We start from the raw sequence: 71,311 nt of genomic DNA on the forward strand, positions 1-71,311 counted from the left end.
TATTAGACCTTTTTTGCTAATAACTTTGGGATAGGTGTGCTTGGCAAACCATATGTTAGTGCAAAGACCATAGCAGGGATCTGGGAGTCTGGTTTATTTTCTAAAATAAAACTGATTGGATCACAGCACTGATTGATAAAAAAAGCAGTGTAATATGTTTCTGTAGGCCTTTTCTCTGAGTGAGTCACCAGCTATATTGATACAGTGCTCTTCTGAAAGGCTCAATATATAGTGCAACAGAAAGATAAGGGGGACAATAGTTTTGCCAGAAACACTATAAGACTCTGGACGTGCACACCAAGACATGCAGGAGCAAAACTCTAGAAAAGTTTAGAATCCATAAATTACTTCTCATGGAGCCCAGGAATGAGGGCACCGGCAGGAGCCGTGGTGTGGACAGACTCAGGGCACTATACCGCCACCACATAATGAATCCCCTTCTATGCTGTAGCACCACCATCGTTATCTCCACTCCAGTGGGCTCTTGGCTGGTAGAGACTCACAAGTCACACTTCTGCATGGAGTTCACTTTATCTTCATCTGGACGTTGGAGGGCTGAGTCAGCCCTGCTGGGATTTGCACCAGTGGTTCCAGGAAGTCTGGGTATTTCAAACCTTAGGCTTAGACCTCTAATCATCCCCTTATCTAAACTGCCTAACATCTGAGTCTGCAAAATTGGGTTAGAAATCTCACACAAACACGCTTTCCCCAGCGGCATTTTTGTATTCGTTTGCCAGTGGAGCCCAGGACTAGAGAAGGGCACAGAAGATTCAGCTTTGAAATCAAAGGTTTAACCAAAGTGTTGCATGAAGGCCTGGTCCTTTCTTGATTGATGGCTTGCTTACTGCTTGCTGACAGATGGAGAGGTTTGCCCTTTGGGGCAGAAACCCAGAGGTAATAGAAAGGCAAGTGTTGACCTTCTTGGGCCATAAGTTTAGAGGAAACCAGTTCTTTTAAATTAATTTCTGCATTTGCTGGGGATGGAAGGAAGGGGTTGATTGCTTTCTTGTAACATAAAGAAATACCCTCATCCTAAAACTTACTGCTCAATACATGCAGAAATTGTTTAAATTATCCAAGGTGTATTTTGCAACCCAAGTATTCAAAGACAAATGGTATGAGGTCCTACATCAGGCTAGCATCTCTGAATCCCTCCCATTTTCAACCTCACTTGGCCACAAAGCCTAAAGAGCTGAGATATGAAATTCTTACAGGTTTTGTAAGAGTAGCTGGCTGAATGGGGATGACAGTCTAAATTGGTACCTCTGTCAGGAAAAGGTCACACTGTTAATTCACTCCTTATCATACAACAGAGGATCCTAAGCAGAGGCTGGGTCAAGGGGAGGCAAAAACTCTCACTTTATCAACCATCTCATTGTGCAGTGGCACCTTAAAGAACAAACAAGCTTTATTTGTTCCCCATCTCTCAGAGCTGCTTGCTTATATGGCTTTTTCACTGATAACTTATGTCCATGTGGAAGTTCTTCTTTATCTTCACTTTAGTTCTGTCACTGAAGGAAAGGAGCATCCCATGTCTTGATGCTACATTGAATGTGGTGATAGAACAGAAAGGAAACTTTCCAGTTTTGTCCTCTAGTCAAGAAAGAGGACTGGTAGAAGTAATTCCTCACAAATCAGTGCTTTTCTATCTTTGGCTTCTTTCAGAGTATCTCTGAGCAGATGTATTGTAAATTTCTCATTTTAACCAATGTTAGTGAATCTCTGGAGAAACCGACTGGTGTTTGCTGCCCATCTATAGTAGTTAAGCCAGGTTCCTCTGTTCTGATGTATCAGATAGGGTGACTGATGATGTTTGTAAATGTAAATTTTAAGTTTCCTCAAATTCTAGTGTGTAAAGCTTCAAAATAGTCATTTTCTATAAACATTGTTGCTTGAAAAAGTCTTGCCACTTGAATATCTGGTGAAGATGAATGCAGATTGCATGCAGAGTTGGCAAAGAGGCACCCGTCTATAAACATACAGTTACTATTCATGGAAGATTTCTTTTATCCTCTTTCCAGTTGTACAAACACACCACCACCACCACCCCCGGCAATATTGCATTGTAAATTACCTTCCTTTTAAAAGCCCTCTCCCCTTAGTGCTTTTCATTCAGGAGATGGGAGACAGCCCTGGGCTTGTTGTCTTCAGATCAAATACAAGCTGCAGACTCTGGGTATTCACCTGAATTATATGAACCTCTGTGCCTTAGCTATTTACTTGTTGTGATACATTTCCTTTTCTTGATTAACTAAGCTCTGAAAAGACACATCTGTTTCAGCATTGCCCCCTCAAGGCAGTCCATCAGCCCTCTGTTTTGTAGCATTTTTCTCTCACCTTTTCCTCGCCTTACCCTCTGTGGTCTGCTGTGTTTTTTGTCTCGTGTTCATGATTTGTGTTAGGCTCCTGGGGCATGGACTCTGTTGTGGTGGTTGCCTGTGGAAAGCCATCTACTGTGCAATGGATATAAGAACTATATAGGGACACGCAAGTGCTGCAGTCCATTTTGTTGGCTGAAGCCCCAAAGGTTGAGCTGGTGGCTGTTTCTTATTAGTTACACAGTGCCTATCTATAGACTCCTACAATGCTGCAAGGTCTGGGTATCCTCTGTTTTGTACTAATTTTACTGGTGTTCAGCATCCTCAGCATCAGACAGGTCAGATCCCCAATAATATACTAACGTACCAGCACCCCTTAGCATTTTAAATATATGCACTGAATGCTACTTTTAATACTTTTTAATAGAAACTGAACAGAACCATGATTTGCAGATAAAATAAATACAACATCATTTATTAGGATACACTATTGGACCCTCCACAGGGTATTTCTCTCTGTTATACTATCTAAGTACTGGAGAAGTTTATTGCATATTTTACTGTGTGGCATCCAAAAATCCTCTTTAAACAGCTGTCGATTTGTACCTAGGAATCATTTTAGGGAGAAAGGAGAGCAGGAATGTCCTAGGCTGATCCTTTGATCATGGGGACCCCTTAGGAAAATTGGTGTTTCTCCAGCACCCTGGGCCAGAGCTGGCATCTCTCTGCAGCAGGGCTGCCCCCGGCCCTTGCCACAGCCCATGCCCTGCGGTCCTCTCTGCAGCAAAAGCAGTGAGGAGGTTTGCCCGGCAGTGGTTGTGTCTGCTGCTGTATTCTGCTCTCAGGCCTCTCTTGCCCTTTGAAGATTCCCCATTGTTTGGGCTATTAACATACTTTCGGGGTGGATGTTTATCTTTTTTGAAACTTTTACGGCGGGCGCATTGTTAAAGAAAACCCCGAGAAGCTCTTTGCAAGAAAGCACCACTGGAGCCCTTTGGTGAGCGTAATGCAACTCTGAGCAGCTCTTCCCTGTATTTGATCAGCTTCTAATACCTAACAGTTCTGTGAGTAAACATTTATAGATCAAATCAAAAGCTCGCAAAAGGAAGCATTCTCGATAGATTAGAAGCTAAACTGATCTAAATTAGAACAGATGCAGAGATAACCTTGCCTGGCTAAAAAGCATATACTATCAGTTGCACACAGATAATTAAATGAATGAGCCCTTTTCTATTGAACAACTGATGTGCAATTGATAAACTTAATTAATAATTAACTTTTTAATTAAATATCAATTTAAAACAAGTGTGGTAATATGCTACTCGCATTTAATTTTGCTGCCTTTTCTTCATTAAAGAACCGTCAATAGGGTTACAGGTATCTGTTTAAGATGCCTCTGTGCACTGCACAGGGAATAAATGTGTCCGCTGGGCACTTGCCAGTGAAGAGATGGTGATAAACAGCAGCAACCAGAGACAAAGCCAGCATGCAACTTCAGAGAGTCAGAAGGAACCACAGATAAATGGCAGATCCCTGGCCATGGCTTTCTTAGCAGCAGAAGGCCTGCCTGGGTTTATGCCCTTGTTCACTATTAAAAGAGGTGGCAACGGGTGTAGAAGAGTTGAGCCCTCCTCATAACAACTCTTCAGAAAGAAGTTCCTTCCCAGGTTTATGAATTAAGTGGCTGGATGAAGCCAAGACTGAACAGCTAAACCCTGGCCCATGTTTTGCGGGGAGAGAGATCCATCAGTTATTGCCTTGTTTCTGCAAAACAATCCTGAATAAGTGAGGGGAAGCTGTGATCTTTTTGCATGTGTCTTCTCACATGATGCCTTAGTGCAATTCCTATCAGTGCTAATGGGGTAATTGGCTCCCCTCAATGTGAACTCCCTATAATGCATCCATGTAACTTGATTTGAGAGTGTAAATCCCATTAGCGTGAATGGCGATCTTTTCTGTCTCTAATTTACCCATTTGATCCTGCAAGCACTAAGAGCCGATCTCGTCTCCCTTTGAAAGCAATAAATAGGCATCTGACTTCCGCTAAATGGTGTTTGCAAACGTGCATGACGGTATCACACCTCCGGGTTGGTGCCCCTCTCTGTGCCCCTCCCGTGAGTCTGCAAACAGCTGTGCAAAAGGGATATTGCTGCAGGGCTGCCATCGAATGCCTGCTTTTCGTCTGGCTCCCCAGGGCAGCCCCTGCTCTCAGCCACATGCGGCAGCTGTGTGGCTGCATCCAAGCAGCATGGGATGGCAGTGGGTGCACAGGGCTCCCAAGTGATCTGGATGCTTTCTGTGGGTGCCTGTAATCAGATGCTGGAGTGCTGGAGTCATAGAAGTTACTCGGTCCACTGGCTGCCACTGTAGTTGGATACTGGACATTTGGAGATTATGAATAAACGCACTGCATCGAATGAGAATAATAAGGCAGCCAGTGGCTTCTTTGCTGCAGACTTTCCCATCCACCAAGTCCATGCCTCACCCTAACCGTGCTCCTTTATTTTTCCCCTCTGTTTAAAAAACTATCTAGAGAGCTTAGCTGTGATTTATGTACCTGAATACAACAAAAAAGACTTGAGGCAAACAGCTCCTGTGTAGCCTTGGTGTTTGAGATGGTTCCTTCCACATACCTACTAAGCACTTACAAGGAGCAAAGAAATATGCAGAAGGCAGGAAATAGGGTTTGCAAACTGGGAAAAAAAGATGAAAGGCTGCAAGAAACATTTCCAGCGACCCTGCTCCTGCTAGCAAGAAGGAGAAATATTTGAGCACCTCACTGAGGATGTAAGAAAAACTTTCCACTGTGGCGGAAGATCTGAGTGGAGATTAAGGGTTGCTTTTTTGTTGTTGTTGTTAATGTCTTGATTTGTTTCCAACTGAAATAAGTAGGGTAGAGGATAAGCCAATGGGCTCTTGACTGTTCTGCAATGTGGGGCTTGAAGCCAATTGGAAATGAGACCTCAGAAGGTACCATCATGGACCAGACACCAGACACCTATCCGGTCGGAATACACTGTCGATGAAAAGATGATTTCTTTTCCGGCTCTGCCTCATAAGAGGATATTCTCGCTTCTCCACATGTGAAGGGAAGATGGGTCCCTCCCGTGGGGAATGTTGCTGCTGGCCACCACTTCCTTTCTGAAAGCCCCATTTGAAAAGGAGGAAATAGTTGGTGGAGGAAGTTCCTGAAAAGGAATCTTTCAAATCCTTATTTTTGTCAGGTATTTTTCAGGGGATACCCAATACGATGGAAATAATTGGTGTGGCTGCCTCAAGCGATGGAAAAATTGCAGAAAACTGCAAAGGGTGTGACAGCAAGAAAACCGGCTTATTCTCCATTTATTGTACAATATTTATCATCAACCCGTTTTGTATATTTTGCTTTCTTTTGTGTAATCTTATCATCACTGGGGTTGAAAACGATGTAATTTTTGCTCCTTTGAGTAGTTGCCAAAAAAGCACTTACGTCGGAGTATTAGTGTATCATTTGGCTAGCACATCACATAATGGTTTTTTTACAGCAAGTATTTAACCATGTTTTCATCCTGTGGGAAAGAATGATGGGTCTGTTTTGTAAAAATAAGACCTTGTGGCGATGTGGACATGCAAGAGATAGAAACATAATGCAACAAATTAGTTTCAACACACAGAAATGAAGTAGTCCAGGCTCAATATACATTCAGCAGTGCTGGTTTCTCTCTCTCTCTTTTGTCTCTCCTTTTTTCTCTTATTCTGAAATGTATTGTTGGATTTTATGGGAAAACTTTGCAAGCAGAAACTATTAAAATTCAATGAGCCACCTACTTGGTTTGGGCACGCAAGATGTTATACTTGTATACATACATATGTTTGTGTATGTACACATATGTTTGTGTATATGTGTATGCACACATATAGGTAAAAATAGTATTTATGAGTGCATGTGTGAAAGAGAGTAGTTGTGGGCACCAAGCAGATATGATCAAATTCATCCATTTTGTGTGACTCAATGCAAGTTCATTGCATTATAGAAAGAACCAAATTAGCTTTATTACAGGCTGAAAAGATACTTTGGTTTTTAGGAACAGAAACACTATTGTGAAACAGGAGAAATCTGTTCATTCTAATTTCATCACAGAAAATGAAGACCTGGAGCAAAAAATAATTTTTCTTTAGGTGCTTCAGAATTGATCAAGCAGTTAATCATTACAATTTGAGGTGATCCCATCAAATCCCTCCCAAATAGTGGTTAGGTGAGTCTCTATTATAATCTGAAACCTGCCATTAACTTGAAAACCATTTGTGCTGCGATCCACATCTTTCCAAACTGTGTGTTTTGCAACCTGCCCCCAATAACGGTCAGTCTCACCTCTGCCAGAAAAAAGTTAGAGTTGCTGTTTTAAAGTTCTCCCATTCCTAAACTTTATTCTTTTTATTAAAATATCCCAGTGAGTTCTGACTAAAGTTTCTTTTTCTCTCTATGTAAAAATTCACCAGGATGTCTCTCAGCTTTTGCCAAGTAACCATATCATCTGTTTGATGTCCACCTTCCTTCTTTCCAGCAGCCACTTACCCTTTTGTGCAGTTACATGCACATTTGTATTTTGTCATGTCTGAATTCAGAACCAGAGTCTGGAGATGCCAAGTACGTGCCTAACTTGACTTTTGCGAAAAGGAGTGGAGTTGAGCATATGGCTACATGGTTCCTATGTAAAATAAAAAATGCCATTCAGCAAATTTATTAGGGCTTTATAGTGAATTATCATCAGTAGTTGCACTAAAATACAACTCAGAAAAGAAGACTCCATAGCAGAGACTACCTAATGGAATAGGCTTTTTGCATGTTTTGTCTTTGCTGGCTAATTTACAGCATTCCATAACTTCCAAAAACATCTCTGAATTGTCCTCTGAAAGCCTTTCATCCTGAAAGGTACTAGGAAACCACACTGTTTGCTGGCATTGGCATGAGTCAGGGTGCTCAAAAGCTGCCCTTTGGGTGCCCAGGTCGTTCCTTTGAATCAAGGGGTTTTATCATAACAAAAACACACTTAGGGAGGGTTTCTCCAGACTGCTTTAGTACTTCGGGACTATTCTGCTTTGAAAAACTGGAAAGCCCCTGTTGCACTACCATAAACTAGTCATTAGAAAAATGAGATGGAAGAGGGGGATGGATACTATCTTACGTGTCTCCAGTCCCACTAAGGAGCATGCGTGAACTATGGCTTGCAGAAGGAAGATGTGCCCAGTGTTTTCCTACCCAGTTACCTCTCCTAACCAATCTTGCTTTAGGTGTGAGCAGGGTTTCACCTTTCCTGTGCTGTAAGAAGAGTGATTAAAAGCAAATGAGAGAAGGTGAGTCAACAGTGACTAAAGACCATGCATAAATTCCTAACAAATGGCTGGCATGGGAGATAAATAGAAGAAACATGAACTAGCCTGATTTTACTCTGAGCAACACTTTATCTTCACAGAGACGTCACCACTGTGTTATATCATTTCCTCTCCAGATATGGCCATGGAAGAGCAAGCCCTTCCCATAATGGGACGGCACAACCAATTGGGATATTTTTCATGGCTGCCTTGGGAGTGCTATCAACCATAACAGAGCAAAGACTCAGGGCAAGAGGTGTAAAGCAGGGAGAAGAGCTAATAAATTACCTTTGCAAGAGTGTGATCAAGCTAAGCCCACCAAAAAAAATGATAGGTGAGGTAAGAGTTTGTTCAGGAGCTGTGTCCTGCCTGAAGGGTATAACCAAGCAGTCAGGTAGATAGGAACAAACTTGCAACACTGGATTTTTTTTTTGAGGGCTTGTGTTATCCTTGATAAAAATCTTGTTGGTATTTGGGGCAAAATGGCTCTACTGGACATTTAGACTGGCTCTGCCTATGCTCTTCCATTACTTCTCTGCCAAAATCCTGGCTCTTTTTTATTCTTACTCCATATAAAATGCTCTGGCCTGGATACATCCCTCAAACTTTTAGGCATATTTTTTTGCAACACCTATGCAGAAGTGACTCTGCTCCTAGCGGGATTAAGCTCCTTCAGGGTCCCCCATCCCATGCTCTGCCAGCCCTGCATAAACTGCTGCTAAGCCCTGTTCCCTGCTAAGCCCCTGCTGTGTGGGTGCCCTTCTCTGCTGCTGGATCAGGCCCTGTGCAAAGTCCAAACATGTGCAGCCTGGACACAGCAGTGACGGTCACTGCAGGGCTGCACATATCTCTAGCCTTCCTTGTAAAAGTCTCCAGAATAGATGACTTATGCAGAAAGAGGATCAAATAAAATTTAAACTTCTAGAAGAAGCCCTGTTTATTTGATATTTTTGCTGGAGAAACACCCCCTTTACCCCCAGTTAATTCACACTGATTTTTAGAAAATAAGCTCTTTTGCAGGATCTTGCAAGATGGCAGGAGCCAAAGGACTGTGCAGAGCCTTGTGTTGCAGTTAGAGTTCAAAAAGGTGAGTTCCCCTGAGAGGGAAAGATTGGTTTTCTTGTTTAATGTCATCTGTTGTTTAAACTTAGGGATTTGAAGCGTTCATTTCACTTTTCTTTTTTTCTAAATATGTTTATCTTCATGTCTGAAATATTTTGTGAACTTTGCTTTTTCTGTCCCTGTGAAGGGTATCTTTTAGATAAGTTCTTGTTGCTTGTGTTTCCCATCTATAACTGCAGGGATGTAAGAGAAAGAATGGGCATTTTCATAAAGCAGTCATCTGACATGAAATTATGGTAAATGTATTTGCTCTGCCTGTTCCCTCTTTATATTGACTTTCCATTAATATCCTGGCATAAACATACATATGCATGTATATATTTATGCATTGCCATGACTGGCAACAGATAAAATAGGCTAATGGTACAGAATGTTGAGGGGTGGGGGCCAGTTCCAAACTCTTTAATGTGTTTTTCTAAACTTTTTGACCACCTAAGTGGGTATAAACAAGCACGTGACAACTATGTTCACTCAGAGCCAGATGAAGGATTTAAATTTCAGTTTTCAGATGACAAATGCTGCAATGAGTGATGCAAGTGATGAAAATTAGTTGCAGAAAATTAAAAAAATGTATCCAAAACCATTGCAGACTCTTTACTTGCTGTTTGCAGGGAGAAAGCAAAATTCATTAAATAAACAATTAGATCCAAATTATTTGTCCAGTTGCTGAAGGAGCTAACAGGGTGTCTGGACTTGTGTACTAGTTTGGTTACAGCTTTAATAATGAAGAGAGCAATGCAGAAAAGGTGGGGTTTTTTTTAGAAGGAAGCACAAGCAATTCCTGAGATGTTATATTCTTTTCTTGAAATTTCCAAACTGGCATTGCCAAAAATCAGGGCTGACGCACTCAGCAGAGAGTAAACAAGGCTGGTCAATGCAGCGGGGCAAGGAGTGCTGCAGCACAGCATTGGGTCCTCGCGCCTGCCATGCAAGGGTGTCGGGAGAGCTTCGCATGGTCCTCTCTGCTGCAATACAACCAAACTGCTTTGATCCTTTTCCACCATGAGGGGAAAGGGATGGCACAAAGTGCTTGGAGGGTTGTTGGTGCTGCCCCTTCAGGGATGGCCGTGGGGCTGCTGGTGCTGCTGGTGGTCTGCATGCACCAGCCTCACCACCTGTGTTGGTAAGAAAAGGCTAAAAGGCTTTTCCAGTCTAAAAATAAGCAGCTGGTGTCAGGAGTCTGCTCATGGGAGCATGTGTCTGATATGTAATTTGAACTTGATTGCAAGGGCCTTGTAACCTCTCCTGGAGCCACTGCTGCCATCCTGGAGCCAGCTCCTCTCTCCCCCAGGTGACTAGGCTGTTTGCAAAACTGGGCTCTGCTGTGCCCCGGACTTGGTCCAGGTATGCTCCAGCCTCCCACCCACCACCTGGGGAGTTATTGGGCAGAGATGGCTCATGGTGCATTATCCTGTTTTAACTCCTTTCCCACTGCTTTGCATTGAGCTACTGAAACCCATTTGTTTGGCAACTGCCAAAACTTGACACTAATGAGGATGAGCAAGGGAAGGGAGAGACCTGTTGTTTCCAAGGGTCAATCTTAACTGCAAAAACTTGATGTTTGCTGCAGACCCCTTTGGCAAAGCTGTTGGTGTCTCGGGATGCTGCTGTTATGAATGAGGCCAACTTGGAAATTAGTTTCTGGATCTTATCATCCTTGCTTGGAATAATTTGGATCTGCAGTGCTTGACCTGAAAATGACAAGGAGAAATTTTTCCTTGCATATTGCTTATGTGCACTGGATGGGACCTTTCCTGGTCCAGATTTTTAATCCAGACATATAGTTAGAAGAAAAGTGGTACTAATAGGGAGATGGGCCAATGAATTTTGGTGTTCATCCCATCACCAAAGTGCTGATGCACAAGTCAGACTGTAACCCTGCTCATGGGACTGGCTGAGAACGGTTTCCATGCAGCTCAGAGAAGCTATGTCCATCTTGGTCCCATTTTATAGCATGGAAATCAGAGTGGTTTTGGAATATGTAGTTGGAAAACCAGGTGCAGCATTGATCCAATTTCCATTTTGTCCAAATAACCAGATCTTAGAGAGGGGGACTCTAATGGAAACAGGTTTGGCAGGCAATGAGAAGAGGCCCAGTCAGACTTCTCCAGTACCAACAAACTCTCCTGGCCTTCTGTATAGTTCAGAACCATCTCTCCAACTCAGGGACCCCCTTGGCTATGGGATTTCTGTGTCACAAAGGCTGGCTCTGACAAACATTTTTAGAATCACCATCTGTCAGCTTTTCCTTCAGGGATCCCCATTTACAATAGCTTGTATCCAGGCCATGTGCAAATCCCACTGGGCTGAAACTTGGCCCTGCGCAAGGTTGGCCTGGATGCAATTAACAAACACAAAATTTATTCAATTTAGTTTGGCCAAAAATATAAGATTCTTTTGTTTGCAGATGCTGAAGTTTAGATGCCTTTCCAAACTTATCAAGGACAAGGGAACCACTTCGGAGAAAATAACAGCCGACCCCAAAGTCATCCTAGAATTCAAATTGAACTGGAAACCTATGCACCAAGTAGTTTGTGAAGCTTAGAAATGGAGTCCGTTTTTTCTGATTACTTTTATTTTCGCTGCTGTCTCTGAACTTCATTGTTCTAGCTGGGCTCTAGACAGAAACACTGAAACATCAGAAGAAGAAAATGAGCATTTGCAGCGTCTAGTGGGGCCCAGCAGGAAGTATCAGAAATCTCCTGGGAATTTTTCAGTTCCAGAGATTTGGAGAAATGTCTGACCCAAATCCCAGAGGTTGGAGAGTTAGGAGTGTCATAGGAGCGTGTCTAAATTGCTTTGGTCTGGTGATCTGGCTGGAAATCTTGTAAGAGCAAGATCTGCCTCTCTTGATTGTCCATCCAGGCTCTCCATTTTTTAGGTCTTATCTGCCAGACTCACGCATGATAACCCTTATGGTGCCTGATTTATCTGTCTCAGAAAGATGAAGAGCTGAATCAGTCCTGCATTCACATCTTTGTTTCCCAGTTCCCACAAAAGCACCAGACCACTTAATTTATTCCCACCCTCCATGCAGGTACTCCATGATTATAAAACAGAATTCATATCTAGGATGTGTGCTTTCCTCAAGCACTTTTAACCCCTATCTACTCCACTGACCCCTGGTCCAGGGAGGTTGCAATACTTCTACCTGAGCTGCGGGGTGGGATGAGGAGCTGAAGGAGAGGTCCTTTACACAAACCTAGCAGCAAGCAGGCCTGGGGCAAACAGCTAATACAGTGCAAGAAGGATCAGCATGGTGTTAAATACTTGCATATAAGCATCTCCCAGACTGCATTACTCTGAGAGGTAACACGGGAGCATTTTGCAAAGATTATTTTTATTAGTTAAAGGGAAGATGCCCCAGCCATCTCCAATGAAGCAAACACCCAGATGTGCTTGGGATGTTTGGCCACCCCTTCTCTGTACCTCCCAAACCTCCCTAATGTTAGAAGAGGGCAAGCAGATTGGGTGCGATAAACACGCCCAGAACACTCCACAGCAGCAAGGCCCATTGCTGTCAGAGTAGTTAGTATGCTGGGGCTGTGCGGTTCCTCTGCCATCTTCATTCACCTTAGAAATGTGGAGTTTGAATGGTTTATCTCTATTAATCACCAGCTCAAAAAGCTTTGTGCACCAAGGGCCGCAGATAATTAACTTCACTATACTGCTTGTCTTATCAGTATCAACCTCTTGTCCTCCTGTGAAATAGTTAAAACCATCAGCCCCTTTTTACTTTTCCATTTAACTCTAATGCTTTAACACTGATGTTCTAAATGGCCCTGCGATTCATACTTATTAGACAAACCTTTCTTTCTGCATCTCTTATATTTTTTGATAATTGGCCATGTACGTTTCTAAGGGGCTCAACAGCTTTTCATGCCACTATACTAATAATTAAAGGTTTCTCACAGCCTTTCAGATTTCTCTTTACCTTCTTTTCTTTGATAAGTATAATTTGCTGTTTAACTGGAGAGGGGGGGAGAAAAGTGGTAGTAACAATAGGCTGTCTGCATAGGAAAAGGTTTTGTTTAACAAAATTCTCTAATTTTAAACAAATTTTCATTGTTTCCCTATTTTTGTCCCTTGTCTTGCTGGAACTCCCCCTCCTTTCCACACTAAAACATTCTAACAGTCTAGTGAGAGGAAAGGGGGAGGCAGGATGCGGAAGCAAGACATGGTGGAAGCAGGATGATGATGGGGGCTCCGTTCTTCATGATGCTCCTTGGTTTAGCCCTTTGCTTTGCTAATGTCCCCATCCCTACCACTCATTTTCCCCTGGAGAGCTGACCTAGGACAAGTCCCTGCTCCACTGGGGATGGCAGCCCAATGTTGCACTGTCTGTCTATGCCAAGGTGGGGGTAGTGGATCCAAGGGAGGTTGCTTGTGCATCATTCATTCCTGCCCAGCAGCACTCTCCACTCACCGTGAGGAATGCCTGGGCACTGGGGCTGGGTGCTGCAGACTGGTCAGATGATGTCCCATGAGTGTCAGCCCTTTGTGCATTCTCTTACATTGTACATGCTAGAAACCCCTTTCCAGTGTGGCTCCCCACAGAAACCGTCCCCAATTGCCTCTGACACCAGCAGTCAGTGGTGTTGCCCCAGCTCCCTTTCGGGTCCTCTCGGCTCTCCCAGTGGGTGCTGTGGCTATTGCCTTGTGGCGCTGCCAATGGGGCATCCCTCACATGGTGCTGTTGGAGTTTCAGCCTTTCATGTCCATGCACCAGATTGTTTTTAAGGGCCCTTTCCTCCTAGAGTTTTTCCTAGTCTCATCCCTCTGCCACCTAACCCCATGTCCTATCCTCCGTGCTAGCAGGATGTAAATGTGGGTGCTTGTGCACCTGATGCTTACACTATCCAGAAGCATTTCTCCATTTTGTGCAGCTTTATCTTCTGCCTGTCTCCTCCACAAGCCCTCTCTGCAGCCCCTGTTCCAGAGAGCTTTCCCTCCTTCTCCCACTTGCATTACTTGAGTTTTTCTTTTTTTCTTTTTTCCCTCAGGTTCTCCAGTTCCCACATCAATGTCTTCTCTCTCCCATCCTTAGGTCTGTTCACTCTCAGCTGATCTCTTCCATCCTCCCTGTGCAGGGACCCTGTCAGGGGGGTGACACAGGTTGGGGCTATCCTTGGCCCAAGTGCTAGAGCCATCCCATATGGAGAACAGCCCAAAAGACTCCTCAGGGGCACCACCCTGCATCTGCAGAGGATAAAGAGGCTTTTAGATAACCTCTTAGACCTTCTTTCAGCCCCAGCCATGGGTGAGTTCCACCTTGCCAACAGAGGGAGGATCTTGGGTCTGAAGGAGCCCCATTACTGCCATGGCCATCTCTGCTTCCCTAGATCTTGCCTGGCTCAGGAGACGTGTTTTGGGGGTCTTGGAGGTAGTGGTATGGGGGGAGGATGGGATCTGGAGTACAGAAACTCTGCTGCTCTGACAGCCCATCTGGCTCCATTCATGTAGGTGAGGCCATTTGAGCTCAGAAGACCCAATGTCTTTGGTCTTAGCTAAAGCTACTCTGAAAAGTATTACTCAATAGCTCCCATTCTAATTTTTAAATTAATTAACTCCAACTGCCTATCTCTTCCCATGTACATAGATCCAGCTGACATTAATGGTCTTGTGGGACATACGCTAGCGTACACTCCTAAACCCTAGCTCCTGGAGCTGTGTGATGGGAGGCTCTTTAGCTTTCCTTCAAAAAAAAAGTTTATACAGTTGAGCAGAGAAGGATGGAAGTGTGACCTCAGTGCTCTGAATTTATTATACAGAGAAAAACACCCAACATTGTGTTTTAAGACTTGTGATTTTTACAGCACTTCTTGATGCAGGGAGGAAGTGGGAGCAAAGGGAAAATCTAAGTACTAGGTGCTAGCGGACCCCTTTGCTTAGCTCCCACTAGGACTGGGGAGGAGGGTGGGATGTCTCCCATATCTCCGTCAACTGCTGGGGGTTAATAGGGGCACTCAACACACACAAGCACACTCTAAGCAGGGTCAGGGGGCAGCCAGCACATTGTGACCTAAAATTTCACAGCTTTTAGTCATTTCATGTTAGGTGACCCCATTTCTCTTTGGCCAACTGCCTTGCCCGGTGCCCATGCCTGGGGTGCATGGTTCTGCAGGAGCCTGGTCAGTCCCCTCTGAGCACTGGGGACAGTCATGAACCCCTGCACAGTTGCACTCTTTGCCCTTATATTCCATATCCCAAACTGCTTTCCAGTATCACAAGGGGAAATAAAAAGCAACAGTGGCTGTTGAATTACTGGCCCCTGCCCCTTCTGCCATCTCAAACAGGACAGCTTGAAAATGGTCAGTTCCAGGTAATTTGTATTTTAACCCACCAGGTCCTGGTGCTGTGTTGCAGTATGACAAACCCTTTCAGCTCACCATGGGACCCTGGCAGCATCCAGGCTGCTGGATCACCAGCAACCCGACCCTGGTCATCCCCACATGTCACCGTCTGTCCCTTCCAGGGATTTATTTTCGGTAACTGTGATGTGAATAAAAGTAAGATCTTTTCCTTAGCTTAGACCAACATCCCTGGGAGTTCTCACTGATGCTTCAGTTTTCTCCCCTTCCTTTGAGATGAAGCTTTGAGGGCAATTCTCTTATCTCTGCTTGTTTTGTTTTGGTATCTTATGCAGCAGGGTGTCTCAAGGTCTCTCTCCTCTTTCCTCCTTTCCAGTTGTCTGTCTTCCTCCATCACTTTGTCACCCTCAGCTGCTTGTTAGTCTTTATGATTTCTTCCTCCTTCTCCCTAGTTGGTCAGTTTGTCATTTTTCCTCAGTAGTCTATGCTCCTTTCTCTCCTACTTCTTCTCTGTCTCTCTTTCTCCCTCGTACCTCTCTTTCGTTTTTCCCCCCTAGTGTCGGAACTTCTTTCTTTGATTCCCCCCCCTCCACCTCCCACCCTTTATAGTGCTGTTATCTGTGATTTTGGCAAAGAGCACATTTATTGGGGAGGAATATCCCCATGGCAACGCAGCAGATGGTGACTTTTGATTAGCTTGGCTTTTTTTTTTTTCCCCGACTGCCAAATCACAATCCGTCTTTGAAATTAAATCAGGCTGTGATAGCATCAGTTGTTCTGGAGAGGGGACGAGAGAGAAACAAGACTGAAGTATTACAGCAGGAGCCAGGATGTAATGCAAATTCGTGTTTTTTAACCCCAGCAATAAAAACCCCTGTTCATTCCGGGAGCAGGAGGAACCACGAGAGAGAAAAATAAAATAAAAAAATAAGACTTTTTTTTAAAAATGGTATCACCCCACATGGGCTTCTCATTCTGACCACGCTGGAGTGTATCTCTGTAACACCCATGTCACTTCTTGCCAAGTCACCTGGTGCTGCTGGGCCTCATTTTGCGGCTGTTTAAACACCATTGAGGGTTTTCCTCGTGTCATGGGTGATGGGAAGAGACCAGGTTCTTAGCTGAGCAATTCAAGCAACTATTTATTTAGAGGGGTGCAGTGTCCAAAGTGGGAAGAAAAGCATTAGCAAGCAGCAGAAGGAAGGAAAGAAAGCAGCTCCTGGAAGGCATTGGAAGGAGGTGAGAGGAATTCAGGGTAAAGTGGGGAAACAGAGAAGCTAGAAAGGGTATCAAGGGCATGGGAACGTGAGGAGCTGTCTGTAATGGCACCAGGGAGGTCTGAGTCTGGGGAGGGAAGGGCGCAAAGTTCTGCCAGCCACAAAGAGTGAGTTACAGGGCATAGCCCCATGGAAGATGGGAAAGCAGATACTGAAGTCAAACGGTAAAGAACTTTCTTGAATGGTTCAGAAGTGGGTGGTATTCAAGTCCAATGAGCTCCTTTGCCTGGTGCTTTTTTGGAGGGTGACCAAAGGTGAATGCAATTGAGTGCTAATCATAGCCAAAGATAAAGGAGGACTTGAAAATGAAAGCTGCAGAGAGGAGATGACTAATGACCCAGCAATTTCATGGGAACTGACGCGTTGTCTCAGGCTGCAAGTCTGCCGGACCGCTATCTCCAGTTACTAATGTTCTCCATACAGGAGTTTAGAAAGCGGTTGTCTGGTCTCTGCGCTGGCTCCTTCGGATGCAATGAGTTCAGCAGTTATGGCTAAAGGTAAATAAAAGGTCACATTCAGTCTTGGTGAGGTTCAGCTGAGAGGGTGGAGTCTCATCAGAAACAAAGTGCCTCAAGGATTAATATCCTTTCCTTTCTGGGGTTGTAGCATGCATATTTTCTGGTACTGTGGAGACCAAACACACATGAGCACTTGGTATGCTTCATAAGAGCCTTGAGATACTCGGACTCTGTCACTAGGCTCTCTTTTGCCTTTGCAAAGAGGTTTTAACTTTCAGTAACATAGCCCACAAAAGATGCTTCTCCTGGAGGTGTGATTTTAACATAGGGTTCAAACCTGCACCCTTCTGCAAAAATCTTTAAATATAGAGGGTTGTCCTGACCCTTACATTAAGAGAAATAATACAGAAGTTCCCGCTACACTTTCTGAAAAGCAGTCCATATTCTCTTGCTCTTTAGGAGCTATGGGTCACCACCATGTCTCTCCTACTGCTATTTTAGCCAAACCAGTGCTTTTTCCTGCTCTGCTCCAGGGGACTCTGCAAGGCTTCCTCAAGTTCTTCCAGGACAGATAAAATATTGCTGCAGATTGTTGTTGCTTCTGTTGGAGACCTCAGTCCAGGAGTGTTCTCTGTATGCCATGTGTTAGATCTGATGATCTTTGAAGAGAAGATAAGATTTGGGTGCAGGAGATAAGTCAGGTAGGGACACCACTGGAGCTTAATTGCCAAGAGATATCTCAAGGCCTGATTCTTTCCTGTGAGACATAGGTACAAGGGAGACCTCCAATCTACAGGGTTTCACATATTGGTGGAAAGCATCAGAGAAGTGTTTCATGAGCACAGTGAGATCTAAACCCCTGTTTGAATCTCAGATGGCTAGTTGGGGAGGTCTAACCTATGGTTCATTCTGCTTAGACGGTAATCCTAGTTTAGACAAGAATTTGTATCTGTTGGGTGCTGCTTCTCCCTGTTTTGGTCAGATTGCTGCTTGGATTCTTGCCCCAGGCTAGTTGCCAGTGTTTGTCTGTCCCCAAGTCTCTCTCTCTCCCTTGCTTGCATCTCCCCTTGCCCTGCACAAGTGCCTTGCAACCATGCTCTTCTCATCTCTCAAATGTAGCTCCCGGGGTCTGGTTGGCACCCAACACACCTTTCTGTAGGGACTGCATATCACATGCCTGCACAATTACTCTGCCCTCTGGTATCATTGTGCCCCAGCTGGTAACCTCTAAGAGGGTGTGGGAGCTGCCGATGGATGGAAGCCAGACCTGCCCTGTGTCCTGCCCCTGCAGCTCATCCCACTAGTACAGCATATGTTTCCCAAGCGGTCCCAGGACGGCAAGCATGGCATCCTCAGGGCTGCGATCCAGTCCGTAGAGCTGCACAAAACAAACCGGCTGTGACACCACGGCAGAGCGCTTGAGCCTCTCCGGCTTGACACCACATCGTTATATATTGATGCCATGACACCAACGCTCAAAATAGAATCAGGACAATTTGATTTCCTGCAGATCTCAGGATGGGGTCATAAAAACGGAGACTGTTCTGGAGAAATGGGATAGGGTGGAAATGTTTGTAGTGACATCACAGCCACTTCCATGCCAATGGCCTCCTACCGCTGCAAACATGTGATTGTGATTTTGCTGCACGCTCCATCAGAAAAGAGCCAGGCTGGCCGGGGAGGGAGAGGGAGGGAGGAGAAGGGACGGAAATATTCTGGTTTTGTATCTCAGTTCAAATATCTGACAAAAGCCTCACAGCCCAGGGTGCTGAGTGATCAGGAGTGGGTCCATGGAGTGGAAACTGCTGCCAGATCAGTGGAGCTCAGGGGTTTGAGGCAACCTCACTGCAGGCTCAATAAGGACCTTTGATTTTATGGTGGAGGATCCCGGTCTGCATTGGGTGCTTTATTGAGAGTTGAGTGGTCTCATTGTACTCACTCTTCCTTACTGGTCCTGTTTACTTCTAAAGTCACTTTTCTTTACAAGAAAAACCTACAGCCCTGAAAGATGGTTGCTAAAGCCACTGTGTGGCTGCTGTCTTTTAGAGGTTCCCATTACAGAGAGGAACAGACATCAGTGTTGGAGTTTCACCCACAAAGCTGGGAGCGGGGGGAGGGATTTAAGTTCCTGGAGGTAGAGAAGGAAAGAAGGGAGAAAAGAGAGGAAAGAAACAATTCACCCCAGAAAACAAAACTAGTTTGAGTCTGAGAAGGTTGAAGGAGGAAATCTCATATCGGTTGCCCCACAAAAGGCACTGACGGCTGCAAAGCCCATCTTGGTAGCAAGGTCCTTCCCAAGAAATGGCCTGCAGAAATCAGCCCTGGCTGTGTCCAGCACATGCAACCTTGGGGGCTGCAGAGGGGAGCAGTAGCTGCGAAGGGGGCAGGGGAGCAAAGGGATCCAGCTAATGCACCCATCTATCAGATTAGGCTGTCAAAAAACCAAACCACTTCCATCACTGTCCAAGGAGACACTCTCAATCCCTGCTTAAATGGATGGCAGTCCTGTTGTTGCCACTCCAGGGAGAGGGGCCACTGCCACCACAGTGTGCAGCAGGCTGCTTGTTTAAAATCCTATTAGGCAGAGACTAACAGTTGCAAAGAGAAAGCAGGTATCCCCTAGTGGGGATTTAAAGATGTTTAGACATAATTGGATTTTCCAAGCAGATGTCATTATTGTTAAACAGTTGCCCACTTGATATGTTCAAGTTGTTGGCTGTAATTGCTAAAATTAGCAGGTCTGCATAGAGCAAAGGTCAGTCAGTTAATATTGTGATTTAGTATTTTATGAAGTAATTCCAAATGCTTTTATGTATGTTTTTGTTTTTGCAGCCTAAGCCCACATTAAAGTAGTTGTGGGGCCTGCTAATAAAATAATGACTCAGCCTCTCCATGCAGGCTGCCGGCCGGGCTTGGCGGCAGCGCTCAAGCCGCCTTCACTCCCTGCTCTTCCTGGTGCTGCAGGCCAGCCGGGGCCATGCGCTTGGGTTTGGTGCTGCAGTCAAACCAGGGCTTCGAACTGCCCCCCAATGTGATGGGTTAAAGTAGAGCTGGTGTTCGAAATGAGCCCATCATGTCCGGCAGTGGCTGAAAGGATGAGGGGCTGGGTTTCCATTGGCAGCTGAGCAAAAGGCTCTGCCACTGGTACCTGCGGTGGATTGACTGCACATGTAAGTGCATGCAAGTGCCTTCGGCCATAAGCACACCTGAAAGACACACCACTGACCAGGCAAAGTCCCAAAATACAGCTTTTTAGAGGGAGGATGCATTTCTGGAAGAGGAACAGAGAACTGGAACTGGGCAAGGCAAAGGCTCCAGGCTTGTGCTGTGGCTGCACATCTGGTGCTGCCTCCTCCGGTGCTGAAGCTGCTAAATGGCATGAGAAAAAGCCTTAAAAACTTCCTTGAAGGTGTTAGTGTTTTGCTGGCAGGCTCAGTGTTAGTCTGTTCCCATGTCCTGGGACAGGCAAGGGTTTTCTTCCGAGGCAAGGTTTGCTGGGTTTCATTTATCTTTCTCTGTAACAGAGATGCAACCTGTTTCCATGGGTGGTTTGGGCACACCTGGCAGATTTCTTGCCATTGCAGGCATGCGGGACTTTTCTAATGCAGTCTGACCTGCTCTCTTACCTTTTTTTTTAAACTCAGCTCTTTTGCTCACAGAAAGTGCTGTGAGGTGTTTTGTGGCCTGCAGTGCACAGGGAGGTGTGGAAGAGGATCTGCAGGTCCTCCTGGACTGGACACTTACTGGGTGAGCTGGGTCCCTTCCCAATCCATGTTCCTGGGTTCCTAACAGCAGGTTTTGGTACATGCAGCTGCCAGAGCTGCCCCAGGAGCTCTCTGCTGCTACAAGTGGCAACGGAAACACTCTGACCCAAGGATGGGAAAAGGAAGTGCTTGCTTTTAGATGTTACCTTACATACTGATATAAGGCAGGGAATTGCTGACCCAAGGCAGGACAGGTATAAGATGTGCATAGATCAGCATGTCTTTGTCTCAGATCAAGAAATATTGATGTGCATACATAAAAATATCCTGTTAGAGATGAGATGGAAGCAAATTTTTAGCCCTAGCAAGCTGAAAAGTTTGAGGAGATGGGAATTTAACTCTGGTCCAGACTTCAAAACATGTTATTTTGATTAAAGACCAAAATGTAGAGTTTGGGGTTTTTTTGTTTGTTTGTTTGTTGTTTGGGGTTTTTTGGGTGGTGTGTTTGTTTGTTTGTTCTGTTGGTTTTGGTTTTGGTTTTTTTACACCTTGGACTTCCTCTGAAGTAGCTTAAGATAAATCCAGCAAGACATCTCATATGAACGTGGTATCCGCAAAGAGAATATCGGTAGAAATACTTACTTGTGTTTGTTCTGACCAAAATAGTCTTTCTGTACCAAGCCCCTTAAATCTTTGCAGTCCTTAGACTCCCAATGCCTGCAGGACTGCTGGTGGCTCCCAAACTGTGGAGTATTAGCAGATGCAGTTTGTCTCTGTATCAAGCTTTCTCCTGTTCCCATCACTGCTGGCCTCCCTCTGTGAACCCAGCATGTGTTTAGACTTCTACTTGCCTCCCAGTGCTATGTCTTTTTCTTACTGGGAGAGGGACTCACAGGGACTTAGCAGCCCTTAACATAACAAACACAGTTTTGGTCTGTTTTTCCAAGTTGTGCATGGCGTCAGTTGCTAAGGAAGGTGATTTAAGCTACATTTTCCTTTTCAAAAGTAAAAGGTTTTGATTAAGGGGTGGCAGTATTCTGGCTGATTTAACTTACTGCTTAATGTTTGTAGTCATTTACTAATATCACTACCTCACAGTCTCCTTCAAAGTATGGGAGTCTGTTATTCCCATTTTACAGCAGAGGAAACAGATGCAAAGACCTGCCCAAATGCAGGCAGCAATTGCAATCTGGATTAGAGTGAAAATGTCCTTGAACGCTAGTTCCAGTCTCCAGGGAGACATCAGTGGGTAGGACAAGCTGGGAAACTCAAGGGGATGTAGCGTGGGACCAAAAATAAGAGTCATGTAAGATTTTAAATGCCTAAGGTGATCTGGCCAAGCAAGAAACAAGGCTCAGCCATTCATGTCAGCACAGGGGAGGGTGGAAACGTGGGGAGTGCGTTCTTTAGCTCAGTGGAGGACGAAAGCAGCATGCTGCCGGACTGCACATGAAATGCATTGTGAACTGGCTCTTGCAGCTGTGAGCAAGACAATAAGGATGGTAAAGTACCATCTAAGTCCCCACATCAACTTTGCACAAAGAGGGAGCTAAACTCAGCCCCCTGGAATCTATTTGCTCATGGTTTGAATTTAGCTCTTTTTCTTTGAACGACTCCAGGCAGAAAGGGACTATAGGTTGTCCCAGTCCAAGAGCCAAATTCACCTTCTCCCTGCCCACTTTCAGCCCCTGAGATACACAGTGCTTCCATCAAGGTCTCTGGTCATAATTTGCGGGGCATTCTCAAGAAAGACCCCATTTTCTTCTACAGTTTGAGGAATGACTTTTTCTTCCTTCCTTTGGTTTTTCCTATGCCAGTCCCTCTCCTCTAGGCTCTGCAGGCCCCACTGAACTTCCCCCACCTTCTTACCTGTGTACAAAAATTTTTTTCAATTAATATGTGTCTACTCATAGACCAAAGGTAGAATGTTCTTCACTCAGCGTCAGGGCTGTGTATGAGGGTCACAAAAGTCTTTATTCTTCCAGCTAGTAGACTTCAAGATTGGCATTTCAAGGAGTGGGAAGATGACCTACAGCTTGTCATAGAGCTCTTTTACCTGTCCATCAACCAACCAGCCTGTCTCCTCTTGCTGTATTAATCAACTTGGTCTCTTTGGCAAACTGGCATGGTTGCTTTCACATATATCTACTATACCAATTTACTGAATGAGCACCATCTATCACCTTACACAGAGCTAGTAGAGTCCCACTCCGTAGTTCAGCATCACTCCACATCTTTACCTGTGAAGTATTTGTCCCCAGCCATTGAGAAGTCTGCATCGGTTGTGTCATGAACTCAGCGTTTATTAATACTGCTTGTAGTAGATCCCATCCATTGAGCAATGAGAGCACATCCCACAGCTTGCACTTAATGCTTGTGCTGGGGGGCATTATAATTTCCGGTGGTCTCTCCTGTTTATTTTCACAGACCTCAGCTGGCCATCTTCTTCCACTTCTGTTATCTCCTGCCCGTTCTCGATGATTTTCCGGGTGGTGATCCTCTTGCCATTGATCACTTCAGTAGTGGTTAACACTGATCTGACACTGTGTGGCCCAGCTGTGTCCCCACCAAAAGAGGATGTGGACTGCTCACTGGGGCTGAATGAATTCCATGGCATAAATGACTCCATAAAATCAGAAAACAGGCTGGAGCTTCTTCCTCTTCCACTTGTCCTGTGCCAGTTTTCACCATTGTTTCTGATGTTGTCAAAGGTGTCCCAAAAAACATGTTCAAAGGGATCCATCCCTCCAAAGACTCCCCTAAAGACCTCAAGGTCATGGAATAAGTAAGGACAATCAAAGGAGCTGTTATGACCCCCTGTGGCACTTCTTCCTCTGTGGGATCTGCTCTCCTTAACAGACCTGTCATAGAGTGATCGTTTCTGAGGGTCGGACAAAACCGCATATGCTGCAGTGACTGCTTTGAATTTCTTTTCAGCTTCCTCCTTGTTGTTGGGATTCTTATCAGGATGCCATCTGAGTGCCAGTTTGTGGTAGGATTTCTTAACATCATCCTGTGAGGCACTTTTTTGCAGTCCAAGGACTTTGTAATAATCCGCCATCTCAAAGGAAAGGTGGGGCTGTTTGGAAGTTGCCTGGTACCTCTCTCTCACCAAGAATGTGAAGCCCAGGGATGACCAGCATGCAGAGACTCCTGGACACCTAATGCTGCTGCAGTTCTCAGGGGTGGGTAGATGCTCAGTTCATCCCTCGATCTGCTTTGTCCTTTTGCATCAAGAGTCCACACAGTGCTGCTTGACGGTATCCTTTCTTTTTAAGCCTGTTCTTCAAAAATTGTGAGATTGTGATCTCAGAGGGCGGTCAGCCAATCATTGCTCTGTTGACCTGACTTCATTCTAGGATGGAACTGGTTGTCACCGGCCTTATATTTTTAAACATAGACCATACATGTGCCATTGTAGTTGCCTGATGTATCTGTGATGTCACAGCTGTGACGTATGACTTTGTCAGATGTTATTTTTTTTGCCTGTACCTGCCCAAAGGTGGAATTCTCAGATACTCAGTGTGGTTTTGTGTGCAGTCCAGGGAAGTGTGGTGTAATGAGTCCATATTACCCCTATGGGGCACGTTATCCTATAGCAGCAGCTATAGGAAAGCTGTTTGCAGTTTGGCAAGAGTGTTGATAAATTGGAGAAGGCTCAGGGAAGAGCCATAAAATGTGATTAAGGGTTTGGAAAATATGCTCTGGAGTGAGATACTCAGGGAAAGCATCTTGGTATTAAAAGAAAGTTCAATGCCAGCTTCATCATAGTCTGTAAGAACCTGCATGGAAACAGAAATTCAATGGTATGGGGATCTTCAGGCTCGTGGACAAAGCAGTTGGAAGGTGTCATTAGCCAAATTTAAACTCAAAATACATTGCACATCTTTCATTATGAAGGTGATTAATCATTGGAACCTCCTCATGTGGCTGTTTTTAAACCCAGTGTGGGCCCTTTTCCTAAAATCATGATTAGATGACCGTCATGATCTCTTCTGAATTTATAGCCAACTCTAACACTTCCAGAAGAGCTTAGCTCTCATGTTGGTACCAAAATGAGTGAAGTCATTAACAACCTTAGCCTCTTTTCTACATGCTTTTTTGGACATCCGTCCCAAGGTGTATGCATGTGTTAACAGGGATGTCCCATGAACTCAACATAGGCAAGTTCAGCCTGAGGAGCTGAACTTTGATGATCCAGTCTGGGATTAGGTTATCCTGCATGTTTATGTTCCCTGGATTTGCCATTCCTGTGGGAAATGCAATATCCTCTCAGGGAACTGCATGAAGGAGATCTCCAAGGAAGTGCCAGTAATGAGAACTCATCTGTCTGTAACACAGTGTCGTAAACACCTACTAATGGCAGCATGTGTTGCAGATCACTGCCCTCGTTTCCATTATCCCACACTTTGGGAAGGAGTCAAGAGCCGGCCAGACGAAAGACCATATGTGCAGCGTATGAGCTGGCTGCTGTCCTAACATACATTGTACGTGTGGGGCCATGAAGCCAAGGGACAGCCATGTCAGCCTGTAGAAAGCAATGTGACAGAGGAAGGAAGAGAGGCGATTGAGCTGATGTGTGTTGGGGAAGGGCTTTGTTTTGCTGGTTTTCTCACTGGTCAGTAATGGGACAGTAGTACGGAGATACTTGTCATATTCTGGTGGCAAAAGTTGCTGTAACGCAGCTCAGTGCTGGTCTGGAGGCTGGAGCTGAAGGAATTGTAAGGCAATGAAGGAGCTCATGGTCCCATGGGCTCACCTCAGGGAGATTTTGGCTTTTGCCTCCTTTCGCACAGAGGAGGTCTTTACTTACAGGGTGGTTGTGCCACATGAATGTTTTTTCAAGCTGCTGCTTCCCATTTGAACTCAGAGGGCTCTTTGCATTCCCAAAGTATTCTTCCACACTGAGGGTAGAGCCAAGGCTTCATGGCTTGCACACACTGTGGTGCTTTGCTTGAAATCTTCACCAAGGGGACTCATTTATCTGAGTAGTGGTTTGGTTTTTTTTTTATGGTTGTCCATTGGACTTGAGGGTGACCCAAGCTTATCACCCACAAGCCACTGAAAGGTGCCAACAGCTCCTAGCCACTGCCAGTGTGGTTCATTTACAGATGCTTGGCAGAAATTTCAAGAGCAATTGCTGTTCCTACTCTCTGTTATCTAGAAGGGAAAATGGGACATCAGAGAAGCTGTAGGAGGGTCCCAGACCAGTTATCTTCTGTAGGGAGCAGGGCTGTGCATGGAAGGAAGGAGGTGACTGTACCTTGGGCTGTGTCTTTGCAAAGTGTCTCCTCCTGTACTTGCTTTTGATGAGAGCCCATCTCAGACTGGCTGGCGCACTGGATTATCTGCCTTGGATTTAGTGCATCCTACCCATCTGAAAAGTAGGGAGTGGTTTTCTCCTGTCATCCCCAAATGGGCGACGCTCACTGCCTGTCTGTCTGCTGCCTGCAGCAGGCGTCAGAGATTAGCAGCCATTCAAGAGAGACCACTGCTGTGAGCCAAAAGGGTTTGCAAGGAAAAAAGAAAGGGTTGAGGAGAGGCAGGGAGAATGGGAAATGAGAGACATGCACACATGAAGTAACTAGACCCAAACTAGCCTGGCAGCCCCATCCCTGGAAACCAAGGCTTTGAAATGAGAAATGTTTTTCGTATCTTAAATCTCAAGTACAAACAATAAAAACCAGCCCAGACTGTGTTCTTTGAAGAGAAAGTACGAGTGACCTGAACAGTGGTTATCAGCAGCGTCATTAAGATAAACCCTTAACATGATTTAAAGCATCCGAAACTGAAGGCAGCACTTTCAGATACTAACAAAATGGTCTGACATTGGGGATGAAAATCAATAGTAATCTGATATCACTAAAAATACTCAAAAGTGTCCCATGGCTGATGGAGGTGAGATTAGTGTAAATATTTGTATTCTAATCAGTGGCACGCGAGGGCTGGAGGCGGCCTTTCTGTCTATTTAATTAATGGAGTGGCTTTTTAAAAGGATCCTAATCATATGTGATTGTATCTGCTTATCAACATTTTTGCTAATTAGATGATATGGAGGCAGTCACTCTGCTAATTCCCTCATCCAAACAGCATATCCTGCACAGATAAAGTACAGTCTCTTTTTAATAAGAAACAATCATGAGACAGACTAACCTTAATGGTGCTTATTATCCGAGGATCTTTGGGATTTTCTCTTCTACCCACCCCCTTCTTCCTTTTCCTTCATTTGCTGCTTCAGTATGCCAGATGGATGCGGATGCAGTGGTCCCTGTCCCCCCCACTCCCCTGCTCCAGGCACTGCCATGTCCAGCCTGCTCTTCCCTCACAGCCAGGCGTAGGTCTGCAAGGGCAGGGGTTGTCAGCCTGGACAGGATAGGAAGCAAAACACAAGACACCAAGCAGCAAAACGCCCCAAGCTTTTGGTCACCCAGACCACAGGTGACCCCAAACTTGCAGCCCCAATCCCTGACATTGCTTTTGTCACCCCAGTGCACCCTGGTCCAGAAAGGATTGAGTGTCTCTGAGTTGTGAAAACTTTTTTCTGTTATTATTACTGTTATTATTAGATTGGATATTCTGAAAATTTTCTTCACTGAAAGGGTTATCAAGCACTGGAACAGGGTCCCCAGGGAAGTGGTTGGGTTGCCATCCCAGGAGGTATTTAAAAGACATGTAGATGTGGTGCTCAGGGACATGGGTTAGTGCTAGGTTAACGATTGGACTCAGTGATCTTAAAGGTATTTTCCAACCTAAATTATTATTGTTGTTGTTGTCATTGTTATTATTATTATGTTATCTTCTGTTTTCAAAGGGTCTGAGGGCAGAGAGGGTCTACACAAGTGGTTTCTCACCAGCCCCATTGATCCTGTGACAAGGCTGGGGTCCTTTTATCTAAACCAACATGAGTGGGAGACATTTGTTCCAAGTCCTTTGATTATCCAAACAAACATGAGTTGCAGTTCACCCCGCCAGTCAAACTGACATTGGATGCCTCCCCCTGGGGCAGACCCACTGGAGGGGTTGCTGCACTCATTACCGCTCAAGCCATGTTCCCCAGGAGCATAGCTGGGGATGGGTGTGTTAGGTTGACCTCCTATGGGGGGACCAGACAGACCTGGCTGTCTTCAGAAGATGGATAAAAAATAAATAGAAAATTTGCCCCAAAGAATGTCTCCTCACCTCTCGAAATATAAGGGCAATGTCTTGATAAGGAGAACCTGTCCTAAACAGGTGTAGCTACCACCCCAAGAGAGTCTGGGGGGACTAGAGGAGAGAGGGGGTAGGTGCGTTGTGGTTTGGAAGGTCAGGAGTTTGCCTGCTGTTTTTGCAGCTGTGAATGTTGAGCAGAAAAGGCTTAAATGACATGGATTCCCACCTCCATGGGCAGAAGGCAGGGTCGGTGTGTCCTGTGCACTTGTATGTCAGGCTCAGCACGGAGGTCTGCTGAGGGATGGGAAATGGGGAAGATCTGGAGAGTGCTGGCTGGGAGGGACCCCCAAAGGCTGGAGGCAGAGCTGAAGGAGGATCCAGAGAGCTGGGTCTGTAATGGGCTTTTCTGAGCCTCAGGCTGGGGCTTGAGACTGAACCAAGGTTCAGGCAAGAAGACACCCAGCTTCTGGGTGGTAGCAAGAGGCAGGAACCTCACAAAACCACACTTCTTGGAGGTATGAAGCCAAAGAGAAGGCCTGGCCCTGCTTATTGGAGCCAAGGGCGGAGGGGCAACATTTTTTGGTTTTTTTGTTAGATCATGCCCCATGCTCAGGGCAAGGCCTTGCTCTGGTCTTGGAAATCCCAAACAGTGCTGTAACTTGTCTTCATGGACTGTGACCCCAGCAGAATTCAGAGCACTTTGGTTTCATTGCCTGTATGTACCTTGTATCATCTGCACTATCCTCATCCAAGCATGGCTACACCGAGGTTGTACTTAGCAACATGGTTGGCTGGTCCTTCTATTTCTGCTCTTCACCATGGTCCCTGACCCTCCTTCCTCTCCATGCTATGTGCAGGAATAAATTCAATATTGTCCTCTTTGCCAGAGTGTTTTCCCTTTGCCAGTTCCAAGACTGAGGTCTGCAACTTGAAAAGGGGAGGGACTTCTGGGCCAAGGACTGCATTGCAAGCCGTTGAGTCCTGGGGCTTAATGAGGCCCTGCTTATCAGCAGAGCATGCTTATCTGGAGCCCGCTGACAGTGTACCTGCTCCAGCCCCATCGTGAGCGAACATGTTTTACCACCCCATTGCAGGGAGTACACGCGGTTAGGCAGCACGGCTCAGCTGATGTGTGGTAACTCGTGAAGCCGCAGCAACTTTATCACTTCACAACATCCATACATAGCCACAGCCGTGAATCTTCTCAGGGGAAGAAAGGATGATGAGTTACTGTCCTGGGATTTTCTCTCTGTCTCCAGTCAGTGGGAAGTGGTATGCAGAACATTCATTTAATAAACCAGAGGGGAAAAGCTGTAGATCAGCTTCTCATTATTTCAGTGCTGGCTCATGCCATTGCTTGGGTTTGTGCCTGACAGTTCAGTGTGTTATTTGAGGCCACTCAAGCATTCTGCAGAAATGATGCCACCCTCTTCTGAAAGCGTGGGGTTCATCCAAGTGGGGAGGGCCTGCCTCCTTTGCTAGGTTTGTCAGTGCCAATTCCATCTCAATTTTCGGTCTCAGTTTGCAAAGGAGGTGCACACTTTGGAGACCATTTCCTGTTGAGAGCCACCACTCCAGCAGGAAACCTCCTGGAGATGGTTCTTCTGATGTGGACCTCTGAAGTAAAGCAACTCTAGGTGAGTAAAAACACACTAGTGGGGTTGGTTTGCAAGGGGTGGAGAGTCCTAAGTGGTAGAAAACGTAGGTGAGGGTCCTGGCGATGTGCACATAGACCTGAAGACCCCTGACTAAAAGAAGCAGACCCTTTCTCTAGAAGGTAGGATGGATTATAAGGGACCACTGTAAGTGTTTGTCCTCCAGTATTTGTCAGTGTGTTATACCTATGTCCAAGAAGGGGCTCTGGGTAATCAAGGTAGCAGGTGGGGGACTGATTGGTTACTGATGACTTGACTGGGAGCAGGGAACTGGAGAAAAGGCTCCACATTGAAGCCATCAAGAAACATGATCTGGTCCTGCCTATGGGCACCTCGTACATGGGCCTGCCAGGAATAGTGAAACTTCCACACTGCCTCAGCAAAGGTTTAGTCCAAGTTTATTGCTGAGATTAAGACTGGAGAATGTAAATTTTAAATTTGGTGACTTAAGAGCTCATAAATTCAGTACACAGTCTCATTCCAGAGAGCTTGTGAGCAGTGCAGCCACACTGCCTTGGGCTCACATGTTGCCCTTGCTCCCATTGCTCAAACCCACGCTCTCCGAAGAACCCTTCTGCCCTGTGTCCCAAGACGGTCTGTGTGCACACACATGCTTGGAAATGCACGTACATACTGACCAGGGAGGCCATTCATTCTGTGCACACTGGGGTTCTGCTGCTTAGGTACAGGCGTTGACCATCTGCCACTGCTTCAGCCCAGAAACCAGTGGTAGTGCTGAAGCAGCATTTGCCCCTATCTGACTGCAGTGAGGGGACAAACAGAGGTCTTGAAGATGATGTTGCATCCCCTGGGAGATGGGACAGTCCCCCCTAGCTGCAAAGCAATTTGCATTTACCTGAGGTCCAAGTGTCTTTGCTTGGTGCCTGCAAAGGGGCTTTATGGTCTTACTGGTGTTCTTGTGTGTGGACAGCATGAACTGCCTGAGTGAAATGGTCACACACATGGAGTCAGTCAAAGCAGCATTGCCTTTGAGCTGTGGTAGAGACTGCCACAGTGGGAATGATGATGATTTCAACCAGTGCACAGGTCCCTCCCCCAGTTTTCCACTTATCCAACTTGTGTCCCTCACCAGGGAGCTGGGTGACCCCTATGAGCAGAGGGCTGAGGAGTACTTAATGTGCCGGGTTGTTTCTGGGTGAGTTGTGATAAGGTTTCTCAACTGGATCATGGCTGTCACTGGGTTTGATCAGGACAAAGTTCCTTAAATAAATTGCTTAGGTGTAAGCACCTTTGGCATTATGTGGTTTTCCCCCTTTTCCTAGAAAGATGGAGAGCTGGAAACCAGCCTGCTTCAAGGATTGGTCCAGCCCATGTCAAGGATGTAGCATTTGGTATGCAAGCCCTAACTGGAGCCAAGATGGGGATGCAGCAGCCAGTGCCAACCTGCCATCCTGCCAGGAGCAGAGCTTATGACCACTGTCTGAGCAAGGAGAGCTGGGGACAAATCCTGGGCAGGCACCAGAAGATGCCATGGTATGCCTTTGTCCTCAGTCCAGTGGACCAAGCACCCAGTGTGCAGTAAGTGTGGAGGGGGTGGGTTTGGTAGGTGGTTGCTGCAGACCTCCTGGCTCCCTGTCCTTGCACAAGCGCGTAGGGGTCAGTGCTCGGGGCAGGTTGTGCTTTGGCTGGCTCAGGGTAAGCCCCAGCCTGCTTTTCAGAAAGCAGAGCCCTGCGGTCCCCTGTGCACTGGCCCAACTACAATGGCACGTGTGAGACAGCACTGAGCGCTCCTTTGGGTGCTGGCGTTCGCTTTCAGGGTCCGGCATGGGGAGCCAACAGCAGTGCTTGCAAAAATGCATGCTGGCCTCTCAGCAAAGCTGAGTCCTTGAGCTGCTGTCACGTTTTTCTGGAGAAAGTGAGTCAGGCTTCCCAGGTGTCATTGCTCAAGGTTTTCTCTCTCCCAGGATCCAAGCCTGGGGAAGGCAGTTTCATCAGCATTTTGTCTCGGAGGCGGCCACGCGGCACCAGTCCCTTGGGGCAGCGTAGGTGCTCAGGGTTGCATTGGGTACAGCTGGCAGTTGCTCATTTTGCAGACCCTCTTTTTCTGAATGACCAACAGGGAAGGAGGAGGTTATACTTTTTAAAATAATTTTTAATCACTATAAAAACTGCACTTCTGCTGTTTTTCATTTCAGTCAGACTTGTAGTAAATATGGCATTGATGCCATGAAAACGTGTGCGGCTGTAGGGCTGAGTGTGCAGGGTTACAGCAGACTGCCTCTGTGCGTGGCTGGGCAGACAAGGCTCGTGGTGTGTGCCCAGAGGCAGTGGTCCTGCAGAGTCCTAGGCAGAGTGAGGAACACGATGCATGTATTGGCCAAACCATGCTGTGTTTTCCTATCCTGGCTGAAGTCTGTTTGGCAGTGTTTCGGTATGACAGGACCATCTTCCCTTGCTTCCCCCCACCCAGACCCTCAAGAACTTTGCAAATTCACCCAAAATGTTTGCCATTCCTCAGCACCCCGTTTGTGTGACCCACCTTAACTGCCCTTTCCCTGGACTCGGCTCTGAACAAGGAGCAGAGATAACATTTAACAGGCAAGAGTAGATAAAAAGGAGATAAAGGAATGGGGGGGGGGGGGGGGGAAGGGAGGGAAAGGAGGGAGGGGAGGAGGAATGCAGAGGTATGTGGCTGCATGTTGTACTGTGTTTATGCATAAACAGGCATGCTTATCAATATCCAGATGTAAGCATGTGTGCAGGGTAATATCTCCTGAAACAATAGGCACTGCTCGACTCGGGGAGAGCTGCTGGAGCCTCCCTGTCAGATGCTGCTGTGTTATCAGGTTGCAGCAGGCTTTCCCATCTAATCGGGGATCTGAGCCCCGTGAGCTGCACCTGGGGCTTTCAAAGCCTCTCTTCCAGCCTTCAGCCCACTTTGCCTCCCTGAGGAGGCAGGGCAAGAGGGGACAAAAGGGGCCAAGCGTCTCCAGAGGTGATACCTGGTGTGTCTGGCCACCCGGCTTCACACCTTGGTGGGGATGTGGGAGCTGGTGTTGCCACCGTGTTTCAGTGGGGACAGCAGCAGGGTGACCCCGAGGACCCCATCAGCCCTTGCCAGGAGGAGAGAGCCTGGCCAGAGCTGCAGCACAGCACAGTACCCACTCTGTTCAGTGTGGGGCAGATAATGCCAGGTGGGCCAAAATAACCATTTTGCCCCCATCCCCTGTGCTGCAGTGCTGGCAGCTGGGGGACTTTTCTCCTTTATTTTCTTCTGTTGTTTTTAAGGAAGGCTTCAAGAGCAAGAAAAGCTTACAAAATCTTCTTCCCCCCATCATTCCCTAGCACCAAAACGCAATGACCACTAATCTTGCGTGGCTCATAACTGCAAATAGCTCTGGAACTAATTAATTTGACAGTGCGGCGGCTGCCTGCCTTTTTCACCAAAATCAATTAAGGAAATGCATGTTTCCCCTTCTCCTCCCTACCCTCCCCGCACTGCTTTGCAGCAAGGCAGAGGGGAGAAGGGGCAGCAAGGACCAGGCGCTGCTTTCCCAGGGCTCCCGTGGGTTCAGGGTGGTGGGGAGCTGAGCGCGGGAGCAAAGTGAAGGGATTAACAAGGTGGAGGGAGAGACGCTGCTGCTTCTCCACAACAGGAGCGGGGATGCTCCCCGGGGACGGGTGGCGGTGGGAAAGCTTGATTGCCATACGCAGCCACGCCGCGCCGTGCCCCTCCCTCCCTGCATCCCGGCTCCCTGAAGACCCCCGTGAATTGTCATTCCTTGCCGGTGCAGGGAGGGAATCGGCCATCAGGCTCTCAGAGCATTTTTGATTTGCATGGCTAATGAGTCCCTCCAGAAGGGGCTGCAAGGGAGAGGCAGGTGGGAATTTCGGCACTGCTTGGTTGCCAACCCAGGGCAGAGGTGTTTGTTAAAAAGGAGTCAGCGAGGAATTTAGGGAAACAAATTTTGCATTTTGCGGGAGGCTGTGGTAGGAATTGGAGTGGTGTCTCATGCAATTTTTGAGTCTCCTGGCCTTGGAGGTTTAAAAGCACAGCCAGGGAGTGAAGGCAGGGAGCATGCTGGAGCGGGCTGCAGCTCTCTTCTGCCCTGGGCTGGGTGCAGGGCGGGAGGGTCTGAGCTGTGGGGTCTATCAGCATTACACTGTTTCCCAAAAAATCCAGCAAGAACAGGACCCCTGGAAAAATATCACCCTTCTACACTTCTTCTTCTGGATACACATCCAAGCCAAAATGAGAGGCAGGTCTGGGGGAAATGGGTTGAGTGCTGGCAGGGCTTTGTGAGCATGCCGCTCCTCAGAAACGCGCTTTTGTGGAATGGGAGACAACCGCCCCCAGGATATGGTGAGACACCTGGCCAAGCTGGGTAAAACCTCCTGAGCATTATTTCTGTAAATGCCTCCATTTGGTCCATATCACCTCCTCCAATCTCTATTGAAATGCCCTTCTATTAATAAATAACTCCATTCTCCATTACCCCATCTCCACAGCTCACGTTGAAGTAACTGGGAATTTGGTTTTGGTTTTTATAGACATTAGAAATAGATTTTATCTTTATTAAGGACTCTTTCTCCACTTCCCCAACCTTTGCTCCATTGCACTGAGCACAACAGCGGCTGGAGTGGAGGAAGCAGGTCCGTGGGCTGAGTTTAGCATAGGGAGAGGAAGGAGAACTCCTCCCTGGCTTTGGCCAGGGCAGAGGGGGTTTAAAAGGGCCACGTTCCTCCCTGTGCGTTGGTGACCTATGAGTATATCTTCATAGCATGGTGTAAAGCACTGGAGAAAACAATGGAGAAATTGTCAATGAAGAATACTTAACAAATGGTGTATTTGAAAGATTTCGTTCTCAAGGGTTTGTTTGTTTTTACTTTGGTGGGGTAGATATCTGGCTTGGGAAATACCTGTAAGGAAACCTCCCTGAATACAGTCATGATGCTGAGCCACTGCATGATTTTGAGGAAGATTTTCTTTTTTTAAACTGTGGGTTGCAAACATTCCCTGGAAAATATTTGAGTTTTGAAGTGCATTGGTTGGTCGTGATTGGGCAGGAAAGTCACAGGGCAGCATTTTTATCCCTGGGTTGGTCGGCAGCACGGTTTCTGGCAGGGAAATCGGTGCATGTAAATTAGAATTGTGGTTTCCATGAATACTATCATATATGGATTGGAAGCTGATTTTCCAAGCATAGTTGTGCCAGGAAAACTTGTGCTCTCACATAACCCCAGGCAGAAAACACAAGTGACACAAACATGGTGAGGGTGATTTCATTTACAACTGTGACTGTTTAAGAAGTATTTCTAAAATTTGCCTTCCCTGCTGTTCCTCCCCTGTGCCCCTTTCCTCCTCCCCTTCTAGCTATGCTGGAGTGAGCTAGGAGGTTTGGTATCTAGCCTTACGCAGCGGCTGGTGCTCGGCTGGTGGGGATATGCTCCATGGCCAGCGTGCACCTGGGCGCAGGTAAGGCTCTGGCAGGGTGGGGACTGGATTCCTTCCCGGCCCCTCTCAGCAAACAGCTCCTGCCCCGGAGCCCTGCGTTCCTCTGCCCTTATCTCCCTGCACAAGGCAAAGCTATAAATGTTATTGGCCATGAAGTTATTCATCCCCTTCAAAGTTACGCATATGCAAAACAGGCTCTCCTGCCAGAAATGGGAGCCTTCTTACCAAGGGTGAATGTTTAAAGATATTTTCTTTAAACAAACAAAAATGAAATCTCTAAGAAAGAAGTGCATCAACAAATAGCAACATTAATAGTACTGGATCTGTATAGATCTAATTATATATGTTACCACAAGTAAAAAACCACAGCGTTTCTTAAGAGGTAAATACAGTCTTGCTCCAGATGGCTGAATTGAGATGCAGAGCAATGACCTGTCTGGTCTGTGCAGTTGGCAGTGGAGAGAATATGTGAGAAGTGATATATGGGAGCTTGAGTTGGGACACAGTCCCGCCTTCATCTCAGCCACAACCCAGCCCCTTTTGGCCCTTCGCCGTACCTGTCACAGGGATGTGGCACCAGGTCCTGCGCCCCCGCAGTGCTCTGCAGCTGTCCACACTGGCACACAGCAACCTCTGTCCCGACTGGATGCGGTGATGCTCCTACCAGAGCAGCAGTGGGGGCTGGCAGCAGAGATCAGACTTTCGAAGCTCAGAATACCCCACTGCCGCCTTCTGGGAGTTCATAAAATTCATTCTGGTTCATACCTGTTGTTTTAAACCCATTCCTTTCGGAGGAATGACTCAGCTCAAGAAAGAAAATAAGTTATTTTCTTTTCTTGGCTAACTAGGAGAATCCAATGATATCTAAAGGATGATCCATTACATCTCTCTGACCTCTGAAGCTGGAAGAAGCTGTTCCCCCATCTGTGGCACATCTCCTGTTTTATTAGGCTCATGCACAGTCTACGCTTGCCTGTATCAGCCACCTCCTGTTTTTCCCCCACACTGTGTGTTGACAGCTCAGACCAAGACCTTTGCAATGCTTCAAGCCAGCTGAGCCTGGAAACTTCTGGACGATCCAGGCAGTGGTTTCCAATCACTCTGTCCCATCCGCTTTCCCTCTCCCCCCCACGGGGCAGCTCTCTGCAGAGGGCAGCAGTGCCAGGGCAAAGCAATGTGGGACGGGCCTTTTTTGGGGAAGCAAATGCGAGACCCCAGCCAGCTTCTGTCCTGCATTTCAACTTCCGCAGCCCGACATCAAACATGTCGCTGCAGCCTGAGCCCCCACGGGCCTGACAGAGGAGCAAAAAGAGAGGGCTGGAGGCAGCAGATCCTAATCTTTATTAAATAAGAACAAAGCTTATGCCGGCTAATGAGAAAAACTAGCCGATGAAAGATCCGGCAAGCTCCTCAGAAGGACACAAAGAAATTCTCTCTGAACAAGAGCAGGCTAAAAATATTCCCGAATATTTATTTTTCTGGCAATGGTTTCACAGGCTCCAGATTCAATGCTGCCTCTTTGGGTATTGGCATGGCTGTCGCAGTGATTTCAGAGGAGGGTACTCCAAATACTGCACGATGCCCGGAGCCACGGCAGAAACAGCCCTGCAGCCAAAATGCAAAAGCATAAACTGTCTCAGTGCTGTGAGGTGATGGCAAGTCACTGTACAACTCTCTTTCTCTAAGGACAACAGGGTGTTTTACCATCAGTTTAGATCCATCATCCTGTTTGGAGCCAGTGTGTAAGAGCCAGAGAAGCACTTTTCTGCCACAGAAGGCACTTTCCTCCAGTTTCATTCCCTTTCTTGATTTGGGTCCCTGCACACGGGGTGCCAAGGTTGCTGCTACTAAGGCTGTACACCCTCTGCATCATGACATCAGACGCATCAGGGACAACTGGCAGAAAACTGGGAGCACTGGTAGTCTTATCCAGCTTGAGCACACAATGTTGCCCCAAAACATCTCCACAACTGCTGAGTCTTGCCAGCTCCATGCCTCCTCCCTGCAGCAAGCCACAGCCTATGCAGCTGTCATTGGTAAAGGTATGGGCATCATTTGCAACCAAACCCAAAAGCACGTGAAGTTGCCCAGGTTGCACATGTAGTGTAACGAACTCAAAGCGCAGACCATGCCTGGGGAAACCAGTCAGGGCAGGGAATGTTTTGAGAGGTTGTGAGCAGGCCTGCATGGGCTGCAGACCCCAGCAGGCGAGCATGCACACATGCAGAGGCTTGCAGAGATTCAGCCAGCCCAGCTGCGGCCCTTGCTGCCTCCCAAGCGCCCCTGCAACCTCCATCCAGCCCATTATCTCCAGAGATGGTTAGTGGGAGGTGATGGCAACCACAGTGCTGGATCAGACCAACCTGCAGGACAATCGGGTGGCTGCAGGGACTGCTCAGAAATCACTTCCTAGCTTCACAGCTTCTCCCCTCTTTCCCATACAGCCTGAACCCCAAACCTCAGCCTCGAGTGCCACTGAACTTGGCTGAAAACTTTGCTTCTAAAGGCAGAAGCAATGCAGTGACGAGGCCTGCAGTTCCTTCTCTGCATTTGCCTTTGCTGACCATGAAACCTCAGCCTCTGCTCTTTTAATGCACTGTGGCTGAACTTGCTGCCAGAAGGTCAAAGGCAACATAATTTACTTGAGCTTTGATGCATTTGATACAGTTTGGGGTGAGAAGGGAGAGGGGGAGGACAGGAGACGGATGGGATAAGCAGTGGCAAGGAAGGAAGGAGGTTGCCTGTTTGTATGGGAACAGGATTAGTATGAAGATGACAGAGTAATTTTCTAGCCAAGAGGGACTTAGCGATAACCAAAAGGGTTTTGCCTGGAGCAGGGGGCTCTACAAGCTCAGATCGGCATGGTGGGTAGGAGGCAGCCTGAGCATTTATCTGCAGGCCCCCTTTTATCTCCTTTTCTGATTAGAAGATTGGCAAAGGGAGGGGGAGGGCAGTGTTCGTATTCTGTATTGCCTGGAGAGTCCTTTTACTGCTCAGGCAGAACCACGAGACCCTCACAGTTCCCTTCCTGGCAGACAGCTCTCATCGTGTTTGCATTTCCTTAAAACCCTCCTCATCTTAGAGCCCTTTCCAAGCTGCTTCATGAAGGATCCTTGCCCATTTTCCTGCAGGAAGGAGGTTGCAAGACACAGAGCAGGTAAATGAACCCTTGTGGTACCACAGGTAGCTTTTTTCAGAGCAAGAAACCTGTTGTTGTAGGTTTTCCTACAGGTACCTGAGGCCATATCTTGGCTATAGGCTTCAGGGCAGGACTGAATTAAAAGCAGGATCCAGCAGCTTTTGCAAAGAGCCCCTCCTGATGGCAATGATTTTGGGTCACGTCATGCACCTCACTGTGCTGTCAGCACTTGGGTCAGAGTCTGATGCTTTCAAACAGAGGTTGCTTCCCCCCCTTTTTTTTTTTTTTGGGGGGGTGGAGGGGGAAATAGAGAAAAAGGGCAACATCCCATATGAGAAGCTAAATATTTTACTCTCCAGCATTTGTCTTAACTGGCTGGTGTTTACACAGGGGCAAAGAGGCCGGGAGGAAGCGAAGCGATGTGGCTGCTGTGGTTTCAGTTCTCACTCCACCTTGCTACTGAGAAACTGGACCCGTGGTTTCGTTTGTGGCTGGGGGGGAAGAGGAAAGGTCCTTGGATCTGATCCCTACTGGGGAGCCTTTCCCAGCCCCCAGAGGTGCCAACAGCACTGATAGGAGCTTGAGAAAAAGGAGAGAAAACCAGACCTCTAACAAACCCAGCTCTGGCAGCTCATGGTGCATTAATATTCACTGCAGTGCGAGGGGTGTAAATTCACTGCTATCTCCTTGGAGTTTGCCGTTTATGCCATTCATTTCACATAGATGTCACTACTGCCTTATGAGCACTCCTCCGAGCCAGCCGGTTAAATGGACCCAGTGCATTATAGTAATGGAGTAACTGTATAAAAACAATGAAATCCAATCTCTTTAAACTGATTTGATGTCTGCCTGAACCACAACATTTCCTGCTAATGGCTTCCTTCATTTTGTAACCGTGATCTCCACCTGATCAGATTACAGCTGTTTTTAATTACAAAGCTAATAGAGTTTGTAGGCAGTGTCAGGCAGACGGCGCATGCCTGGGGTGGGCATGGGGTGGTGGGGAGCTGGGGGGGGCTCTGGGTGACTCTGCTAATACACTCGGCCCAAGATGACTGTCAAAACACTGGGAGTGGGGGGCATCTAGGAAGGATGGTGGTATTTTTCAGTGTGGAGCCAGCATGCTGGTCACTGTGGTCTGCGCAACAACAGCCCTGAGTTGTGTTCCTGCTCCATGCTCGGGGTGCCTTGTCACCCTGCTTCATGGCTGGCAGTACCCAGGAGATTCGTGGTATGCCTGGTGCACCTGAAAGGCAGGTGTCACAGTGGTACGAAGGCATAAGAAGGGCAGAATCAGCTTTTCTTGATGATGGAGTGTAAAAAGACCAAAGAAAGGGGATGGGGGGTGGGAACCAAGACCAGAATAGGAATGTACAATGCCATTTGACTTCTGCAGCTGATGGGGCAGGAAAGAGCATTGTGGATGACTGACAGCGGAAAAAGCCCTCGAGATTGATGCCTTTCTTATGGGATAGTGTGATCAGCTGCAGGGTTGGTGTCGTCTACCTCATCCCAGGCAGCAAACCACTGGGGACCATCTCCATGGCTCAGACCCATCCCTAGTGGCCTTGTTTTGCCCAGCAGTTCGTTTGTATATTGATTGCTCCATCTCTCCTGGTTAAGGGCACAGATCAGGATAGCTGCAGGGAGAGAAGCAGTTTAAAAGAGCTCTTCCCAAGCAGCACTGGCCAGGGACGCCTGTATTCAGAAGAGCATGTGTGCATACACTGCAGGCAAGCCGCAGTTTAACTCCCTGATGGTGGAAAAAACCTATGGGTGTGTTACAGATGGTGCTAGATAGCTCATGCTGATGTTTAGGATTCAGCTGAGGCTGGGTTCTCTTGAAGTTGGTTGAAAAATCTCGACAGAGAAACAACAGCATCTGCCTCTTGCACTGCCCTGTCCTGCCATGTGAACCTCTTTTGTGGGTGGTAGAGCTACTCTTGTCCACCAAAGCATAATGCCAGGCAAGTGGGATGGCTCAGTGGCGAGCAACCCACTTACAGCAGCTGGGTAAGGGTAGGAGCAGGCAGAAGGAGCCCCCCCCCCCCCCCCGACTCAGCCAAGCCTCCGTGCGCATGTCCCTGGGCGGTGTGACTCATGCCAGAGGTGCCCCACTCAATTCACCCTGCCACTGGGGATGCTTGTCCCTCGCTGTTGTAATGCCAGAGCTGCACGTCAGGTTACACACCAGCCTTGTAAATTATTTAGGGTCCACATCAAGAGTGCATCAATTATGTACCCTAGGACTTAATTACTTAGCTTGACAGGAGTCTCTCCCCTTAATGTCATTGTCTTCTTGGTCTCCCCTTTCACAACAGAGCTGTGGATGTTCTGCTGGGAAGTGTGCGTTGTTGCATGTTTCTGCTCCTTCCCAGTATTGCCCAAACTCATGTTTCCTCCTTCCTTTAGCAGATGAGGAAAACAAGCCCCAGACATGACTCCTGGACAAGGCGAGGCTCTGGGCCCCTGTACCATCACTGCTGTGCTCTGCCCTTGAGGTGTGTCAGGCACTGGACTCCACCACAGGTCCTAAATGAGCACATTTAGGAGGCTTTGGGGATGCTGTAGTTGAACCAGGTACTAGGATAAATTTTTGTGATTTCCAAAGTCCTTTCTGCTGTCTGGTGACCCACTAGTGGCTGGAGAAGAGCAGCTGGGGATGCTGCCCAGAGACGATGCCTGCCCATCACACTGAAAGCCATCACCACGTGCCATCGTTCAAGTCAGCGCTTCACTCCTCTCTCTCCTCCCCCCTCTTTTCTTCTCCTTCCACCTCTTCCTTTATCTGAACTTTTAAACCCCACGTCTGGTGCAGATTTTTACAGTAATGCAAGCCTTTGAGAATTGTTAATGCCGTGCTGTTTTCACAGCGACATTAATATGCACTGCAAAAATGCCAAGTATCAAAAGTCGGTCAGTGCTGCTGGGAGGCTGTGGGCTGCACGAGAGCAGGAGGCGAGGACACGGCCATGCTCAAGGGGTGCAGCTCAGGCAGACGAGGCCCCACGTTTGACAGGATTTCCTCTCCACGCCATCTCTTTGCAGTGTCTTGGTATGTCTTTAAAGATGTTTATTTTTCAACCCTTAAAACTACCTTTTCCTAAAATAAATAAATGAAACTAAGACCAGGAGCCTAGGATTTTAAAGCCACCCTACAATAACAAAGCAGTGTGTGCAGATCAGTTGTCACCAGCAACCCTATAATAACAAAATAATACATGCAACCCCATGCAATGCTAAAACAACTGTTATGGGCATGTGAGGGAGGAAATATATTTTCCAGCATCGAGCTTAACAAGACTTTGTTCTGCAGTAAACTCAGGGGTCAGAAGAGGGATGTAAGGACCAAAACACCTTGAGTGGCGTAACTTTAATGTCAGGCAGCAGGCAGGGTTGTCGGACACGTGGCAAACATTGCTTCGTTAACATGGGGTTTAATAGTCTGGAAAATTAAAAGAAAGCAAGGTTTTTGTGATGAAACAGGAAGTTCCCTTGAATCCTAGAGCCTTTGAAGAATTGTTAAAGGAATGAGAAATCTGTATGTTTGAAAAGGCTCTGGGTTGTGGAGCCAGAGAGGGCAGGGGGACATGGGGAGGGAGGCACCAAGCACAGACCTTTTCCAGTCCCACACTCCACTCTTTGTTCCCCTTTTTCTTTTTTTTTAATTATTTGATGCTTTTTCATTGCTTCATTTTTTTTCTGACACACATGCACTCTCTGAGGTTAGCAGGAGTTTTCTTAGGCTTAGAGCAAAGCCCCAGTCCTACATCAGGCTGTTGCCAGCATGGCTTTGCCCACACCTTTCTGCCAAGTGGTGAGTGGAAGTAGCTCTGCAATCCAGGCTCTGCTCATGCCTGACACACAAAACCATTTTTTGAGGAAGTGTTTCTGGAGTTTAAAAAGATCTGGTTAGCTGCTTGTTTTCTTTTATCTTTTTTTTTTTTTTTTTAATTTATTTCTGCCCCTTCTATTTTTCGGGTGCAGCACTTCTGTGTGGCTGCAGGAGCAGATGGGCAATGCCTCCCCTTCCTGGAGTGCCTGGTTGGCCAAGAGAAGAGTCACTAAAGAAAATTCCTGTATGATTTTCAACATATTTTCTCAGTGTTTGAAATACAAATATGCTGAAAAAGTGTAGCTCAGTGGCTTAGCTATTACTAGAGGGAAGCTGTTTGCCGCAAAACTGATGATGATGAAAGGCTGGTCAGAGCTGAGCTTAAAGGCCTGTGCATGCCTGTAAAGGCATCTGGAGACTAGACCTGAGAGAGGCTTTCAGCCGGTTGAAGGCATCTGGAGGATGCCCAGTGCTGGAGGGATGCCTGCAGGCACGTCTCCCCAGGGAATGTGTTTCATTTCCTTGCAAGCCCAAGGCAGGTAGGACCAGCTTGCTCTTCCTCCCCCCCCCAAGGGAAACAGGATCTGCCCTTCCCCAGGCAAAAACTGCTGGTGATGCATTGCCCTTTCCCCTTGCAGGGTGTCCTTCCTGGTGCCCAGAAATGGCAAGACATGAGCAGTGAGATGGCCGAGAGAGAGCACCCAGGCACTCAGCAGAGAGGGCAAGCCTGGTGAAGGGAGCCTGGATGAAAAGCCAAGAGACTGTCATGACACTGTTCTTTCCTCTGTGCTAATTGTACACTTGGGACCAAATTTAGCCTGGTGTAACTCTGCTGAAGTCACCAGGGATTAATTTGGCCTCTGGTGGCTCCATTGTTTTAGCTAAATGAGTCAGAAGAAGCAGCCTATTCTTATCTGCGCACAGTGGGGCGGTGACAGTAATGGTTTGGCGACATAGACCCCAAAAGCAGCGTGACTAGGACCCCAGGATCAGGGCTACCAAAGCTGAAAGGGGCTGCAAGAGGAAATGTTTTGACATTTGGGTTATAGATTGAGGCAGGCTCAGCGTGGGCGCACTAGCGGCACTCACCACCGCTGTAGGCAGAGGGGAAGGGGGCTGTCAGGTTCCCTGAATATTCGGTGGTGCCGTTTGGAGTTCCTCAATTCTTCGGCCACTGGAGAGGGAAGCTGTGGCTCTGGAAGGGGCACGTGGTGTCGAAGGGGACTTCACACCACTTCCCAGCCCGGTGAGAAAGGGAGCCCAGGCTGGAAATGTCCAAAAAGCACCGGCTGCATCCCTGGGCTGCTTGTGCATCTGCCAGCAGCGGAGTGTGGGGAAGGAGGGATGGGATGGACCATGGGCTTGCACAGGGCTGGAGGAGATGTCCTGGATATGTCCTGGATATGGCCAGGAGTTTTGCCTGCTGGCCCAAGGCAGCATGCCAGTTTGGTGTGTTGTGAATTCCCTGAAACTTCTAGGAAATACAGGATGAGTTGGGAAGTTGTGAATTTTCCAGCCCAGGTTAAATGTGAGCTGTTTCCAATAAAAGATGTGTTTGCTGGATGGGCTGTGGGACCCATGTGCCTCGGCCAGCCAGCATCAAGCCTTGTGGCAGGTGGTTTTGGAGGGACAGTGGAGCAGGCAGTGAAGACAAAACTGTTGTCCCCCTTCCCATGCTGTACCCACTGGACAGATAAGCACAAGACTTCAGTCTCCATCAACCTGGCACCTTTTGCCATGCTAAACATGCTTGAAAGCTGGTACAAAGGCAGATCTTCTGAGGACAGAGGTAACAATAGGTAGGAAGGGAGGGGAGAGCAGAACTGGAGCCTCGCTGCTCCCAGCACTCTTGCACCTCTGCAGCTTGAACAGGCGCATTCCCGGTGTCCAGGGCCGGATAATAAGCAGAGCCACAGCAGCTATTCAGGAGGCTCTGACCCTGGCTAGGTAACTACATAATGAGCCTGTTTGAATTGCTCCCGTCCCTGCCAAAGGGGTGGGATCGGGGGATGCTTTTGTTTGCAGTAATGAACCTGTAATTATGCTACATTTCTTGGTTTGAACCACATTTTTTTTGTGTGTGTTGTTCTCTTTGTATTGACAGATTTATGGCCAGGATACTCCGCTGCACCACTAGCCATACGACACTGTGTGGAGACTGTCTGACTGTTGTCTCGGGAAGGTGTGGGGAGAAAGCGGAGAGTGTCATTGCACTACCTCAGCCCCTGAAGGGTTAAAAAAGTACATTGAAATGAATACAAACGACAGAGGCACCGCCTTGCTGAAAGTCACTCGTTTCAGCAAGGAAAAAAAAAATCTTTTGAGCTCCAGGTGAATTAAAAAAAAAGTAGGGAATGACTAAACTGCATAAATAAATAAATAACACACACCAGATTTCACCTCCAAGGCGCTCAATAAAATTACACTTTGAAATGCAAGGATTAAGCAGGGTAGGTGACAAGGTAACTTTGTTAACAGGCTAATCTCTCGCTTTAACAGAGACAGGGGATTTACATGTGACTGCACAAAACTGTTTTATGGTCTCTTTCCAGCTGGAGGTGGTAGAAAGGGGGCAGGATGAGATGGGACAGGGTTGGATGTTTCAGAGCCATTTGTAAGATGCGTTTAAACTGCTTTTTTATTTAGGTTTGTTTATGGTTTTTTTAAGCAAGTCTGCATGGAAATGTGTCACCAATAATCAGCTGTTACCAAACAGTTCAGTAAGGGATGATGAAGATATCACGGGATGATGAATAATTGGGTAAAAACATTGGTGGTGCCATTCCTCCCTGAATGGTTTTATTTGCTTTCTTATAAAAAGGCAACCAGCAGCATGGGCTATTCAAAATGTTATGTCAGGACTTCTTTTGCCCTGAGACTTTCCCCTGAATTTCACTGCTTCTTACCCCGGGGATGTAGAAAATCTAAATCCAGACTACTTTTTTTAAAATAGCCCTTCTGGTTTGTGTGGAGGGAAAAAAGAAAAAAAAAAAAGAAAAAGAACAAAAAAAATAGCTTCATGTCTTTAAATTTCTGTCCATTACTAAAATGTGACAGTGACAGGCGGATGAATCTAAAATGAGACCTAGGTCCTCCTGCATGGGTTTGTTCCCCCAAACCCTAAGATGCCCACTTCATTTCACCAGGGTGCAGCCACTCCCTGCCATCCTTCCTTCCTGAACCAGGCAGAGTGCTCCTCGTTTTGGATCTCAAGCATTCACATTAAACCACCCCTAGTGAACCAGAGGAGGTGCAGAAGAGCAACCAGGAGTTCAAACCTTCTCCAGGCTTCGTTGTTTCTGGATAAAAATGACAATGAGAAAGTTCTCTCCTCCATAATGTTCATTTGAAATTCAACAGAAAACAGCACACTGAACATGTTCTCTGGTTTTAAATAGATCTGGTGAAAGTATTTATCATGTTGTCTTTGTTGCAACATTGCTAGCATATTTGTGCTGGCTGCAGGCAGAGGGACTGATTCTGGAAAGAAACTTGGTGTGAAGTCCCCAGCCCATTTACAGATTTATGTACTGGCCCATTTCTGGATGAGGTTTCAGCTTTCTCAGGCTGGTGACGGTGATCTTGTCTGTGAGGGCATGGGAGCTGAGGTCTTAGGGAGGCTCTGCCACTGGGTCAGGGGGAAGTTGCTTTTCCCTTTGCTTCGATGCCTGGGTAGCCAGAGGGAAGATGGTTTCATACAGGAGGATTGTGAGCCTTAGTTGAGTATGGCTGTTTAAACGTTTCCAAACCATCAGTCCAAAGAGTCTTCTCTACCGATGCTGAAAAAACAAAAAAATTATGTGGTCAAGCATTACCCCTCAGCCTCTGAACCACAGGGGTATGTCCTTTCCTGCCTTTTAAGCTACCTTTGCAGGAAGGTGTATGTAAAGGCTCAGCAGTGCATCTGCCCAAAACAACCATGGCCAGCTTGCCCTCAGATGTGCCAGCAAGTCGTGGAGCTGATGGGAATCCAGGCAGAGGTCAGAGCTGTAGGGGTGTGGCAGGAGGGAAGACAGAGGGACAGGATAGGGCTGTCACACAGCATGGCAGGTCACCATTTCTCCTGGGGAGAAATCCGACTCTCCAGTGCATGAAGCACTTTTCCAAAGAAAATGCCCAACTTTGGGCTGAGTTGAGTGAACCTGATTGGATTGCTGTTCAGCCCTCCCAGTCATCACTTGGACATCGAGGAGCTGGAACAGCCAGTGTTACGTTGAGACCCCTCTGCTCCTCAGCAGTGATAACCAGTGCATACCCTCTGCACAGCTTGTGGGTGACAATAAAACTTGTCTGCTTGCCACTACCACAGGGCTGAAGCTCGCACGGGGGCCACACGGGCTGCCTTGTGCCAGGTCCCAGCAGGGCTCATTGGAGGTGGACTGCTGACTGTGAGCACATCAAGCACTTTCCCAAGCATGGCTGGAACAGAAAGTATTAATTACCCACCTTAAAAATCAGACATAACCCTAACTTTGAAGTTTATCCATTGTTTGGGTGCTAAAACATATTCAATCTGAGCAGCAGATGCTTATTCTGTGCAGGAATCTGACCAATTGTTTCCCTTCTCTCTCTTGTCCTTATACCTTAAATCATTTTGACCTTTAATTGGCCCTAATTTGCCCACAGACGGCCCTGGGACCCTTCAACACATTTGCTTGTAATTGGGTCCCTTTGTTATTTTTCCAGAGAGCCACTGCTGGTTGTTTCTTCTTTAAAACATTGCGGCATGTCATTGAGAGCAGAGCCGCTTTTAAATTAGCCCTGCTGGGGTCCAGGAGAGCCTGTGAAAAGCCCAGCAGAGAGAGACAGGGCTATCTAAACGCAATTATCATATCACTGCGAAAATGTGAAACCAGCCTGAGCTTAAGCAAACATCACGCCCATCGGCTGGAGGGTGGTAAATACTTTGCTGGGAGGCACGGGGTTGAACACAGAAGAGGTGATCCTGCCATCACACATTTTGCCCAGCAAAGCAGTGAACATGTCTGTGTCTCTTGCTTGCTACAGCTGGGGATGTAGCTTGGCAATGTGTTTTCCTTAGTGGTTTTATTTCATTTCACTTTATTTCAGTGTGCTGGTTTGGAAGTGATTGGTCTAGTACAGTTATGGGGCACTGCACTGCAGAGCAGGAATAGGAAAGTCCAGGAGAGGAGCAGCAATAGCGGTGAGCGACTGTATTAGCAGACAGAGCTTCCCAAGTAAGGCCCTGTGTGCACTATTAATCTGGCTGTGGCCACAGTTTGCCCCTAGCCCTGCTCATAATATCATCAAGATCTTAACTGTCCAAAGCTAAGTTAGAACAGCAAGAGATAATACTGCAGCTAGATAGCATCTGTACTGCCTCCTGTGCTAATGGACAGTTGCTCTGTAACCGAGTCTCCCTACTCAGTCAGCCCTGCAGCATGGAGACCTCGCTTTAATATTTGCTCCATGCAGACCTCAAAATCAAGTTAAGTTACAGTGCTCTCAAGTCTCTGACCACGGGTTGTTGTGCCAATGGTCCTCTTGTCACCAGCTGAGATTGAAGCTGATGCCCAAGCAGCTGGGAGCTGCAGTGTGTCCCGTAAAGTCATTTTAGTACCAGATCCCAAATAAGTTTATTTTCCATGGCTTAAAGCTTCCATGCAGGCAGCACCCACAGACTTCCACCACCTTGGAATGGATTAGCAAACTATATCTCACATTGTACAGAAAATCAAGTGAGCCGTGGCTGGCAAAAGCTAAGTCTGGATTTCTGCCCTGCAGAGGGGAGTTTTGTATCAGGTCAGTCTGTCCGTGTGTGGCTCCAGGAAGGAAAAGATGCTTGCTGTTTTCACCCGGCTGATGCCTGTGGAGGTCAATGGTGATTGAGGAGGACTTGCTGCTCTGTGAAGGTAAGTATGATGATGCCTCCTCTCCCTCGAGGCTGTGCACTGAGACAGGCATGGCGAGATGGTGATTGCAATGTAAAAGGCACATGTTTGGAAGGAAGACAGAGTCCTGCCCTGCCAGCATGGCTGTTAAATTGTAGCTGAAGCCAGCAGAGATGCCCTTAGAAACATGCAAACCTCACAAGTCCTCCATTGCCTGTGGATATTTCTTGATCTGAGGGACTGGAAGCTGTAGTTTCTAACGGTCAAGGCATCTAATTAGGGTTGAAGGTGGGTGGAATTAGCTCAGTAAAGTAAGTCTTAATATTTGGCAGCAAGACTTCTAGCTGTGTAGACATCCAGCCATGATTTCACACCGTGTAAGCGCCTTTGAGGTGCAGGGGGAAGAATTCCATTAAAGTGTACCCCTTTTGCTCCCCAGGTCAGACTCTGCTCTCCCAGAGCCATGTAAAAGGGGCAACACTCCTTTGCCCGAACCTCTACTGGCTGGAGCAGCTCACCCAAAACATTAAGCTTAGAATGCTGCTGGCACAGAGGGCCTCCTGGGTATGACTGGAGTGCAGGTTTCAGCCAGGGGATCACCTGCAGTCCTGCAACTGCAGCCAAGGAAAGTCCTTTTCTGAAGGTAACATGGAGCCAACAGGCCTGGGGGTGAGGTTTGAGGTCCATACATTGCACTCAGGCATGGCTGGGTCATCCTTTGGAGGACGGGCTGGGCACTGTGTCCAGTGCAGCGTGGCCCTGCCAAAGCAGGGCTGAACACTCTGGAATCTGCAAAAACTGAAGGTGGGAAGCATTTTTTTAGTCATCTTCAGAATCTGCATCTCTCTCCTAACTTAACTGTACAATTTTCCTGGGTTTTTCTGATGTTTCTGTCCAGCTTGCTTAAGATCCAAGGCATTTTATTTCTGCTAATGAGGTTCTGGTGAGATGTGGGCTCTTGCTGGAGTTCAGCAGTGGTTCCCTGCTGTACAGCAGTAAGAGAGGACAGCGCACACCCCGAAGCATTTACAGAGTCAGGCCCCAGTCCTGGCAGACTCCTGGCAGACGCTGGTCTGCATAAGTATGTTTAGACACATGATCCTTCCCCTGGAGCTCAGAGTGCCCAGAATTCTTGCATATGTAAATGTTTGCAAAGTCAGGGCTCTGTTTGTATTGCCTGTTTACTAATTTAAGTTTATATTTAAGCTTCTGATGTTCAGCTCATTTTTTTTAATCCATCCATAATTTTAAGGAAAGGGGTTTTTCTTTTGCTTTTGAAACAGATGTCTGAATTGTTCCTTGTGAGTTCAGCATGTTGCTGCAGTAGCTACAAAGTCTGGGTCCAGTGGTTTGAGTTGGAGTCTCTAGTTTTGAGAAATTATGAAGGAGCATGAGAACTGTACTGTACAAAACCTTGTCAACCCATTGCCTTCCTGAGACTCTTTTGTCCCTGTTGCTGCTAGGACATGCTTCCTCATGTCAGACCATTACATAGGCCTGTGCTTGGTGCTGAGTCAGAATGGTCATCTGTCCTGCCTTTGAGCAAGACAAGCACAACAGGGCATGCCTGCATATGCCAGCTCCTCTTACAAGCCCAAAGACTTTCTGGTGGCTTGGACAAAGCCCAAAGCCAAAGGCATAGGAAGGAGATGTTCATGTCATGGAAGCCCTCTGACAGCACTGCCTTGGTCTCTTCCAGGTGCGAGACAAAATGCCTGGCTGGTAGGGGATGGTGGCATGGGATTTTGTTCCTGCCATGCTCTGATTGCAGTGCATGGAGAAGCAGAGGGTACTGGTCTTCAGGGCTGTCAGTCCAGCACTAGAAAATTTCCCTTTCAACAACTCTATTTTTTATTAAAACAAAAAAAAGCCTGAGCAGTTAGGCAGGAGGAAGTTATATTTCTCCAAAATACTCAATGATGAATTTGGGAAAATTGGAGGGAAGCCAAGGAGCTACAGCGGAGAGTGAAAGTTGGGTGACTTTCCTGGGAGTGACCAGGGAATTTTTCAAAGCCACCCTACTCCCTTCCCACCACTGCCACAGGAGAGCAAAAACCTTGGCAGGCAGAAGAGCCACTGCCACCGCTGCTGCCTCCTTTTCTTGCTGCCAGATAAAGAGGACAGACTCTCCTTTTTCAGCCCATTCTGCTCATACAATGGGAGAGGGGGATCAGCGCCAAAATTACAAGTGTGAGCCCTTAATGCATCAGGTTGAACAATGGGCTTCGGAGGCGTCTGCCTTTTTGCGAGGAGCAGTACAGCTAGTTCTGACTACCCAGTGCTATGGAAAAAAACCTCATTGTCCTGGCAAAATGCTCCCCAGAATGAAAACACCCTCCTCCTCCTTTCTTCAGCTTCCTAATGGGAAGCAAAATAACAAACCAGGCCCACAATTAAACAAACATGCCACTAACTGAGCAGAGCTCAAGTGTAACAGATGTTGTTGCAGTTGGACCAGGCTGGAGGCCGGGAGCGAGCCACGCTGGCTGGCTGCAGCTCCCAGGATGCTGTCACTGCAAGGGTTTCTTTGCTGTACCATGGCCTTCTCCTTCCATCAATCTTTCTTCATTTTTCTCTGGTCTGCCTTTTCCTTGCTCTCATCTTCTTTTCAGCACATCCCTTCCACTTGTCCACCCCACTTCATCCCAACATCTCGTTCATCACAGATGGTGATTCTCATTTTAAGACTCAAACCCACAAATTTTATTTCAGAAAAGCTCAAGAAGATGTGCAAAGCTGCTTCAATGTACCTTTTAGACCTTTTTGGTATAGGAGATTATAGCAATTCTTTTTCTCCCTTTCTTTTTTCTTGCTCAGATCTGGTGCAGGGACCAGCTCTGTCCCCTCACTGGCATGCAGTCTCCATGAGGATGCTCAATGCCACCTGCAGCCCCCCCTGAATTTGATGGTTGTGGTGCAGGTGGCTGTTGGGCAGGAGCTGGGCACACATAAGATCCCAACCCCAAAAGTGCTGGCTCCTTCTTCTTCCAAAAATCACTGGTATCTCTGCAATACAAAAAAATTTGGTGTTGGAGAGGTAGCAGAGATAACTAAAGAAGTGCAAGCAAAAGGCAAACTGTGTCCCATATTCAGCTGAATCCACTTCTCTGGGGCTTCACAACTGTCTTGCAATCCATGATGGGGGTCTTATTACCTCTGAGGCTTAAAGTCCCTAAGTGCCCATCTGGCACCAGCTGATGCTTCTGACAGCCCGTGAATCCTTCAGCTTTGCTGGGATCTGTTCCTTCCAACTCCACGGCAAAGGGACCAAAATAATTTGGCACATCCCAGACCTGGAGGCTGGTTGGCCTTGCTCACTCACCTGCAAAGCTGTGTCAGGGTCATACACTGCTGGAGGAACCAGAGGGACTCAGAGGTTCAGTGAGAGCCCAGCAGCCCTCCAGGGCTGGACACAGTATTCTCAGGTCTTTAGGTCACTCCCTAGGGCAAAACCTCCCCCTCTTGTCTGGGACCCATGGTCACCAATACCTTGCTGAGGTGTTTTGAGGAGGAATAGAGGGCTGTAACATGGGGCATCTGTACTCACACACGTTTTTGGCTTGTCTTTTGTTCTGCATGCTCTTGCAAGTATAAGGTTTTGCACAGTGAGATTTTGCCTTGCCCTAGGCTGCCATAGCACAGCGACTTCTGCAACTATTAATAGAAGCTTGAAGACGTAAGAAAAGTTACTTCTCTTTCTCCTTTAGCAGGGGAGCTGGAACAAGTGGGAAGATCCTTGAAATCTTCCTCGAGCTATCTCAGAACAGGGATTGGACCAGCCCAAAGGCCCCCAGAGCCATCAGCACTGTTTGGGACTGGAGCATCCCCCACCTACCATGACTATCAATGCTGTGAGGTGGAGCAGATAAGCAGCTGAGGGTGAAACCCTGCTTGGTTTACCCTGTTTGTCAGGTGAGATGGGGTGGACACCCTGGGTCACTGGCAATATTAAGCCGACACCACCTCTCAATGCTCTGCTTTGGTAAGGAGCCAACCAAATGCTCAGCCACTATTGACCAGAGCTGCTAGTTCACCGTTCCAATGGTCAGAGCAGCACACCACAGCTAGCTCTAGTAAAACTGGCTCTCATGTGCCCCCACATCCCTAGCATAGTGCTAAGTGATATTTCCACTCATACAATAAACTTGCGAACAAACAACAGGGAGCCCTTAGCAAAAAGCACCCCGCTGTCAAAACCCCTCTCTATTTCAAAATGAAAACCAAGTCCAGGTGAATGTCCAGGTCTTTCAGACCAGGGTGGCACTGAAGGTAAATCACAGCAAGCCAACCAACCACATATCAGTTTACTTATCACCTAATAGTTGTTTTTTTTATATACTTTTGAACTACTTACACTGAGACAAAGCATCTCAGATGGAAAATTTGATCAGGGTATTTGTTTTTACTTCCTTTTTTACAATTGGTACACACAGTGTGTGCACATATGTGACTGTACTTTTGATAAATACAGCAGCAGTTTTACAAGGTTGGCTCCATTAGAATAGTTGATGGCATGACCTAAAGTGGCTAGGAATTACCATCCAGAAGTGGATGTAAAATTATCAGACTTCAAGAAACTCAGGAGAAATCCTGTCTTATAAACACAGGTGCTCTGTACAAAAAATGCATCTCTCTTCTCACTGACCTTCATTCTTCACCCCACCCCCTTCTTTCATTTGAAACTCAAATTTACCTCTTCAATTCCCACCCTATTGCCCACAGCATCTTTTGTTTTCACAGTAGCTTGCCAATGCAGATTTTGAGACTAAGACCTAGAGAGACACACCATGTGTGTGCACAGCAACCTCCACCCTCATGCTGGCTCTGAGGCTCACTGGGTCCTGTTCTGAACCTGCTCAGGATGCTAAACAGCAAAAAGAAAGTAATTTTTGGCTGGATTAGTTTTATGCCAGCTCAACATGTTGAGGTAATTCTTTACAGAGTCAAGTGAGAAAAGGAGTGGAAAAGAGGGAGACCATGTAGGCCAACAGTGCTCAGCAGAGAGGTTTACTAGGGATGCTGCAGAGCTGCTGCCTCCAGCCCCATTTCTTTAATGCTGGTACCTTATATATCTGGTATGGATGTTTGTCCTCGTTCTTGCTCGAGGCATTGACCTGAACATACTGTTTAACAGCAGTCCTCTGCTTAGACCCATCCCAGTGAGAACCCATGTGGCCTCTGTATTTTAAAGAAGATTTAATTTAGGTCTTCTGTAAGCTGGACTATTTTGACAGAGCTGGGGAAGTGAAGGCACAAATAATTGACAACACAAATAGTTATGCTGGCCAATCAGAAGAGGTGGCAACCTCTGGATGGGAGCCATGAAAAGCCGCTGTGGGCAGACACCTCTGCATGGAGCTCAGCTGCAGCTAAAACAGGATGCAAATCCTAGGGCTTCAGTCACTGTTTCATCAGGTCAAAGGAAGGGACAGGGTGAATCAGTCCAGAGCAAAGGAAAACTATTCTGGATGTCTGCTAATAAAACCAAAGGGAACTATTTTTGTTGAGATTTTAAAAGATTTGGCTAATCCTCTGCCATTCTGTTATTTCCATTGTCGATCTAGCGCCTGGTTTAATTCCCATCCCAGACAAAAGCAGAAATGCCAGAATACCACAAGTAGCTGTTGGTCTCTGTAGCTCTTCAGGCCAGGTAGAAGCAGAAGTAGTGGGGATTTCTCACCAATTATCCACTCAGTTTCTAAAACAGTGTCTGTACAGTCACTTGAGTGTCTCAGCCCCTTCTACAGCACCAGCAACAGCAGCCTTTCCGACTGATTTGGCTGCAACATCTCAGATGCCTCATATCCCATGAGCTCTTGAGAGGTATAACCTCTATGTATTGCTTCAGGTCCAGCTGAGCATTTACTGGGAAGAGAAGGTAAAGTGAAGGGGAAATGCCCTATGTGACACAGAGCAAGGAATGAAGGCAGGACTGTGCAAGGCTAAAAGATGCTGCATGATGGCAATTCCCAACCACTGTAACACCCCCCAGGAGAGCTGCCATGAGCTGGAATAGTTTGTAACAGCCCTGAGGGATCAGGGCCAGCGCAAGGGAGATATCAGCCAGCTTTTTCCCCCTCACAGGACTGAAGCTCAGCGTGACTTGGAAAGGAACGGATCTGGGTTCTTTTTTTTTTTCTCTGGGAAATGGGGATCTAAAGATGCCAGCTGATTAGGGCTCTTCTGATGGGAAGAGCAAAATTGGAGCATCACATAATCTTGTAATCTGATCACCCTCAATCCAGTGATCGCTTTCTCGTTTAGGTCCTTCTTCTGTCCCTCCTGGATGGACCCCTCACTTCTGCAGAGCACTTGCAATGTGATACTATGTTCATGCAGGTTTGGCGATCCTTGCTTACTCCAGTGACACAATCAAGAGGAAAACATGCCCGTTCTCTGCAGCCTTACCAGCCCTGGAGAAGCCCTTAACCCTCAGGCCACTGGTGACAAGATGCCTGACATTCATCTATGCCTACAAGATCTCTGTGATGCAAAGCCCCTTTGGCCTTGTGCTACTCTGCGGGGGCATCCTCCATGCTCTTTGCATTTCAATCACATGCATCTACATAAAATCATCTGAGAATCTTATCGTAACTCACATAAAGTCCCCTCTGCTCTGTAATAACAGGGGCCAAATTAAGAGGGTCCTTAAACTGTGAGTCAGGCAATCAGGATGTGGCCTAAGGTATCAAAACTTCCAGCAATAAAGGGGACATCATCATTAGGTAACCCCCTTCAGGGACGGGTATGTGGCAAGCACTGGAATGCACCACTTTTCTTCATCTTGCTTGATATAATTACTTTCAGTGTTATTTAAAGCTCTGACTAATCACATGGCAATGGCCAGGTTTATAATGCAACAGTGTGTAGCCTGGAGCAAATTCTGACATAATTACACTGTATAAATTCCTCCATTAGAAATGACACTGCATTGGCATTGTGTACAAAGCAGCCATGGTCCAGTCAACTGGCTCTGTGAAAATCTGTCTGACAATTGTTTACCCTGTTGGTATCTTATTGACACTTCCTACAATGATGAAACTGTTACATGACAGCAAATGGGAGCCGAAGTCCTGAACGAGTCTCTCATTTCCCCTTGCTCACTTCAAGTGAGGTCCTTTTTTTTCCTGGTTTTCTCCAGATGAGGTCTTGCTCTGTTCTGATCACTCTGAAGGTAGAAAGAGCAGCATATGGTTATGGTACAAATTACAAAAGCCCACAGAAATCCTGGTTGGGGTTGCATCATTTGCCACAAGGAGCTGTTACTCCCGTAGGCCTTGTCGCTTCACTGCAGTGTGATTATGGGCCATTTTAGGATTCATTCCAACCTGGCATCGCCTTGTGCCATGGCAGGGTAGTGGGAGCCAAGCTGCCCTCCTGCTGCTTTGTGGCACATGCCAACAGAGTGGCAGGACATCACAATTGGGTTAATTTGTCAGACCCTGGCATGTTGCACTACAAATGATTGCATGACATACTTGTTTCCCACCACAGTGTCGGGGCTGTGGCACATTTGGAAGGCCTGATGAGAGGGAGGCTGCCCTTTTGATTGCGAGGAGGTTGAAACTTTCAAGGCTGTGGCCAGTAGTATTGGGGCAGAGGAAGCCAAACTCATTTCCAGTTTAGACCACTGATTCAGTGTAGGACAAGGAAGGATTTTATCCTTTTCAGTCTTTATCTTGTATACAGACAGGAAAAGAAGATTGGAAAATAGTAATCTGGAGCGATTCAATGAATCCAGTGAACATTGATTATGAAAACAAAAACTTGTGGAGTGCTTCAAAGGCAGTTTTATCACCTCCCTGAGAAGGTTCAGGAGGAACCCACTGAAAACATATCTTAAACAACAGGCTTGCTAGCAACAGAGTAGCAACAAATGGCGATACAGTTCAGAGGACATGGGATAGAGGAGTATGACTCCTGTCTGCCTCTAACCTGGGAAATCTGAGATAATTTGAAGTATGGGGAATGGGATCTGGAGCCTTTCTAGATCTTTAATTTCAAGCTGGCTCAGGAGACCAGGCAGACTCCAACACAGGCAAACTTTAAGAGTGAAATAGAGGGGGGTTTCAGTTATAGCTGAAAAAGAGGGAGACGTTGAATACCTGCATCCCTACCTGTGGAGGATTGCTCCTTGCAGTATGTTGTCCATACTAGTTAGTTTACAAAATCCCAAAAAACTGAGTGTCTTAAATTCCCTATGGAATAGACTATTCTTTAAAGGATGAATTGTCATGGTCATTGGGAAATGTTTTAACTTTGTGCAATACAAGTAATATTGGTAGCATTGTCCATTTTCACCAGGTAAAAGCTGAACCCATTAACCACCCTAAACCTGGAGCAGTAACCCATGTCTTTCATTTGTTTGTTTGTTTTCAGCATCATCGGGAAAGCTGTGACCTGGATGTGCCACACAGCCTTCTTCCTAAGCAGTAAGTAATGCCCCTAGGACAGACAATTTTCCTGATGGTATTCAGAGGCTGGCGCAAAGTACTGAGATGCTGTTGCATGTATGGGAACAGTGGTGTGGTCTCCTGCTTGTGTTCCCAAATCCCAGTGTCCCACCGTTGAGCTGGGTCCCTATGGGAATACAGTGTTTTTCCCCTGTCACACTAGCCGTACTGTGGGACCTGAGCAGTCCCCCTGTCTCTCGGGTACGTGTTCTTGCCTCAGCATGGAAGAAGTTAGCACTGCTATTCCCTATGGCAAACCAAGCTGTGGCTAAAGGAGTATTTAGATACCCTGGGCTGCCAATTCAGAACTTTCCTAAAACCAGCAGTAAAATTTGCCTCCAATTCCTTTTTAGGAAAAGAAGGCTGTAGTATAAAGTCCCATTTTCTAGGCATTAAATTTTACAACCTGCACCATTAAAAGTATTCTATGTCAAACTTAATATTTGGTCTTCAGGAACAGCTAGGAGGAAAAGAGGTTCCCTGTTTGTTCTACAAAACAGGAAAGTGGTTGCTTTCTATACTGTAAATATGCATTAGAAAGCTCTTATAGGCTCGTGCTGGGGATTTGATGTTTTCAACTGACTACATTCCTTACATTTTTGTATAACTGCCAAGAAAGCTAAATAAAATGGCTTTTTTAGTGTTTTCTCTAAGAATAGCCCTGCTTCTTTGCAAATATAGCAAAAGAATTGTTGATAATAATTCTTTGGGAGAATAACTGGTGTTATTGATGTTAAAAGTAGAAAGATTGTTGTTTCTCTGTCTCAGAAATACAGCTAACCAAGTAGGCAGGGACTTTAGAAAGCCTAAGCATTCCTTAGCTGGTTGCTGAGATTAAACTGGTTTCATTCCTGTGCCAGAAGGTGTAGAATCAGAGAAGACTGGCACTAAAGCTCAAGAAAAAAAAAATAAATTTGCATTTTCTTTCAGAATGCAAAACTGAACTTTTCCCCTCCTTGTTTGCATTTCTCAGTTTGCAGATGGTTTTGCCTATTGCCAATTTACCCTGAAAGCTGGGGGTTAATCTGCTCAGTCTGACTGAAATATGCACAATTAATACTTAGGCACCCCTAAGCCACTGCAGTGTTAGGTGAAGTCCTGTCCTCTGCAGATACCAGCAGGCAAAGGCTATCATTCTCATCTAGAGGTTGACAAGTCAGGCCAAATTTTAGACTACAGGCCCCTGGCTGTTGCTAGTTTGATGCCCTTCATATGCCAAGACCTTAGATGATTTTTGTAATGCCATATAATAAACTATTTTGGTAAATATAGTGGTAAAACCAGGATTGCAGCATGAGAATTTGGACCAACCTATGCCATGCTCTGACTGCTAAATATTGCTGCCATCCATGATTGGTTGAAGGCTCATAATCCACCCGTACGTCACAAAAAGGCCAAAATTATTTTTTTTAGGGTTGACTGAAAGCATCTGGCTTCCTCACAGTTGAGGCAACCTCTCACAAAGATTCCCTGTTATTAACCAGACCTGCACTTCAGTTAAGCATGCAGAGATTTGGTGCTTGTTCAACCGGCCCTCGCCAGGGCTGGTAGCCCTCGTTAGGATTATTTTTCAAAACAGAGACTTGGTGGGGCCAGGCTGTAGCATACACTGCCCAGATGCTGCCTTCTATTTGTTCTGACTCTGCCTCCTCCTAGTTTCCCTAGTTGCTCCCTACCTCTGCTGGAAAAGGTGGTAAATGGTTGTTCCTGCTTCACCTTTGCCAGTGCCACTCAGCAGTTCAGAGACCTCTATTATATTCGCTCACTTGTTTACTTCTCAGACTGAAGTGCCCCAGTCTCTTTAGTTATTCCTTATATAGTAGGTAAAAATAGGATAATTTGGGGAAGTAAGAGGTAACCAGTCAGTCCTGTCATGACTTCTTTTTCCTCTATTGTCAGTTTGATTACATGGTCTCCTTGTCAGTGAGAGCCACTCTGTGCATTTGAGGCCAAGCACCTTGGCATCTTTTGAGCCAAAGGAATCTGGAACCTTCAAGCCTGTGTTTGTGCCACAGCTTTTATAATATCCTCTACCCAAAGCTACAATATTTACAATGACACCAAAATTCATGGAGCCTGTAAGGGAAAGGCATCTCTTAATCTCTATGAGTGACTTGTGAATGTGAGGTGAAGAACACTGGAAGGCAGAGTCTCCACCCTGTAAGGATTTTCAAGATTTAAAAAAATTAAAACAGACCCAGTGGTCCTCTTAGCTATCAATTAAAAAAAAAAAAAAAAACACAAAAACAAACAAAAAACCAACAACAACAAACCAAAAAACACCACCACCCAAAACCAGTTTGTTTTTATCAAGATTGAAAGATGCCACACAGGCTGACTACAACATTAATGAGCTTGTCTGTGGTTTAGGAAATTCAGATGCAGATCCTTCACCTGTTATCTCCAGTACGTATCTGTATCTGGTCTGTTGGCTGCTCTGACTGTATTCCTAGATTTCATGCTGTCACTGCTAGTTCCAAATCTGGGTTGAATCTCAAGCAGGTAGGACCTTGTTAAGGTCCAAATAGCAGCCAATTTACCAGGCTCACAGAACTTCAATCCTGAATGAGGACAAAACTTTGAAAATTGCTTGTCCTATGAGATTTCTGTTATTCAAAGCCAAATCCACATGCTAAACTTGATTTGTCTATTCCTTTTACTGCTCTTTGGAAAAGTCTGAGCACTGTGATAAGGCCTTTGTGGAGCACATCGAGAGAATAATAGGTTAAATGTTGCAGATGCGCTCAAATTGGGGTTAGGGAGAGAACCCAATGGGAGAAGTAGTCTGGGATCCAAACCACTTTGTGACTTCTGCATAACTGGAGAATTGAGCTGTAATGGGATGCAGAGAGTCTGCGTGTTTGTCTGCCCATGAGAGGCACAGCTTCTTTTAAGTTGCCTGGACCACAGGCCCCAAAAGATCTTGTACTAACTATAGGATAAAATAACTGTTGCTTCCCTGAATCCCTCTATGCGCCTAAGAGGGACATGAGTAAGGGCTGAGTTCCCAGGGTGGGTGCTGGGAGCACAGTGTGAGAGCATGCAGTGCTGTGTAGAAACACAGCTTAAGGTCAGACTCAGCTCTAAAGCTTCCCCAGAATCCTAAATCCTCTTTTTATATGAGTTTTACTCAAACACAAACAATTAAAGAATTTCATCTTCTCCTACTATGGTGGGAAAGCCTGGATGCTTCTCCGGTCTCCAAACTTTATTAAATAGCTCAAGAGCGTTCCCTAGATGAGCATCCTGCCTGGCTTCAGACAGCCCATATCTTCGTGTTTGGTGTGAATAAATTGGTCACTGATGCCAGTTGGCAGCGGGGAAGAGAAATAACACAGCCTGTTGCAAAGGAGGGGGAAAAAAAAAAGCAGCTATCAGCCTCAGTGTCTGCTCGCACGATTGGAGTAATTTGACAAGGACTCCCATCAATGGCAGCTTTTCAGAGGTCTCAGTGTGGGCTATTGCACATCTCCTCTACCTGCCCCCTTTTATGTTTCTCCTAAGAACAACGCCCATGCAAGCTTTTGAGCTTAAGCACCATATGATCTGATGCCTGCCTGGAGCACAGGGAGGTGTTTTTTGTAGTTTTAATTTTGGAATTTGCCCCATTAATAGCAACTGTCTGATGGAACAGGGAGAAACTTTCCCCCTGGGCTGGATTGCTCTGGACGTCAGCAGCTCTCTCATCACTAGGGGTTTGTCAAAGCATGCAATATGCTAAGATCCTGCCAGTTCATCCTTCGCAAACTGAGTCAAAAGCATTAGTCCCACAAGAGCAAATAAGGTGTCTGCCACATGTCTGCTGGATTCTGCCTGGTGCACTGAGGCAAAGCCGCCCTTCCTTGTCAGTCATTGACCAAAACTGTTGATTCTGGAACAACTGACCATACTGTTTGTAAAGGACGCCAAAACCTCTTGAAAGCTGGGAGGAAAAGGTGTTTTCTTTTTGAATGAATTAAGCTGTAGAAGGAATTTCCCTGAGAGCTTGTTTGATATCTGGAGTAGAAATGGCTTTCCTTCTCCATTTCCACCTACTCAACACTCAGAGTCACATCCAGAGAGCCTTTAGACACATTTCTCCTCTTCTCTCCAGACTCCCTGCATTGGAGTACCTCTGCATTTATTTCTAGACAACTGATGAATGTTCCAGGTAGTCCAACTTGAACTTGCTTGCCAGGTTAGTGTAATGGACTTAATTCAGCCTACGGAGAATATAGCAGTTTTAGAGCATATTTGCTGTTGTATCAGACATTTCTGGCAGGGCTAAGCTGGAGGAATTTTGGTCCAGTTCAGTTAAACTGTCTGTTAAAATCACAGCCAGTTCCTGAACTTCTTGTTAAAGCTCAGGTCTGGTACCTCCCACTTCATGTACATGCTCTCTGTTTTCCTGGGAACCACCCCTGCTCAGTTTAGCTGGCAGTTTCCCCTGTTTCCCTTCCCCAACAGCAGGCTGAGAGGGGCTTTATGGCCAGCTCCAGGCCCCAGGGTCACCCAGACACCTCCTGAGCCACCCTGCTTCCCTTGAGAAACATAGCTGTGCAAAAGGAAAGGACATCCCAAGACCTGCATATGCCCAAAGCAGCACGGACCTGTCATACTGCTAAATGCTGTCATGTGTTGTGTGATTGAGGCAGGACATTGCAATGCAAAAGGCATTTTGCAGACACATAGGAGACCAAACCCATGATAAGAGTGGCTTCTAAAAAACAAGTCTTATTGAGAGGAGTGGTAAACCCAACTCTACCTATACCTAAAGACACGGATAACACCTGGTGGCACTAATAAAGCACTGGAGCTGTGAGCCTAATGCCCCTTGGCTACCATAGGAAATAGGACCTCTACCAACATCCGTAAATAAATATCCCCCTGTGTCTTTACATACTTAAATACCTTTGCAAACCTGGCTCATTGCCTGTTTCCCGTACTGGGCTGCTGCTTCTTTACTTTTGCACAGCAGCAGGGCCAAGGAGCTCAGCTGTAATCTGGGGCTGTGTTATGCTAAGTGCTGTACAGACACAGAACAAAAGATCTCTTACTGCTTCCCAGCATCTAGCTCTTGTTTTAAAAACAGCCATCCCTGGTTCTCTCTTTTCTTTTTTCTTTTGTCTTTTATTCATTTTTTTCTTGTTTCCTTTATATTCCTGGTGCCTCCAAGCTAGAATACCTTTGCTGAGCTCCTGAGTGAGCCAGGCCAATCTGTCCACATGGAAAGGACTTTTTACCTGTGCCCCGCTTACCTGTAGGTGGTAAGAGTGGCTGGAGTGAAACTGCAAGGGTTGAAATGAAGGGTGTTAGGGGTAATGCTGCACAACAAGCTTAGCGCTTCAAGGTTCCCACTGGGATTAGGGAACATAAGCACTGCTAGAAAAAGAAGCAAAAGTTTGGACCACGGAGGACTGAGCAGATGTAAACATGTGACACAAAACTGAAAAGCTGTGCTCCAAGAGAGGCAAATGTACCCCAGCTGCGCTGAAGTGGGTGGGTCATGCTTTTCCTGTGCCCAGGCTGTTAATTGGACAGCAACTAGCAAGATGATATTTCCTCCAGGTTTACAGCAAGGAGCTTCATTTCTTGTCTTTTGACCCTTAACTAGGTAAAAGTTATTGTATTAACAATCAGCCAACCTTGGTTTCCAGCTCTGAGTGACAAATTGCATCCATCCCCAAGTTACACAACTCTCAGCCACCATATTTTAAAGAAAAAGTTATTGAGCTGGTGTTTCTTGTGAAATCCCAATGAGGGAAGTGTGTTCTCTGGGTGCTTTGATGCATTTTGTTTTGGGGCTCTGCAGTTCATGGCAGCTGGTTCTCTGATTATTTTTTTATTAAGGACCAACTTCCAGTAACATCAGTGGGAGCAGGATTTTAGCTCTAAAGCTATTATTAACTAATGCAGCACAACAATGCCTGGCTTTCGTTCTGTTTTGTTTTCTCCCAGGGTCGGAACGTGTGTGTATCCCATTAACTCTGTCCTCGCTGCTCTCAAGATGTCCTGCACAATTTTTTTTTTTTTAAGAAAATATATTTTATTAGGCAGTTTTATGAGAGCTGACAAAATGCCTCGTAAATAACCCAGCAGGAAATATGGGGTAAATAAAAGTTTTACAACTTTATCATAAACCTGAGAAGTCTTTGGTTCCTTCTCGAATGGAATGAGCAAGGTATTTCATTAAAGGAAAAGACATGCTCTCTAAAGCCCAACAATTATGGACACAATGCCTTTTTAACCTGCAATTCAGTCAAACAGGTTTGGTGGCAGTGGAAAATGTTAAAGGCTCTGTTTTGACACTTTGGGTCATGCTCCCCACAGATCAATTTGTGCTGTAGGTTCCCTACAAAGGAGAGCTGGAGAACTGGTGTGTGCCTGACCTGCCGCCAAAGTATCCAGGACCTCAAAGGAAACGCATATCTGGGGGAACATGCTTAGGACAGGCAGAGGTTTTATGTTGCTTTTGTACATCCCCTAGTACAGGGGGCTGTGGCTGGGTCCCTAAGTGCAAAGGGAGTACAAATAAATATGGTCTTCAGGTCTTCAGCACAAGCCTGAAATGTGATGATTTGGTCAAAGACCAAGAGTCTGAAATAGAAATGCTTGGAACAAGCCTCAGTCTTTGCGTGAAGGGGGAATTCAGCTCTCAGCAGGGGGATCTTTGACGTGTGATATTTTGGTACTGTGGGAAGACAGGAGGGGGGTGTCACTTTTGAGTCCTTTGCACTTGGAAAAATTTATATTGACATGTATGACTATTTTCTGCTTACAGTGAAACAGAAATTTGGCAAAATACAACCTGTTCCTGGGTGCATAAGAGGCATGGAAACTACCTCCCAAAGGAAGTGATAAAGTGCCATTGTACGCCTACTTGGTCTGATGAAATCCCGAAGGAAATGGTCTGGAGTGAAGGCCTTTGCCATTTCTCACACCTCTTGTTCTCTGATCCACCTATTTGTGTCTCTGCTGTTGGCTAAAAACTGAGAGAGAACAGCCACGGAAAGGCTGAGCTTCACAGAATAACTGGAGATGTTCAGATATACACGTTATCTTCCCTGTGTTGAGATCAGGGCTCTCAGACTCATCAGAGGAAAACTAGAGTGGACTCCACCACCCAGACCTCACCTTGCTGGCTCCACAGGTTGTACTGCACAGCTATGGCTCCCACCCCTCCTCCAGGGCATTATTGCATAAAGCCCACCACCCAGGGTGGTATGGGCCCCACCTTCCCTTAGAGGCACTGTTGCATTCCCCTGCCTTCCCTCCCAGTCCCTCCCTGCTAGATAGTCCTTCCCCACCCATCCACCAGATCACCTGGGTCCTCAGGACATCTACATCAACTTCCTACAGGAATGTCATGTCAGGAAAGCATTTAAAGCCTTTGTAGCTCTAATGCCGTGTAAACAAGGAGGTAAGCCCACCCCATACCATCACCCCAAAGCCCTTTTGATGTTGATTTCTTTTATGGCCACCAGCCACACTTTGGGAATAGGGCACCTACAGGAGAGTCGCTCCCTGCACCAACAGGTTTGCAGTCCTGCAGTCTGATCCTACATCATGCTGAGTACTCAGAGTCTTAGCTGACTTTTGAGCTAAGTCAGGGTGTCCCTGGGACATTTGCCTGCATAAGGGCTCCAGCCTCTGGCATGTTGTCTAGAAACCACTGTGTAAATAGGAGAGGCAATTATTGCAACCCTTTCCCAAAAGGAAATTCCATAAAAGCACTGAACAGCATTTTAGTATGACAGAGCACAACCCGGAGCAGGATGGGCTTTGTGCAGGGCTCTGCCCTCCCCCAGCAGTGACTGACAGCACACCAAGGGAAACTGGCTTTTCAGTAGGACATGCTGCCCTAGTGAAAGCCCATATGTTACTGAGTTATCTGTTCTGAATCCCCTGTATTATCCCCCTGCCTCTGCCCTCCCCTCAGGCCCCCACCCCGATGCAGAGGTTAAATAAAATATAATTTCCTTCTGATTTAGCCTTTGTCTTTTGCAATCAAAATGCCCTTCAGGCCCCTGTGGATTCAACCTTCCAGGTCAGGGTAAGACATGGGAAACCTCTTCCCAAGCATTTCGCTGTAGATAATGTCATGGCTGATTCATGGGATCATTCAAAGCGCTGCCTTCCGCCACGGCTGCTGCTTTTGGTGCTGATGCTTCCTGGCTTGGGCTTTACCTCCTTTTCCCTCCCTGCAACACCACCTCTCCTCTGGCTGGATTTAACAAACCATCTTCTGGACAGCTGGGAGGCATAGGAGGAGTGCTCAGAAGGAGAAGAAAAATAAAGGGCAGGTTAGGTCTACTGCCGCAAGCCTCTGTGCAGGGGAGGAACAGGCTGGGTGAGTTGGGAGAGCCAGCAAACTCTGTCCCTGCTCTGGGAGGGGCTGACCCAGGGAAGCAGCACTGCTCTTGCAATCCTGCTGCTCCTGTTTGAGCCCCTAAGCACCAGAGTGGACAGAGAAAGCATGAGGGCTCCTGTTGGAATATTACTGGGCAGATATAGCAAAAGATGCGAGAACATATGTATACCTGCCTAGAGAAAGCAATGCTCAGTATCACCTCGGTGTCATTCCTCATCTTGAGGGTGCAATACAAACCAATGGGATATATTTTTATTTATTATAGCTCTTCTAATCTCCTGCTCAGCATCTTCCTGGAGGCTCCCTCTAACTTAACACCTAACAGAGATCATACTGGTAAAAGAACCAGTGGTGTAAGGGGAAGACCTATAAAGGACAGTATATTACCTGTCTTTTATTATGGAGTGCTGTTATTTTAACCTCTCTTTCCTTGTGCAGTTTTACATACTTGGGTTGAAAGTGCAAAGAAGCATCAGGGAAACAGAGCACACTGATTTCACTCTGTTATGTGCAACATAGGTAAAAGGGGAGGAAGGTCAACAGTGTTTTTTGTCATTTGTGTGTTTGCCAAGGTAAGTAGGATGAGCATGGAAGGAAAGCCTCCAGTGTTGATATCCCATGCATTTTGCTGGCTGGGTTTGTCCATTTCTGATGCAGTTAAGTGTGCAAACCTGTGGTTGTGAGGGGGAGCATGCTGCTGTCATGGATGTGCAGCAGGTATACACAGGGATGCACTCTAGGTGAAAGCTTCTCTGAGTGCAGGGCGTTCATCCACCTCCCTGCCTGATCAGAATTATTCTGGATCAACCCTGTGCCAGAATACGTCCTGGCAGAAAATCATACTGGTGAAAACTGTCAGTGAGTTGCCAGCAGTCATCCCCAAACTATAGGCTATTGACACAGCTGTTATGGATATAACTGCCAGGTCCGTCCTAAGAGTCAGCCCCAAGCATCTCCTTGCTGTCTGCTCTCTGTAAGAGACCAGGTAGGTATACAGAAAAAGGCAAGCACAGAGTAAAGGACAAGGTATGCGTTATTTGTGTGCATCCACCTTGCCATGGGGTTATCCATGGGTCAAAGCACCCTGTATCTTTGTTGGATGGAGCTGTAGGGAATTAGCTCACGGGAGTTTGGGCTATGAGGCCGTTCCCTGGTTTTCCTTGCAGAAATAGAGCCTCTTTATCTATTTCTTTTTAATCAGCAGTCTCCTAAATAACTATCTAAAGCATTTCAAAAAGCCAGGCTGGCAAGACATGAAAATCAGACAGAGTCAGCAGGGAGGGGAAAGCGCCTGAGAGACGGGAATAGAGGACAAATGGCCCCTGCCCCAGCAATGGTCCCAGCCCCCCATTCTCACCCTGCTAACATCCCTCCCTTTGGTAAACAGAGACAGGCAGGTTGGCACCTTGTCTCCTCGGACAAAGGAGCTGGCCCTTTGTTTCACTGTGTGACTCCCTGGCAGATGGGGGCTGGATGCCTGAGGGGTCTTGTTCAAGGAAAGCCTCCAGTATGCAAAACGCGCCCACAGGCAGACAGGAGAGCGATGGGTTTCCTCCTGTGAAAGACCTGGGTGAAACAGTTTCTACCTCCTGATGGTTCTTTTTTGACTTTGAGAAAACATAAATAGTCTGTAATTTTCCTGACTGCGCCTCTTGTTTTTATAGGAACTGAGAGGGAAACCTGGGATTTGGAGCCAAACTTTGTTTCTGGAGAGGGAGGAAGCCAAAATCCTGACGGCAGGAATGTGTGCATGTCTTAAATATTTAAAATTCTTGCAGAAAATTTCTTAGGAGGTGAGAATATGGATTACAAATCAATGAGATGCAAGGTTTGCAAAGTCTTAATACTTGCTTCCAGCCCCAAAGGATTTACTGCATTTTATTCTTTTTGCTCTCAGGGGGGTGAGCGAGGCAGGCAGAGCAGAAGCAGCCAAGCCAAGGAACAAGAGTTGATGAGAAACCCATAGTTAGTTGGTAAATTAGTCTATCACCCACTGGTGCGTTTTAACCAGGTCTTCTTCCAAGGCCATTGCGCCACATGTGTAGTCTAACCTCGGTGTATGTGCTTTCTCCAGCATACACCACAAAAAGCCGGGCTGAGGCAATTAAATCACTGAAAATATATTGATTTCTTCAGGGAAGGTGTCAGGCACTGCATGAAGAGACTCTTAGCACATTTTCATGCCCAGCTTTACTGTGATGGCAGCTCAGATCTGTCCTTGTGGATGGGGAGTCCCTGGGTTGAAACCAGTCTCAGTCAATGGGCCAGTCATGTTGGCTTGGAGGTCTCAGACGGGTTGGTAGCAGGAAGATGTCCACACTGTTGTTGGCATGATTTGTCCCCTTGTTTCGTTATTTTCCTTCCCTACTCTGACCTATCATTAACAGACCCACCTTCTACCTAGTGTTTCTGTTTCCCCTGATATATTTGTAAAAGGCCTCTTATTCTCCTTAATCCCTTTGGCTATAATTAACTCATTCTGCATTTTTGCTGCCCTTATCTTTTCCCTGCAAGCCTTAACTGACTGAATATTCTTGTTTGGTTGCCTCCCTGTTTTCCATTTCTACTAAAGGTTTTCTTTTTAATCCTTAGATCTCTGAGTAGGCTTTGCACACTCTTATTTCTTGCATTCTTCTTTTTTATTTACTCTTCTTTTTCTCTCCCATCTTACATATTGTGCTTGTAAGGACCCCTATCTACCTTACACACAGGTAGATTTCAGAACCACCTCACAAGGCACCTTACTTGCTCAATTTCTTAATTCCCTTCAAAGCATTCACCCTCTTCCTTTGGCACTATGTGATTCTTTTTTTGGCTATGTTGAATTTGTCCTTCCTGCTTGGGAGATTCCCACCTTCTCAGGCAGTTCCTTTCTTTGACCCAATACCTTTTGTTCTACAGAAAACCTGCAAAGTAAAAATTATGTCTTTTTAAAAAATTATTTGTGCAGTGCTTATTTTTGATCCAGAAAACTAGAAGGTCTGAACGTGGGCTCAGTGCTATTCAGGAAAGTGGATGTTGGCTCTCGGTGCCAAAACTGTCTTTAGTGTTTGGGCCTTTATAACATCCTGGCATCCCTTCTCAATGGGACTCTCTGGACAGCCCTTTCCTTTACTCCTCTCAGTCCCCAGCTTTTCCACCCTTCCTCTCAGCTGCGTTTGCCTTTACCATGATGGCTTTGAGCAGGTTTTATTTTCTCATGCATTTTATCTCTCATGCCCACAGCAATATCTCTGGGGGGCTGCACTCCTGCTGCTGGGGCTTAGCTGGGAAATGGGGTGTTGCCCCACACTCAGAGGAGGAAATTTGTGGCACATGATAGGGATCCATTGTGTTTACCTGAGCGGAAGGTGCCAGGGCTGGCACAATGCTGTGTGGTTGTGGGCTGGGGCCATGTGAGCCCATGGGGGACAGTGGAGACCTGTCTGCCATTGTGGGGCTGAGGCAGTCTGTCCTGACCACCATTTTAGGCGTAAGAAGGATGGCGTCTTGGCCACCCTCTCGCTGCTTGGCCTGTTGTTAGCACCTGCCTCAGGAGCAAGCATGGTGAGAGGAAACTTTTGCTGCTAATGAAGAGGTGTAAACAGAAGTGGAATCTCCAGCCATGCTTTTTCTCTTCCTCCCACAAACCCTGCCTGGGTACCTCGAGGAGCAGCCACTGGGCCATGCAGGAATGCCTTGTAATTTGGTGAGTGGGGATGGTGATAAACAGCCCATTCTTTTGTGCCTGTTATTGTAGAAACAGAGGCTAAAAGAGACCCCCTTGGAGGAGAGTCACAGGTGAACTTGTCCTGTGTGGTGTCAGCACCCAGGAGGCTGCCAGGGTGGTCGGTGAGGGCCTGGTCACCATCTTTGTGAGACAATAGGACTGCCTGAGCCCAGCAGCCCGTGCCACTCGCCCTGACAAAGGGCATCTGGCTCACTGTGATTTGGCCATTTTTACCCCACTGCCAGCTCCCTTTCTCCTTCCCACCATGTTCCCCCAGTCCTCGACCCCCATGGAGGTGAGGGCTGTGCTCCTTGGACAGCAGGATGGTGGCAGGGAGGAGGGAAGTTTCTGAGGGGCAGCATGGGGCTGCCTTCCCTCCTCAGGTTCTCCCTCACCAGAATCATGCAGGTCCCGCCAGAGCTGGCAGCTGGCTGCCCGCTCCGGTCTATGCTCAGGCCTGAGCAAGGGCAGCAGTGGCTGCAGATGGCCATGGCCACAGCCAGTTTTCCCACCCTTGGGCCCTGTCGTGGTTCAGCAACTAAACACCACGCGGCCGCTTGCTCACTTCCCCCCACCCCTGTGGGGTGAAGTCAGCTAAAACCATGACAGCCCCCAGCATCACTCTTTGCAGCAACCACGGACATTTTTGCACCCTTTGCTCTCCTTCAGTTTCAGGATCTGCTGTTCGGGTGCTGTGGTTCAGCAGGGCAGAGCTGGGGAGGGAAGGAGGAAGAAGTGGGGGTGTTGCTTTACAGAAAAAAGGAAAAAAAAAAAGTGAAAAGGCAGTCATTTGGGGCCTGGGCATGCTGGTGGTTTTGCCGCTTCCGTTGCCTGATCCACCTTTTCAGACACGCATGAGGAGACTTCTGAGAAACTGCCCTGGGCAGGCCCTGAGTGCTTCAGCATAACTGTGCACACGCATGCGTGCAAACACACTGCCCTGCACACAGGCTTGCACTCCGGGAAGGAGCCCGCGAGGCCAGGCTGCTCCCCAACACACACTCACGCATACACACCTACCATCCTCCTTCCACAAAAGAGGTTTCTTTCATTTCCTGCAAGAGGAGGTGGTGGGAGAGAGGGAACTTGAAGGCTGCAAATTCCTCAGCCACATATCTCGCCTCCCTCTCCTTTCCTATGCTGCCTGCCAGCTCCATGTTGAGGAGCCACAGCTCCCGCTTCCCATACCAATAGGCAGGGCTGAACAACTGTGCTTTTAAACTGTGTGAGACATTTCTGTTGCTTTGAGAGGGTTGTTTTTTTTTTTCCCAGCATTTGTGCTTTGCCTGTCAGAGTCACCTCAAGGTTGGTCTAACTCTACAGGACCAAGTTGCTGTTCAGCTGGTTAGGAAAACAGGCATACCTTGTGCTGTGGTTGAAGCATTTTTTCCACCCAAGCTGTCCCCTTCTTGCCCCCAGCCAGCCCCAGAAAGTTTGTCTTCATACATATTGTCAATTACCTTGTGCTGGAGCAAGGCTTTTCCAAACTCTAAAGAGTATACATGGCATTTCAAAGGGATATTGCTGTCAAGCACCCAGCTTGTCACAAAACTGTGAGCTGGAGCCACTAAAGAAGCAAGTGGTACCCAGGTGTGTTAGGCTAATCCTAAAATAGAGTTACTTTCTCTCATAAATAACTAGGACAAGCACAGGAGAGGCAGAGAGTGTTTCTGCTTCACAGTTATTTGGTGCTTGCAGGCTCTCCCTTATTTTCTACAAGGTAGGTAGTATTGTTTCTCCTGTGTCATGGACAGACACATTAAGGATAGCGGGTAAGATCTTATTCTCTCCAGAGCTGTGTCAAAGCATCTTACACCAGTCACCCTAAGGCTGCCATGGCTGTGAGGTGGTGTTTCTTAGCCCATTTGGAGCATCCCAATGCAGTGTTGTGGCTCAGTTAGAGCTGCTGCTGATTTAGGAGGGAGTCCACTGGCCCTCCTGTTTCTTTGCCTGATACTGTGAACACAAATGAGTAGTATTAATCAGAAACTATGCCTGAAAGGCAAGTAGATTTTTTTGTTCATCTAAATAGGGGAAATCCTGTGCATGGAGATTTCAGGACCTGGTGGCTGGAGTGCAGAATGCATGGAGAGAAAGTCCGCTTTTGCAGAATGTTTCCCAAGGCATCCAAGGACTCTCTCAAACCCACAAAGCCTGCCCTAAAACCACAGCTGCGACAAAAGAGGAAGAGTCCACAGCAGAACTCAGAGCATATTAAACCTTGCAAAATAGGTCTCTTTCTGTGGTGAGGAGTCTGTGTATAAATACATACATACATGAAGAGAGAGCTGGGTTTGTTCAGCATTGGGGCTAAAAGTGAAAGCAGCTTGCAGGAATGCTGAGCAGGGGCGGTGATTTCAGGCAGGGCTAGCAGTGGCAGGGCTGGATCGTGTGGAGGAGCGGCCCGCAGTGGTGGCTTCACAAGGAGAATGACCAGTCTTCCCAAGCCCTAGTGTAACAGAAGTAAAGGGCTCTGGCTGGTTTGTGAGCCACAGAGGTAAATTCAGCAAGGATGTAAACGGGAGAGTAAAACATTGGAAAGATAGCACTAAGAAAGAGGGTGCAGATTAAAAGATATCTGGTGCAGGGTGTGTAGGCCAAAGGAGGCAGAATTTCCATGTAGCTCTAAGGAATAATATAGGAAAAGAAAGTAAAAAGACCGTGTTAAAATACAGCCAGCTGTATAATATGCTGCTGCCATCTCTGTTCTTGTCAGTTCCTGCACAACCAGTGCAGCCACTGTTCAGTTCGGAGTTGTGCAGACTCCCATGAAGGTGGTGTTCAAGGCTGGCCCCAGTAAGACTCTACCTGAGGTGGCTGCATTCCTTTGCATTGAGTCAGGAGCTCAGGGTTAACTCTTTTGAGGATGCAGGGCCTTTGCTGAGCAGGTGTGGGTCCCTCATGGAGAGCTTGGCTGGAGCTGGAGTGATGCTGGCCTAAGGGATATCACTAAAGTAAAAGAAATTCAAGGAGCCTGTGCTTGGATGCAATGTCTCTAAGAGCTGTTGCTTCATTTGGACAAGTCTCTGGCCCACAGTGCTAGTGCATAGTTTAAGAGCATGCCTATGGTATGGTTTGCAGTCAAAGCTGCATATTTTGGCTGCTGCATGTATCCAGCTTCAAGTTTCCATTCTTGGGATGTGACCATGTCCAAGGTCTGCACTAATACAGGCTAATGGATTGCCACAACCCTATGCGAGGAAGATAAAAT

At 46.8% G+C, this 71,311-nt stretch overlaps 1 protein-coding gene and 1 long non-coding RNA gene across 2 annotated transcripts; one reads left to right on the forward strand and one right to left on the reverse strand.

The window, feature by feature from the left end:
* The first annotated feature begins 8,501 nt into the window (after positions 1–8,501).
* On the forward strand, positions 8,502–45,124 carry LOC135314055 (uncharacterized). The gene is made up of 3 exons (XR_010373541.1): positions 8,502–8,757; positions 40,317–40,481; positions 43,841–45,124. It is a non-coding gene; the product is annotated as an uncharacterized LOC135314055 (long non-coding RNA).
* Positions 22,932–23,603, reverse strand: DNAJB8 (DnaJ heat shock protein family (Hsp40) member B8). Its single transcript, XM_009509745.1, has one exon. It carries the CDS (start codon positions 23,601–23,603, stop codon positions 22,932–22,934), a length of 672 nt encoding a protein of 223 aa, XP_009508040.1.
* Positions 45,125–71,311: the final 26,187 nt, after the last annotated feature.

The sequence above is a fragment of the Phalacrocorax carbo genome, chromosome 6 (assembly GCF_963921805.1).
Source record: "Phalacrocorax carbo chromosome 6, bPhaCar2.1, whole genome shotgun sequence".
In the NCBI taxonomy this organism is placed as follows: domain Eukaryota; kingdom Metazoa; phylum Chordata; class Aves; order Suliformes; family Phalacrocoracidae; genus Phalacrocorax; species Phalacrocorax carbo.

Coding starts and splice junctions, on each gene's coding strand:
- DNAJB8 (XM_009509745.1), bottom strand. CDS start 23,603: ATGGCGGATTATTACAAAGTCCTTGGACTGCAAAAAAGTGCCTCACAG.